This window comes from Perognathus longimembris, chromosome 1, assembly GCF_023159225.1.
Source record: "Perognathus longimembris pacificus isolate PPM17 chromosome 1, ASM2315922v1, whole genome shotgun sequence".
Classification (NCBI taxonomy): domain Eukaryota; kingdom Metazoa; phylum Chordata; class Mammalia; order Rodentia; family Heteromyidae; genus Perognathus; species Perognathus longimembris.
Genome location: NC_063161.1, coordinates 161,255,158 through 161,323,051, shown reverse-complemented (window position 1 = coordinate 161,323,051; position 67,894 = coordinate 161,255,158). Strand labels below are relative to the sequence as shown.

At 65.0% G+C, this 67,894-nt stretch overlaps 2 protein-coding genes across 2 annotated transcripts in view; both read right to left on the bottom strand.

Annotated features, from left to right (window-relative positions):
- The window catches only part of Sec16a (SEC16 homolog A, endoplasmic reticulum export factor), a 35,235-nt gene extending 18,735 nt beyond the window's left edge, over positions 1–16,500 (bottom strand). The window contains 8 exon segments of the mRNA XM_048345896.1: positions 290–432; positions 1,021–1,195; positions 1,318–1,516; positions 1,982–2,105; positions 3,928–4,025; positions 6,467–6,603; positions 8,239–11,923; positions 16,370–16,500. Of these exon segments, the coding sequence (XP_048201853.1) occupies positions 290–432; positions 1,021–1,195; positions 1,318–1,516; positions 1,982–2,105; positions 3,928–4,025; positions 6,467–6,603; positions 8,239–11,856 (4,494 nt within the window). The 5' untranslated portion in view covers positions 11,857–11,923; positions 16,370–16,500.
- An 11,254-nt stretch (positions 16,501–27,754) lies between these two features.
- Positions 27,755–65,510, bottom strand: Notch1 (notch receptor 1). The gene is made up of 34 exons (XM_048345888.1): positions 65,444–65,510; positions 63,845–63,923; positions 50,199–50,461; positions 49,454–49,792; positions 47,061–47,183; positions 46,632–46,865; positions 46,349–46,504; positions 46,027–46,212; positions 45,722–45,835; positions 44,974–45,087; positions 44,555–44,788; positions 44,360–44,470; positions 43,894–44,086; positions 43,315–43,460; positions 43,075–43,188; positions 41,804–41,923; positions 41,037–41,190; positions 40,555–40,783; positions 39,616–39,817; positions 39,060–39,214; positions 38,783–38,967; positions 38,327–38,459; positions 37,815–38,073; positions 37,604–37,716; positions 35,692–36,263; positions 34,679–35,110; positions 34,235–34,383; positions 33,318–33,534; positions 33,052–33,139; positions 32,534–32,699; positions 31,822–32,117; positions 30,643–30,790; positions 30,443–30,540; positions 27,755–29,333 (listed from the first exon to the last, which is right to left on the bottom strand). Exons 1-34 carry the CDS (start codon positions 65,508–65,510, stop codon positions 27,867–27,869), a joined length of 7,656 nt encoding a protein of 2,551 aa, XP_048201845.1. The 3' UTR covers positions 27,755–27,866.
- Positions 65,511–67,894: the final 2,384 nt, after the last annotated feature.

Sequence of the window (67,894 nt, the reverse complement as noted above, 5' to 3'; positions counted from 1 at the left end):
GCTCACGCCTGTCATCCTAGCCACTCTCGGGAGGCTGCGAGTGGAGGATCACAGTTCAAAGCCAGCCTGGGCAGGGAAGTCTGTGAGACTCTTTTCTCCAATTAATCACCAGAAAACTGGAAGTGGTGCTGTGGCTCAAAGTGGCACCAGCCACTGTGGCACCACCCTCGAGCAAAAAGAGCTCAGTGACAGCGCCCACGCTCAGAGTACAGCCCCGTGACTGACCAAAGAGAAATCAAAAAAATCACACAGCATGCGGCACAGAGGGCCAGCAAGCCCCTCGCCTTACCTCCAAGCTATGGATCTCAACCAGTGCAGGCTGTCCTTCCGAAGGCAGGTTGGGAACTACCTTAAGGAGGTGGCCGCCAGGCCCAAACCTGGCACAGATATGAGGCACTGAAAACTTCTCAGGAGAAGTCGGTCTTGATGGCACTGCAATCAAGTAAGTAGAAAGAGAAGCCTTTGGCTTGTTGTTCCCCATGCTTCTGAAGCAGGCATGCTCCTGAGCAGCTCCCCCAGCTCAGCTTGGCCGCATCAATCACTGAGCACCCAGCCACAGAGACACAGTCAAGGAGAAAGACCACTCTGCATTCTGGAAGGCTCTGGAAGTGGGACCTGCTCAGTCAGATGGACACATAGAACAAACCTAGCAAGGGGAAATGACGTTCCCTCTGCGACTGCTCAGGCCCACGGCCAGTACCGCCAAGAAGGGGTCTGTCTTTAGAGTGACACACTGCGACAACACACACGAGGACCTGGCCCCGGTGGCATGCAAGAGCCAGCAGTGGCCTGCACCTACAAGGTCTGCACAGAAGAGCCAGGCCAGCCCCTCAGAAATCCCCATCGAGCACTGATTCCTGGACGGCAGTGCATACCTGCAATCCCCTCACTCAGACGTCAAGAAGGATCTTGGGTTTAAGACACCCCGCACTACATAGTGACACCAAGTTTGAACAAGCCAAGGAAAGTGAGTCCTCCTTTTGACCTACTGGCAGCCTCCCTCCGTGTGCCGAGACACACCTTGCTCCATGGCAGGCCAGGTGCTGTCGACAGGATAGCCATACTCTTGGAAGCCGTGGGTAGTGCCGAGATTGCCGCCATAGGCGCCATAGGCGTAATCACCATGGAGCGAGCCAGGAGGAGGTGGGGCCTCAAAGGTGCCAGCAGTCACATTTTGGCTTCTGTAAATCTGACTCTTGGGAAACAAAGAAAGCAGGAAAGTGAGCTCCCACAAGCATCACGAAGACAGTGGGCGCACTGCTGGAGCCATGGAACCGAGCTACACTCAGAAAGGCCCACCCACTCGACTAGGCACACCTGGTGTGAGTGTGAGCTGAGGCTGCTGCGGCGGCTGGGCAGACTGTGCCCACTGCGCAGGCTCCGAGTGGAGTGCTCGCTGTGGACACTGCGCCGGTCCACCTCCTCCCCATAGGGGTCCCTGGGGGGTTCCGTGTCATCATCAAAGCTCCCCGTGAAGCGCGGGTCGTATCTCCAGTGATCATCACACTTTTCAAGCCTGAAGGAAGCAAAGAACAAGACAGGATGGCAACTCCTGAGGACGACACGCATCTACCAGGTAACTCCCAAGGCCGGGCTGGCCCTCTCCTCGCCGCCCTCCCTCCGCCCCAGGGCAGTCTTCATCTGAAGAACCCCCAAGTTCAACTCGGGGGCCTCAGAGAGCACACTGCAGGTGCACTTCAAGTGTGGTCTCTCCTCTTAACTGTGGGCAGGACAAAGAAGAGACACGGATGGGGGGAAGAGGTGGGCAGGCAGAAGGCGCCCCCAGAGCCACAGGCCAGACACGCACGGGAGGCTGGTTCTCTCCCCACAGCCCAGAGCCGGAAGCCCCAGAGGCATGGCCAGTCCTTCCTCTTGCCGAGTATCAGGCAAGCTCTCTGGTCAACTCAAAGACACGAGAGTAGGTAAGCCAGCTCATGACAAGGCCTGCTCCAGCCCCCTTCAGCCGCGGGCCACCACCCACCTGTTGCCGTAAGCACAGGTTTCCTTCCTGTATGGGTCGTGCTCAGCTTCATACCAGGCCCTCCGGTCCCAGTCTCGGGTGTCCCTGAGTCCAGGACCATAGTACCGATCCCAGCGACTCGAGTCTGCAAATGCAGGAAGAAGGGATCAGTGTGCCACACACGAAAGAACAACCCGGCTCCCCTGGAGCAGCTACCACCCCCGAGCTGAGGCGCACACCATGGCTCCCAAGGGACGGGCAGCACAGGATGGTGGCCCCGGCCCGAGAACGGACGCTGACGCCACAGAGGCCAGCTGCACCCTGCCTCTGGGACACTGCGCAGCGGGGAGCAACTGCTCCGGGTCTTTCTTTTATTTTTGTGGGTCGTGCACTCTCCGAGCTCTTCAGCTCAAGGCTAGCTCTGACACTTGAGCCCCAGCGCCACTTTGTTTTCTGTTGGTTCATTGGAGACAGAGTCTCACGGATTTTCTTGCCCGAGCTGGCTTTCAACTTTGACCCTCAGATCTCAGCCTCCTGAGTAGCCGCGATTATGAGCATGAGCCACTGGCACCTGGCTCCAGGTAAGTATTTCTTCCTTTTTCCTTTTCTTTTTGTGCCAGGCCTAGACTAGAACTCAGGGCCTGGGCACGGACTGTCCCTCAGCATTTTTTTTTGCTCAACCCTAGTGTTCAAGCACTTGAGACACAGATGCACTGCTGGCTTTTTGGTAGTGAACTGGGGATAAGAACCTCACAATTTTCCTTCCCAGGCTGGCGTCAAACCTCTATCCTCTGACCTCAGCCTCCTGCTGAGCATGACCCATATAGAATTACAGATATGTTCCCAGTTGAAACAAATATTATTTAACAGAAAGAGAACAGACTTCTGTATATTTTTTCATGTTGTTTGTTAGGAAAGCTCTCCTCCATGGAGCTATACCCTCAGCCCCAAATGCTTTTTAATTGTTAATTCCTAATCCGTTGATTGTAACTTTTACTAGTATTTCTTCTTCCTAAAGTGATCCAGAAGACATTAAGAAACAATTCAGGGCTGGGAATGTGGCTTCCTGGCAGAGTGTTTGCCTAGCATGCATGAAGCCCTGGGTTCAATTCCTCAGTACCACATACACAGAAAAAGCCAGAAGTGGCGCTGTGGCTCAAGTGGCAGAGTGCTAGCCTTGAGCAAAAGAAGCTTAAGGGACAGTGCTCAGGCCCTGGGTTCAAGGCCCGGGACTGGCAAAAAGAAAGAGAGGGAGGGAGGGAGGGAGAGAGAGAGGGAGGGAGAGAGGGAGGGAGGGAGGGAGGGAGGGAGGGAGGGAGGGAGGGAGGGAGGGAGGAAGGGAATACACACGCCCAAGGGGGAAAAAGCCCTTCTGGGAAACAGAGGCAAGACATGGACGAATCAGGAGCTGGGTGTGGAGCCCAAGGTACAAGAAGGTACAGGCAGAGCAGACAAGGGGGCTCCCGGTTCCCTGTAGGCCACTGGGGGCCCTGTGCTGTACAGAAGCATGTGTGGGGGCTGGCCAAGAAGCACCAGACCGACACAACCAGACGTTCTACATTCACTATCCACTGCCAATAAGCAGGGACTTGCATCTGGTGGCTTCTGAGACAATGTGACCGAACAGCTAGTGTTTCATTTGATTTGCATTTCACCGGCTCATAATTGAGTAGTCAAGTATGGGCAATATGGCCCAAGAACTAGTGTTCACTATGCTTTGCTAGGAAGTCAAGGCAGCCACCGTTATGACGGAGACACAGAATGACACAGGATGAAAGCTGCCAATGTAACTGTTCTTAGATACAAAGAATTTTCAACTACTCTGTCCCTTGAATAAGAACAGGAAGGAACTAAAGGAAAAGTTTGCTGAAAACACACAGTAGCGTGTTGACTTGCACACAACTGCGTGTTCACACAGAGCTTTATAGATACTGCACTTGCTCATCTCTGTAAATTCTTGAACATACCTCCATAGTCATACTGGCCGGAGTAATAATTTGCGTAGTAGTCGCTTTGACTGCTCCACCCACTCCTGGAATTACTATATCCTTCAGGATAGCCTTGCCTGAAAAGACACAGAGCTGTTGAAGACATTACCTACTGAAGTATGGCCAAACATCAGTAGTACCTATTATATATACCACGGCAGTGAGCATTTACCAAAAGTCTGGTTGTGAAAAAACTCTCATGAGAAGACCAAAACGGTAACAGAGATGAGGTTATATATTTCACACCTTGTAGCTAACAGAAATTTACTACTTGACAGTGCTCAGCAAGAGAACCAACCTTTTTTGTCCTTAGTGCTATATCCTAGGAATTTTTAATATGTTTAGCAGAACAAAACAGCATAGATTGAAATTAACCAATTAAAAATACCAACTTCAGCTGGGGGGGGTCTGTGGCTCACAGTTCTAATTCTAGCTACTAAGAAAGCTGAGATCTAAGGATCATGGTTCAAAGCCACCATGGGCAGAAAAGTCTAAGAGACTCTTATCTCAAAGTAATGATCAGAAAATCGGAAGGGGCGCTGTGGCACAAAGTGGAAGAGTGCTAGCCTTGAGGGAAAAAGCTTAGGAACAGCCCCCAGGCCCTGAGTTCAAGCCCATGACTGATTAAAAAAAAAAAAGTCAGCTTCAACAGCCTTTAGGCCCAACCACTAGCTATGTGGTAGCTCTTTGTAACCTTAGGGGACAGAGAAAGACTATGAGCAGAGCTGCATCCTCCTAAGCCTGATGCAGACCCACCTCCTGTAGGCCTAAAAGATCTACCCATGGCCCTAACCTGAGCCAAAGAAAAGCTGAGAGTTAAGCCAGGTGCAAGAGTACCATGCCTATAATGCTACCTCTCAGGAGGCTGAGATTTGAGGACTGCATTTGTAGTCAACCCAGGCAGGAAAATCCGTGAGACTCTTAACTCCAATTAACCACCAAAAACAAAGCTGGAAGTGGAGCTGTGGCTCCCGTGGCAAAGTACTGGCCTTGAGCAAAAGAAGCTCAGGGATTGTGTCCAGGCACTGAAGTCAAGCTCCAGGAATGACAAAAAGAAAAGAAAAAAAAAAAGGTGAGATTTAGAGCTCCTTCTAGTACTCTCAAGATTCCTTTTTTTTTTTTTTGGCCAGTCCTGGGTCTTGAACTCAGGGCCTGAGCACTGTCCCTGGCTTCTTTCTTTTTTGCTCAGGGCTAGCACTCTGCCACTTCTGGCCTTTTCTATCTATGTGGTGCTGAGGAATCGAACCCACCCAGGGTTTCGTGTATACGAGGCAGGCACTCTTGCCACTAGGCCACATTTCCAGCACCAATTGTTTTCATGTTGTTCCTGAGGCTTGAACTCTTTGTCTCTCTGAGTCTATGTGTGTGTATCTTATCTCTGTTTCTCTCTCTCTCTCTCTCTCTCTCTCTCTCTCTCTCTCTCTATATATATATATATATATATATATATATATATGCATGCTAGGAATAGAACTGAGAGCCTCACATAAGTTAGCCAAAACCACTCTTCTATAACCCAGGACCTCAGCTAAAGAATTTTCTAGAGACAGTAGCAGTGGCATTACACGTCATAAAGAACCACACACGTGGTTCAGTGTCTGTCTTTGGGGCAAGGTACACTGAGGTCAGTTAAACAGGCAAAGGGTTCACAGGAAAAGCCTTCCCCTCTTCAAATAAGCTACCAAATCCTTCTGGAAACAAGCACTGAGGCTTTGTACATTAGCAACTGGATGTTCACACTGCTGGGCTCAAGAGTGGTGTGTCCTCAAGGCAAAGCTCACTCCTATGAGCAACACTCCAAACTCGGGCAAAGGATGACCGTAGGAGCCGAGGTGGCAAAGTCTGAAGGACCAGGACCCACCCCCACTGCTTGCTCAAAGCCACCAATGGTCCTGCATGGACAGAGCTCAAAAGCAGCCCGGGGAGCTCTGAGACACGGTGGACTTTGATCTGCTTACAGGCTTACTCAGAGGGTACATGCCATGGTTCTTTCCAAATCTCTACTGCATGACTACAAGCAGACACCTGGACAGCAGCAGTACAGGAAATGCAGGCCACAGGCGGGTACAAGCCTGCTGGCAAAGGAGGCAGAGCCAGGTCCAAACACAGGACCCATACTTGGAGTCAGCCTGATGGATCACCCACAAATTACTCCATCTTGATGACTATCCTTCCAGGCGCCTGGAGCCTTCAGAGGAGGCTGCGCTAGTTAAAAGTGGCACCGTCTAAGAGCCCTGCATACCACCAGCAGACTGCCGGAACAAGAGAGGCACCTGGTGACACGGAGCCACCACTGGCTGCCTCTGTGGCTCGGGATAAGGTCTGGCCTGACCAGCGGGGGGGACCAATGCTAACTGACCAATTCTGTTGGGACATGCTGAAAAATACAAACATACATTAAATAAATTTGTATAGTCTTTACAGATGCACAATTTTTCCAGTCACTAGGTTACTATCTTGGCAACACAAACATCTGTCTGGGCACGCAAGTAAAGCAACAGCATGGACCGGTGCCCACCTGGCTGCGGGCCGGTCTGAGCAGTGACTGGCCCGGGAGCTGGGCCGCTCGGGCTCCGGGTAGCGGTGGTTCTCCATGTAAGTGGAGGCTGAGCTGTCATAGGGCCTGTATCGAGGATCGTACAGGCCATAGATGTCCTGTGGGAAGGAGGTTTGGGTAGTTAGACTCCGTCATAAACAGTCAGTTACCAGACACCCAGCTCAAGCTCTGTGTAAATTCAGATGACCTCTCTCCAAACGCAAGACTGCAGGTGAGCTTCCTTCATGTACACAGAGATGGCAGGGTCTACCTAAGACTGTCAGCCCAGGCCTTGCTAAGACAACCCAGGTGGCCCCACAAGGCCTGGTGTCAGCGCGCAGCGACTTTCTGAGGGCGCTGTGAGGTGTCTGCCTGCTCAAGCCTCCACTGACCAGGTCTATGATCTGAACAGCTCCTATGTCCTGCCTTAGCCACCACCTCAGTCAAGCAAGACGACCAGGGAGACTCACTGGAACCAGTCCTAAAGTCATAGGCAGCCTCACAGAGGCTGTAAAGAGGCGAAAGGCTCATTACAGAACAAATCATGGGCTCAGCTTGTGTCTGAACTTGAGAAAATCTGAATGGTAAAAAAGACATGAGCTAGAACTCATCCTTCTGTGTATATATGCTCCAACTCTGCCATTACCTGGCAGATAATGGAAAAACAGACAAGTTTTTGGCCACCATTGGAAATAACAGCAATGAAAAAAATAAGCTCCTACAGAAGTATTTCCGGGCTTCATTCCTAATAAGGGCCTATTGGCAGCCTGTGGCTCCTCTCACTCTGCTGTCCCCAGGTCAAGCAGATCTGGGCTCCCTCGTGCGAAAATGTTTGGACTCCTTTCCAGAAAAGGATTCCCAAGAGAGACTTCCAAGCTATCTAGCATTACTCTTGTTGTTTCGTATGTTGTCTTGTTTGGGGGGTTAAAACTGTGTAAAACCCAGGCAGGATGGCATACTGAGCATTTAAGAGGCTGAGCCCAGGAGGCAACCCGGGCTCAACAATAAAACATGTAAGAGGCCAGGCACAGGTGGCTCACACCTGCAATCTTAGCTACTCAGGAGGCTGAGATCTGAGGATCAGGGTTCAAAGCCAGCCCAAGCAGGAAAGTCCCGGAGAGTCTTCTCTCCAATTCACTCCCAGTCAACCAGAAGTGGTGCTGTGGCTCAAAGTGATAAAAGCCCCAGCCTTGGGCTTAGGGACAGTGCCCAGGCTGAGTTTAAGCCCCAGTCCAACAAAAACAACAACCAACAAACATGAGCTTCTGGAGGTTAAACTGTGCAACACAGAGCTCTTAATTCTGTACCAAATAGACAGGTGTTACAAGAAAGGGCCCTTTTGTCATATAATCCAGGATGCTGTGTTATTCAAAAATAAAAGTTACAGGGCTGGGGATATGGCCTAGTGGCAAGAGTGCTTGCCTCGTATACATGAGGCCCTGGGTTCGATTCCTCAGCACCACATATACAGAAAATGGCCAGAAGTGGTGCTGTGGCTCAAGTGGCAGAGTGCTAGCCTTGAGCAAAATAGAAGCCAGGGACAGTGCTCAGGCCCTGAGTTCACAGCCTAGGACTGGCAAAAAAAAAATAAAATAAAAGTTACAAACAATTCACTATGCTGCTGCTGGTAGGAACCTGAGGGAGGAGCTGGGTGGCAGCTAGGGAGAACTGTTCTCAGGGGCACGGTGGGTCTGAGGAACACACTGTCAGGGCAATGTCAGGGCAGGAGGACGGCTGAACACTGGTGCTCTTACCTGGTAATATAAGGAGGCTGTCCCGGGATCAGACAGATAGAGTGAGGGGTACTGGGACTGGTAGGCATCGTACAGTGGTCTGTAGTAATAGTGGGACGCCAAGTCCTGAGGCGGTGGGCCAAATGCATGTGGAGGTGGTGGGTGCAGCCAGGGCTGCTCTGCTCGTGGGGCTGGCTGGCTCGAGCTGGTGGACACAACCGATGCGCTGGAGGACCGAGGGGGCTGAGGCAGCAGCGGCTGGCCTGTGTCCGCCAGAGCTGGACTTGACGATGGCTGGGCGGAGCTCTGGGACTGGCCTTGTCCGGATGAACTCTCTAAACTAGAAGGTTCACAACACGGCGCCTGGTGCGCTTGGGGAGAAGTCTGTGGCGGGGGAGGAACGAGCTCTGGCTGCGCCTTTTCCAGGCCACACTGGTCCTGCGCATCTTTAGTCACCTGCTGATAGAAACGATCTGCATTATGTGCTCCAGGCCCAGGTTGTCTGGGATGACTGGCGATGGCTTGCTGAGAAGCTGGGCAGTCTGTATAGGATGAGCTATACATTCTTCCAGGATTTTCCAAAGTTCTATTCAATGTGAAGTCTAGGGCTCCAACAGTTTCTTCACGGTTAGTGCACTGATCGGCCTTCTCGTTACTAGGAACCGATGTGCTGCTTGCAGGTGGGACTAAGGTCACACCGGTGCTTCCAGCAAGGCTATTAAACTCAGGAGGAACTCCTGCTGCACTGTGATTCTTTTGACTTTCTGGAAGAGTCTTTGGAACCGGATGGGACAGCGACTGAGCCAACAAACTGGCAGGCTGGCTAGAAACCATTTCAGAAGACCCACAACCTCGAGGCACATTGTGTGAGGCAGCACTGTGAGACAGAGACAAGCCCGTGACAGTATTAGTTGCGACACCAGACAATGCAGCATGGTCTCCAGAATCACCACCGGGAGCCTGGCTGTTGCTCCCTTGGGCATTATCCCCCACTACGGCATCTCCCCAGGACTGACTGTTCTCATTAGGACTCGCTAAAGACACAGAAAAATTAACAGGCTGAGCCAAATTATAGCTTTGGTCAGGCTGAGCAATCAGGATGGGTTGATTCTGCAAAGACTCGGTGGGTGGTGAGGACAGCAAACTTGCGTAACCAGAACTGGCCTGGGATGGAAGGGCCTCCTCTTCGCCCACCTCTGGAGGGTTCTCAAGGTTTTCTGAAGCACCAAGGCCATCTTGGTTCTGCAGGGGGGGGGCAGCCCCTGGCTTCCGAGGCTGCTGCCCCGACACTCCCTTTGCCAGAGGCTGAACAGCTTCTGACGTCTGAGGTTTTGCAGGCACGTAGAGTGCAGGGGCCGCGGGAGCTAAAAGGACGTTGCCACCAAAATCCGGTAGTTCATTCTGTGCCCACAGAGTCGTTGCTGGGCTCTCACACTTCGCAGCTCCCTGTGTCCTGACGGAGGGCCTCTTCTCGGGTGTTGGGCGTGTAGTGTCCAATGGTAGCCCTGCGGTGTGTGCAGGTGTGTGGCCAGCTTCTGCAGGGGTGTTAAGTGGCAGAGGGCAGGCCTGGGGTGCAGAGAGGGTCTCCATGTTGTCCGGTGGCTGCTCCAGGTTACCTGGGGAAGCAACGGGCATCCTGGCAGCTGCTCTGCGCTTCTTCTGGTGGTCACGGGTTCCTCTCACTTCAACTACCATGTTGGCCCGATCTGCCTCAACTGGTTTTACCCCAACTAAGTGGGATTTTACTGGTTCAAAGGAGCTATTTGCACTTGTCTGAAATATCCCTGTAGGTTTGGGGGGACTTGGAGTAGAGGGCTGAGACAGGCTGCTGCGGTAATGCTGGCTCCCAGTGGTCTCCTCGGTCTCCCCTCCCACCGGAGAAGAGTCAATTTGCTTAAAAAAACTGCCCGAAGCGTCATCTTCGGGTTTTCCAATCTCCTGCTGAATAAACGTGCCCACCAAGTCTTGGGGCCTGGTTGACCCGGGAGGACTCCTGTGGCTGTGGCCACTGTAGCTGGACGACACGCTGTCGGACCGTGCAGGGTGCAGTGACACCTCGGGAGCCTCAAGATGCAGTCCCCCACTTCTGCTGAGACCCACGGCACCAGGCCTGGGGGCAGCCGGCCCAGGAAGGGCCCCGTACCGGAAATGGTCGTTCGAAGACAAGGGGTCCACACTCAGAGGCTCACTCGGCAGAACTTCCTGATTTTGAACAAACTCTAAGTTTTCCACGTTCTCATACTGCGAGCCAGGAGCACTGAGAGTCCCAGTGCTTGCTGCGTCCCCCCACGTATCTCCAGCACTGTTTCTAGCAGTTTGCTTATCATGCTGAATGCCCGTAGACGGAGGAAAGTGAGGCTGTGCGTCAACTCCCTGCTGCGCAGCCTCGCTGCTAGAGCCCTTGAGAAAGGCCTGATGGAGGCCAGCAGCTCCGTGGGCAGGCGGGGGCGGACGGCCCAGTCCCGGGCTAGAGGAGAAACCATCCAAGTCCATTCTGCCAGCAAAGCTTGCTTTTTCAGAGGAGAGGTTCTCCTCATTTTCTGCCTCCTCCCCTTGGAAAAACATTGAGAGAGACCCTGAGGAAGCTTCTAGTGGAGCCCGGCTCGTCCCAGTCCCCAAGGGACAGCGCACCTGGTTTTCTGGGTTCGTTCCCTGAGTGAGTAGATTCACAAGGGCAGGGTCTGGCAAATGCTTGTTCACTTCTGGATTCTGCATGAACTCCTGGCTTGCCCACAAACTCCCAATCCTGGGATTTTGGCCGGATGTATGTTGAGGGAGAAGGTGTTTTCCACTTCGCAGGTGAGCCACCTCACTCCCTTCGCCCCCAGCCAAGGGTGCTGGGGGCGACACCAGTGGGCCGTGAGGCTCGTGGGCTGGAGCCGGGTGAAGGTTGGGCGGAGAGGGGAATTGGGAAGCGCTGGTGGCCTGGGGTCCCTCTGGGCAGGGCAAGCCGCGGTGCTGGGCAGTCTGTGGGCCTCCCTGCACCGGCGCCCACTGACCCGGCATCTGTGGACTGGGCTGGGAGAAGAATGCGGATGCTGCAGGGGCCCCTACACCATCGTGGGGGGGGTGTCTATGCAGAGGTCTGTCCGGCCCAGGCCCACTCTCAGGCAGATGTCTCCCACGAGATGGGTCAGGACCCACTCCTGGAATGTAGTGAAGAGGATAGGGTGGATTTTGAATCTCAGGCCCCGAGACAGAACCGACCTCAGTGCTCCTACTCATCTCAGATCCAGGCAGCAATGAAGGGATGGATGCAGGAGGAAACGAACCAGCATCTGTTCTCGGGTGTGACATAGGTCCCGGGAGAGGCTCCTGGGGTCCTTGGGAGCTATCCCCAGCATTTGTGTGAGGTGCAGGCAAACCAGACCACTGAGAACACACTGGGAAGGCCGGGCTATGCAAAGCAGGCGCGCTGCTCTTGGACGAACTGCCCAAAGGTGTGTGTTGGAGCGTCTGTCTATTAAGAGCAAATGGATCTGTTACTGGCGGCAACGGGCAAGTTATCGGAGCTACCGGCGCATTATTACTGGCTGGCCTCCTGTAAGGACTGTTGCCACCCCAAAACATGCTCCGAGGATTCCCAACCGGAGGAGGACCAGCCGTGCCGGATGGGATTGCCTGGGGTGGAGGCTGCATGTCGGATCTTTCCCACAGGAGATGCTGCTTACAGAAGAGGTAAGGGAGAGCTTGTCCTTAACTTGACCTGAAAAAGAAAAGAAAAATGATCATAAAATCTGTATTTACAGTCCTCAATATAATGAAGAAAACTATAAGTGCACTATACTTACTATATACACATATGCGTGTATATATATACACACACATATATACATACACACACACACTCTAAAAATAACATCAAGTCAAATTCTGAACTCTACATCTCTCCCCTGCTTCTGCCCTAGCAAAGAACTCAGTCCTTGGAGCTGCTTCAGGAAGCTCTAGAAGGGGATGAATGAGGCGAGGGCACTAATGGCGTGGCCACTAGCTGGCTGAGTGAGTGTAGACAGCCCATGCACCCTCTAGGACTTGCTACGCAGCCTGCTTCTGGATCCTTCCCCACACCAGCAGAGACGAGGAGCAATCTGACAGCCATTCTGACACAACCAGGAAATGCCTGACACTGCTCTGTAAACTACCACCAGGTCCACAAGGGGCAACTTCACTACTGAGAAAACAAACAAACAAACGATCTAGGCTCATGGCACACGTGGTAGAGTGCTTGCTCAGCAAGGGTGAGGTCCTGAATTCAAACTCTAGAACTACTGGATGGATAGAAAGTTGCTGCAGTTATATAATCTCAGCACTGCAGGGACAGAGGGTCATGAGTTCAAGGCCAGCTGGGCCACACCTAGTGAGTTCCAGGTCATCACAAACCTCATGGTGAGATCCTGTCTCAAAAACAAAAACATTCTTTTCATATTTTTGTGCATGTTAATTTTAAACCTGGAAAGAAAAAACCCTAAAGTTTAAACTTTGCTCTTCTTTTTTTTTTAAGTGAAAAGACGTCATTTAAAACAGTTGTGCTAAATGCTTCCCCTCCCCCTCCAGTTGTAGAGCTTGAACTCAAGTCCCAAACACTGTCCCTGAGCTTTTTTTGCACTCTACTACTTGAGGCACAGTGCCACTTCTGACATTTTCCTGTGTATGTGGTACTGAGGAATCAAACCCAGAGCTCCATGCATGCTAGACAAGCACTCTACCACTAAGCCACATTCCCAGCCCCTTATCTTTCACTTTTTCAATGATGACTACTTTTCATCTGAAAGCAGTGAAACAAAGTTGCCTCTGACCACTGGAACTGTAACTAGGCTTGAAGTAAAAACCCTAAAAATAAGTTACAACAGCTTTACAACTATGGGCCTGACTACTCTTACAAACTGCCAACAGAGAGAAAGCTAACCTTTTCTAGAAAAGAAAAAACCCTCACTCGAATTTTTTTTTTTTTTTTGCTAGTCCTGAGGCTTGAACTCAGGGCCTGAGCACTGTCCCTGGCTTCTTTTGCTCAAGGCTAGCACTCTGCCACTTGAACCACAGCTCCCTCCACTTCTGGCTTTGTTTTTTGTTTGTTTGTTTTTTGCTAATTAATTGAACATGAGAGTCTCATGAATTTTCCTGCCTGAGCTGACTTTGAACCACGATCCTCAGATCTCAGCCTCTTGAGTTGCTAGAATCGATTACAGGTGTGAGCCACCAGTACCCAGCTTCACTGTTATTTTAAAAGCCAGAATGGTAGAAAAGTAGAAGCAAAGCCTCCCCTCCCCCCATTTCCCTTGTGAACTTGGATTCCTCCATGCGTCCAACCAAGATACAGCAACAGCATGGCTAGAGCTACAGCAACTCGTTACATCTCCAAGTCACACTGAAACTGGCTGCCAAGAAAAACAGGCCTCCTAGGTTGTCTTCCAACACAAGACCCTTACTACTTTAAGCAGTTAAAAACAAAAGCAAAATTTTAAAATAAAATCCATAACCCTACAGCACTACTGGTGGGAATGTAAACTAGTACGACCACTCTGGACAGCAGTCTGGAGGTTCCTCAGAAAACTAAACGTAGACCTTCCCTCTGACCCAGCCATACCACTCCTGGGCACCAACCCTGAGCATCACGAACCAGGATACGACAAGGACACCTGAACATCCGTGTTCATTGCCACACTATTCACAACAGTCAAGATATGGAAACAACCCAGATGCCCACTACGGATGCCTGGATCCAAAAAACGTGGTACCTATATGCAATGGAATTCTACACAGCCATTAGAAAGAATAAAATCAAGTCATTTGAAAGGAAATGGATGGGACTAGAACAAATCATGTTAAGTGACGGAAGCCAAGATCAGAGAGACAAAGGGTGCATGTTCTCTGTGATATGCGTTAGATCTAAAATGCACTGGGATATGACAAATTACACAGGATTCTAGATACAAAGAGTGAGAACAAAAGAGTGGTCTTAAGAGAGACTCACACAGGAGTAATACCCAGGCGCTTCTTCCTATGTATATAAAATAATATACATACTGAAAACAAACTCCAAAGATATGAAAACAAAGGAGTTTTTTCTCAATTTGATTTTTTTTTTTCCCAGTCCTGGGGCTTGGACTCAGGGCCTGAGCACTGTCCCTGGCTTCTTTTTGCTCAAGGATAGCACTCTGCCACTTGAGCCACAGCGCCACTTCTGGCCTTTTCTGTGTTTGTGGTACCGAGGAATTGAACCCAAGGTTTTAAGCATGCTAGGCAAGCACTAGTGTCTCCATTTTTAAGATGAGTCTGGATGATCTTTTTTTTTTTTTTTTTTTTGACTCCTAAGGTTCCTTCTAGGGTGTAATCTTACTAATTTCTACGCATGGTAGATTCTCAGAAGGCCCAATTCCTACTGTTGCTTGATATGAATTTATCGGAATCTGAATTACATGAGTTTATGCTTTCTGTTTTGCAGAAACAAAAATTATTTTCTCAACTCTAATGGACTAAGAACTGTTTTATAAGCAAATATTACCTACAAAGGAGCACTGCCAGCCTGCGTCATCCTCAACTAAGAACCTTTTAGCAATGTGCTAATTCCATTCACAACACTCTGACCTGAACATGGCTCTTTAGGACCTGAACATGGCTCTTTCAATCTTCTCTACTCACCAACAGCAAACAATGAACTGTCTGTCATTTGTCCCAGGATTGTGGGAATTTGTATTCAGTTAGCTCTCTAACTTTCTAAAAGGCACCTGTCTCAGAGAGACCTGCTGGTCTTCTAGAAAATGCACTCTTCATGATGAACCCCGCTCTTCGGCCACACTGACTTTGTACTTAGAGAAGATTTTTCCAAGTGTAAGGTAAGTGGGCTGGGCTATGGGATCAGGGGTATATTTACTCTAGAGGAGAGGAGGGAGTAACTCCTCCCACTGCCCTCCAGCTGTGTGAAACCAAAGAAGGGCACCAGGAAGCAGTGGTGCCCCCAGCCCTTCCTGATGACTGCGGGGACAAACCAACCACAGAGAGGCAGCTGACACGACCGTGACAAACCCTACCTCTTCTAAGTTAGAATCTGAATAAAGAGATGCTGAAGGAAAAAGAGGCGGAGGAGCCTAAACACTGCTAAAAATGAGGATGTTCCACAGGGACATTCTGAAATTCCTCGACGTTAACAGAAGGAGTAATTTTAAAATCTGCATAGTGCTGGGCACAGGTGGCTCCCACCAATAATCCTAGCTACTCAGGAGGCTGATCAAGGCTCCAGGCCAGCTCAGGCAGAAAAGTCGTTAAGACTCTTATCTCCAATTAACCAGCAAAAACGCTCAAAGTGGAGACGTGGCTCAAGCGGTAGAGTGCCAGCCTTGAGGGGGGGAAAAAAACAAACCAACACACCTAAGTGACGGCCGAGTTAAAGCCGCAGAACCAGTATGCGTACACACACGTACGTGTACACACACACACACACACACACACACACACACAAAATACCAGCACAGCATCTCAGAAAATCGCCCTAACAATTTGGAGGTAAATCCCAAGAGGGGTAGCCAAGTCACAGGAACAAGGATGGATGAATGCCTATGTCACCCCTTGCCTTGTCCGTGCAGTGTAACAGAGGATGGAGCGAAAGGGCAGGGCGGCTTCCCCGTGCAGAAACTTCCAGCGGTCCACTCAGGGTGGGCCGGGTGGAAACACACACCTCGGCGCCGGGAAGGGACGGGGAGGGGAGGCTCGGCCGTTCGCGCCCGCCCGGCACCGTGTTCGCCAGCGAGGCGGGGCGCGCGGGTTCCCCCCGAGGGCTCGGCGCGGAGAGGCTGCTCCGCCACGTCCAGCTTCCCCTGGTTCCTCCGGCCAACCCCGGGGCTCGGGCACGGCCCTGGCCTCCCTGGCGACGCTCCCAACCCCGCGCCGGGGAGCGAGAGGAGCCAAGCCGCGCTTCCTGGGCCCCGGCGCCAACGAACGCGCGCCCCCCGCCGCGCCGCTCGGGGAGGGGGTCCCGCCGGGACAGGACGGACCGCGCCCCCCGCCGCCCGCCCGCCCGCCCGCCCGCGGAGGCCCCGGCGGCGTCCTGGAGCCGCGCCGCCCGCTCGGGGCCGGGCCCGGTGCCCGCTGCCCCCCGCCCCCCGCGGCCTCGCCGCACCGGCTGGCCGCCGCCTTCCTCCGCGCGCTCGCCCCTCACCCGCGCGGCGGCGGCGGCGGCGGCGGCGGCGGCCACTCAGGCGCCGCGGGCCAAAGCCCTCCCGGCGGCGGTGACGAGCGCAGACACGGCAGCCGACGCGGCCATCTTGGCACATCCGGCTCCGGCCGTCGCCGCCGCCGACGTGTCCGCGGCGACGTCAGCGCGCGCCCCGCCCCCGCCCCGCCCCCCCGCGCCCGCCCAATCGCTCGCCGCCGCCCGCCCCTCGTCCCGCCCCTCGCCCCGCCCCCCGCCCGCGCCGGTGCTCCGCCGCCCCCACCCGTCCCTCACGCCCTCGGGCCCCGCCCCCCGCCCAATCACTCGCGGCCTCGCCCGCGGGCCACGCCCCTCCCCGGAGGCTGCCCGGCGCCGCCCCCGCCCCGGGGCCCCGCCCCTCGCGGGCCGGGCGCGCCGCGGCGGCCCGGACGTTGCCTGGGTTACGCCGGCTCCGCCCACCGCTCCTCGGGTTTTCGGCCGGGAGGGCCGGGAAGGCTTGGAACCGGGACCCCCCGTGAGACTCAGGGCTGAAGCCGGAGCGCCACCCACCAGAGCGGCCTCCCCGCGGGCCGAGCGCCGGGGCCCGGCCTCCAGCGCCTTCCTCCTTTCCGTTGGGCTCGGCCGCCCGCCCGCACGCACGCCCGGAAGGCCCGGTGGGCGTCGACGTCAGGCCGCGCACGCGCGCCGGGCCGCGCCGGTTACCTGGCTACGGCCTGCGGACGCCTCGGGTGGGTTCCGGGCCCGGCCGGGACGCCCCGGCGGGGCGCGGGCCTCAGCCTCGGCGTCCCCGGGCGTGCTGCACACGCGGCCGCCCCTCCCGGCGCCTGCCCTCGAGGAGCTCTCGCAAGAGGTGGGTGCTGCCGTCTGGCCCTCTCCTCCCGACGGGCGACGGGCGCGGCGGGGCCCACTCACCTGTCTCCCCCGACGAGAGGGCCGGGGGTGGGGTGGGGGACACGGAGGCGGCGCGCCCGCCCTGCAGCCTCCCCGGGCCGCCAGCCCAGCCCGGGGCGCCCCTGAGGCTGTCCCGGAGGGAGGCCGCGGTCTGGGGGAGGGGGGAGGGGGGAGGTGACGCTGGCGGAGGGCGGCCACGAGGGCAGAGCTGCAGGCCGGCTTCAGCCCGTCTGACGTGGCACTGCCGGTCACTCTGCCAAGCCAACGTTTACCTTTCTGGACCCAGGTTCCACGCCGTGGGACACGTGGTTGGGCTCCACCCTGGGCCCTCTGCGGAGGGGTCTGGCTGGGGTCAGCCCCCCCCCCCAGGAGAGGGGCGATTGGGCTCCACCCTGGGCCCTCTGCGGAGGGGTCTGGCTGGGGTCAGCCCCCCCCCCAGGAGAGGGGCGATTGGGCTCCACCCTGGTCCCTCTGCGGAGGGGTCTGGCTGGGGTCAGCCCCTCCCCCAGGAGAGGGGCGATTGGGCTCCACCCTGGGCCCTCTGCAGAGAGGTCTGACTGGGGTCAGCCCCCCCACACCCCCCAGGAGAGGGGAGAGGGGAGGCTGGTGATCTCGGCATCTCGGCCCCCAGCTCACCCCTCCTCCTCTGTTCGCATTCACACAGAGCCCTGGAGGGGAGCCGTGGCTGGCCCTGTGTCCAGCCAGCCCTGACACCTCTAATATGGAGAGCCAGAGGGCTGAGTGCGGAAGGCAAGGCCTCCTCTCTCTTCCGTCCAGGCAGGAGTGTTAGAGGGTCAGCCGAGTTGTGTGGTTCTAGTTCCTGCAGGGAGGGACTGCTCTCCTGCTCTCCCGGCCCTGCTGAGAGGAGCCAGAACAGGCTGCAGCCTGCTCCTCAGGCCCCTGGGCTGTGGGTCTCCCTCTCTGGGGGTCACAGATCCCCCATGAGGGCCCAGCCTGCTCTCAGGGGCAGTGTGCCCTTTGTGTGCTTCCCTAACCTCTCTGAGTATCAAGTGCCTCGCTCAGATGAAACCTGGATGGTTTGAGGACTGAAGTAGGGTGCTGTTGATGCGTGTACTGGGGCACCAGACAGAAACTGAGAGGGGGCAGGCAAATGGGGCATCTGGTGCCTGGCAGCAGAACACACAGAGAGCTGTGCTAGAAGGAGCCACTGGCCTTGGTACTGGTGCTCCTCCTACCTCCTTCCCGGCCTGCAGTGTGTCTGGGAGCGCCCTCCCCGCCACTTCCCGGTGAGTGCTCAGAGGCCCGCCTCCAAGTTCTCCCCGGAACCTCTAGGTAGGCATGGGTAGGAAGCCGAAACTGGGCGGGGCCGCCCCGGAGCACACCGGACACAGGGCTCGTGTGTGTGTGTGTGTGGTCACGTCAGGTTCTCTCCTCTAACTGTGCTGTCCGGGCGGTACCACCTAGGCACTTGCCACGTCGCTGGTCTGGACTGTGCCAGACTCCGAGCACAAAACACACGGGATTGTGAAAAACCCACGTTTTATTTATTACATGTTCAAATGATCGTATTGTGGGTAATTTGGAACGAAATAAAATGCACGGTTAAGTTAGTTCACCTGTTCTTTTTCTCTCTACTGTGGGTAGGAAACACGAAGATCCATGCGCGGCGGGCTGGCGTTCCCTTCCTGCCGCATACGGGTGGCCTCGGGGCCCCGCCTGGGCTAGTGGGTGGCTTGGAGGGCTCCGGCCAGGCCTCTCGGCACATGAAGACGGGGGTTCCTGGCCACAGCCTGTGCCCCTTCCTCTCCTGCAGCACGGTGTGCTTGGTATGTGCTCCCCCCCCACCCACCCAAGGAGGGAGGAGCGCGAGGGGGTGGAAGCTTGCCGGGTCCAGCGACGGGCACCAGATTATAATCACGCCCTGTCCTGGACTCCTCTGCACACTTGTGGAAGGGTCCTCACTGGGTGAGAAGGGGGCTTGGCCAGCAATCGCACATCTCCAGCACCTTGGAGCAGGCTTGACCCCTGGCAGGTCTTATGTTGGGGACAGCTGTGCCTTTAAAAGGCCACAGCTGGCTTTGGCCGTCCCCTCTTCTTCTGCCTTCCACAGGAAGAGAAGCCCCCGCCTCCAGGGGCAAGCACGTGTCTGATGGCCGGGGACCCCAGAACCCAATCCTTGGGGGGCTGGGTCTCCGCCCACAAAGGAAGTCCCCTGACATCACTTGAAGGGACAGCCCTTGTGGCCAACCTGTAGTCCTTCTCTTGTGCCCGCCTTTGGGGGTATGTTTGTTGGCTCCTCGTTTGAATAAATCAGAACGCCCCAGAGGCATTCTCTGAGACCACCTCGTACCCGTGTCTTTCCTTGGGCTGGCGGGCATGGGGTCTAGCAACCACACGCGAACCGAGGCTGCCTCGGGACCCCGCTTCCGCGATTAACCTCTACTGGCCAGGAGGTGTGAGAGAGCGAGTATGGATCCCACATGGAAGAGACAGACAAGCCCAGGACCCCCCCCCCCACGCAGATGGGGGGGTAGAGCGAGCCCTGGCAGTCTTAGAGAACATTTTTTGAGCCCCGCGTCCACCGTACGAGCCTGTAAGAAAGCCACAGGGGCAGAGTAGAAGGTCCAAGGCAGATACTGACTTTATACCAACCCAGCCCGCTGCCAGTCAGGGCTATTGGGAGAACAAATGGCCTGGGGTCTCTTAGTTGCAGTGGGGCACTGGAAAAGTGGGGGGGGGGGTCTTCCAACATGGAATGCAGTGTTTGCTGAGCCTCACCCTGTATCAGGCACTGCTGGGGCTGGGCAGAGGCTGGAGGACCCTGGCAATGGGCAGTGTGCTAGACAGCTGTGGATACGGGGTGTGGAAGGGCCGGGGGCGCCACACCGGAGGGGGTGTCTGCAGAGCGGAGCGGCTGCGAGAGTCTGGGTTCTGCACACTGCTGAAGGACTCAGGCAGGCCACGTGCACGAAAAGGGACTTCGGGGAGAGTGGCAGCCGGAAGCAGTGCAGCCTCGGGAAGGCTGTGAGGTGTGAGAGAATTGTGATCCCAGAGGCAGCTCAGTGCCCCGCGTGAGGGTGGAGCTGCCGGGGTACACAGAGGGCCCCCAGCTGTTTGTGCAGCCCCCGAGATAGCCCACCCGCCAGCACGCACAGCTCACAGCTCAAGCCTGGTTTTGTTGTGCTGGTCGTGGTGGTTTTGCCCAGGACCGAGGTTTGAACTCAGGGTCTCGCCTTGCACAGATTGCTGGACTGCGGCTCTATCACTTGAGCATGCCTCCAGCCCTGCTTTTTGCTGGTTGTTTGGAGATGGAGTCCTACGGGCTTTTCTACTTGGGTTGTTTTTTGAAATGCTATCCTCCCGATCTCAGCCTCCTGAGTAGCTAGGATGACAGGCCTGGGTGGTGTGTGTGTGTGTGTGTGTGTGTGTGTGTGTGTGTGTGTGTGTGTGTGTGTGTGTGGCACAGGCGTGGTTTAAGTTGGTATTCCGGGCCTGGGAGGGGGAAGGGCCTTGGGCCTCCTCAGAGCAGGGAGGAACTCTGGCGTCTGAAGGATGTCACTGGTCAGGCTGACTGTGGCCTGGACTTCTGGCGCAGTGGCCTGCTAAGCCCCCTTCTCCGTGAGCCTGTTTCCCAGTTTGAGTGACTGGGATGGGCGTTCAGACCCCAGGGACCCTCGCTTTGCACCTCCATTTCCTCATCTGTAACATGAGTGATGACACAGTGACACTGGATGACACGGAGGCTTATGAATCCGCGTCACCGCTGGCCCAAGCCCGCGGCCCTGGCAGAGCACCGGCAGCCCTGGGAGCACTGGGAGACAGAGCCACCTCCAAGTGGCCCAGCAGGGGGAGGCAGAGAACCACCTCCACGTGGCTCAGCGCGTGCCTGGGCTCCGGCCCTCACCTCAGGACTCCCCAGGGGGCCCGGGGCCCGCGCTTCCGGGGAAGCAGGCACTGTGCTTCAAGCTCTGGGCTCGGCAGTGCGGCCCTCGCCTCCCCGCGGGCCGATGTGGTGCCTTACGCACAGAAGCCCTCCTACCCCCACCCAGGGAGCATGGGGCCAGCGTGGGGCCAGCCCGCCTCCCGTCAGGGTCCTCTTCCCTCCTCTCCCTTTCCAGGCAAGGAGGTGGGAGAGGTGAACCCCATCAGCCCCTCTGGGGTCTCACCTGCGTGGCCACAGGCTTCCCGGGGCTCGGGTTTGTCTGTGCTGCTGCCAAATGCTGTAACAGAGGGTGTGTTCACACCCAGCCGGAGAACACCTTGATCAGTAAACACAGCACAGCACAAGACCCAGGACCGGCGCGGGGCTCCGGAGGATTATAGACTCGCAGGCCCCCTTGGTGGCACGCGGCACGGTGTGGGGCCCGCAAGGAGCTATGGGGCGAGGTGCGGTGAAGAGTGTTGCCAGCCTGCCCGAGGGCACTTCCCCCCGAACGCGGGCCCAAGCCTCCGCCTGAGGCCCGTGTCTCCACCTTGCCTTGTGGACGGGGACCCCGGCACCGTGGGGCGATGAGCGCGGAAGCCCACGGGGATGGCAGCAGCCTGCCACGCAGACTGCCGGGAGGCCAGCCGCCCCGCAGCCGCCGGGTGCAGAGCGGCCCCCAGAGGACCGCAGAAAGGCCCCGCAAACACGACGCCCAGAAGAGCGTTTCCCCGAGTCCGCCCCGCCGAGCCCAGGCCCCGGCTGGAAGCTGGGAGTCCTTTGGGAGTGCGGGCGAGGGCCCCAGGGACGAGCGGCACCCCCCGCTTGGGGACGGGGTCCCTCAGTAAAGAAGCGCTGTCTTCCCTGGCCCAGGGTTTCCCACCGGCCACCCACCACGCTCCCCCTCCCCCAGGGCATCACCCCTGGCTTCAGCTTTCTGGGGGCTGCGCTGGAACCTGCTGCTCAACTATGGTGGCAAAGCACCGTTGCAGGAAAATGGCCTGTCACATCGGGCCAGGAACCTCTGTCCCGGACACGGGCCACCGTGGCTTCAGGAGGGCAAGGAGCCCCCCGGGGGAGCAGCCGCGAGGACTCGGGTCCCCAGGTGTCGGTTGGCCTTGAGCAGGTGCAGGGCTACAGCGCTTCGCCACTTCTGTGTCTCAGGCTGGGTTTGTGGGCCCTGAAGCTGTGGGGCCCCTCTGCGTCCCAGCAGAGGGGTGCAGAGCAATGAGTGGATCCCCAGTGCGGTTGTTGGTTCCCCTGGGGGTCGTCACAGAGGTACTGGAGTCAGGGAGGTCAATCTTGATTTTGGGGGGGTCTAAACCTGCACTGAATAGGATGGTGGCCAGCGGCCCCATAGCCTGTCTGAGTGTCTGGAATGGGGCCGGTCCACCCTGCTGTGTCAGGCTGTGGAAAACACAGGCTAGATTTCAGATACCGCCAGAAAAGAGGGTGAAGATGTAAAAATCTCTCCTGGTCTATCTATATTGATCGCTGGCTGAAGATAATATTTGATCGATTGGATGAACTGAGATGTTATTAAACGTTGCCTCTTCTCTCCCCGCCCCCTCCCATGGCAGTTGGAATTCGTGGCCTTGAGTTTGCCAGGCAAGGGCTCAACCACTTGAGCCACCGTCCCAACACTGCTTGCTTTGGTTCTTCCTTAGGTCCAGTCTCTTGTTTTGATCTGGGGCGGGCCATGGCCGCGACCCTTCCATTCATTGCCTCCTGTGTAGCAAGGCTCACGGGGCCGTGCTCAGCTTCTACGGGCTTCTCTTTACCTTTATAAAGCAGCCCGGGGTGACTGACTCGTCCTGAGGCTCTGGGAAGTCCTCCTTGGAGGAGGCGGGACTCACGGAGCAAGGGGGGCTGGCAGGGTAGGGAGCAGCCCCGCCCGAGTGTTGGAAAGTGCCGGCTCCCTGCCCCCCCGCCCCCGGCCAGTGCTGCTGGGGGGGGGGGTGTCCCTGGAGGCATTGGGCATCGGAGAGGCGGCCTGGCCCTTGCACTTGTCTCCTTGGGCTGCTGTCACAGAGCCGCATGCGCACACCAGGTGACAACAGAACTTATTCTACAGTCCTGGAGGCCGGAATCCTGCCTTCAAGGTCACTGGGTCCTGGTTCCTAGTACCAGGGTGCTAGGGCTGGTTTCCCCAAGAGCCCTTATTTCTACCCTCAGGTGCTGTTTTTCACTCATAGTCCTTCCTCTCTGTGCCAGTCTGTGTCCTGATCTCTCCTTGTAAGGACAGCACGCACTAGATCATGTCTTAATGACCTCTGTAAAGACTGGTCCTCTACCTCCAGGTCACGTCACAGTGACTCCATCTCGCACCATTTAGTGCTGGACTGCAGCACACAAGCCCTCCTTCCGTGGGATGACTGTTCAAGTCATCAAGCCCCCTCCCCCCTCCCCCCCAGAGTGAATGACCGAGCTCACAGAATGTGGGACTTTGCCAGTCATGTGAGTTGTATTCACCTCTGTTCTGACACAAGGTGTCGCTGTAATCCTGACACTGCTATAAACTCGGAAGAGTGGGGGGAAATGTGTGTTTGTGTGTGTGTGTCTTCTAGGAGTCTAGGGGAATCCGGGGGACAGTGGGTCTACGGGAGATATGGACCAGGCCCGGCTAGGGAAATGCAGCCCCTGTAGTTGTCTACTGCTCTGGGAGTAATCCCCACTAAAACTTGGTTTCTCGGGCTGGGGATATAGCCTAGCGGCAAGAGTGCCACACGAGGCCCTAGGTTTGATTCCCCAGCACCACATATACAGAAAACGGCCAGAAGCAGCGCTGTGGCTCAGGTGGCAGAGTGCTAGCCTTGAGCGGGAAGAAGCCAGGGACAGTGCTCAGGCCCTGAGTCCAAGGCCCAGGACTGGCCAAAAAAAAAAAACTTGGTTTCTCATACAGGCTGGACTTGGCGTCATTCCCCACAGTGTGGAGGCGCATAATTCACATACACACTGTCTCCCATTCTAAGGTCCTGGGGCTTGTGGACTTCAGCATAAGAATTCAGCTCAGGGCTGGGGATATGGCCTAGTGGCAAGAGCACTTGCCTCGTATACATGAAGCCCTGGTTGGATTCCTCAGCACCACATATACAGAAAATGGCCAGACGTGGCGCTGTGGCTCAAGTGGCAGAGTGCTAGCCTTGAGCAAAAAAAAGCCAGGGGACAGTGCTCAGGCCCCCGAGTTCAAGGCCCAGGACTGGCCAAAAAAAAAAATTCAGCGCAACACAGACTCTGGATCCAGCGTGTGTGTGTATTGTGTGTAGTGTGTGTGTGTGTGTGTGTGTGTGTGTGTACTGGTTCTGGGGCTTGAACTCAGGGCCTGGGCTCTATCCCTGAGCCTCTCTGTGCTCAAGGCTAGTGCTCTACCACTTGAGCCACAGCGCCACTTCCGGCTTTTTCTGTGTGTGTGGTGATGAGGAATGGAACCCATGTATGCTAGGCAAGCACCCCTACCACTAAGCCCTGTGCCCAGCCCCTCCGGGGTGTCTTGTCTGAGCTCAGCTTGAGGAAAGGGCTGTATCCCTCGGGGAGGGGGGAGGGGGGCGGTGCCCACGCGGGGCTGGCAGGGCAGTTCCGTGGGGCAGGCTGGCAGAACGGGCATGGCGGGCCAGCGTAAGGGCGAGCTGGAGGGCAAGGCTGGCCAGCACGGGCCCCCCGCATCTGGGCTGTGTGGGTGGAGGGGGCCTCCTGGTCTCAGGCCCCCTTCCGGGGCTGCAGGCGAGGCGGGCAGGGGCCCTGCGCGGCGGCCGTGGTGAGGGAGGCCGGGCTGAACTCTGCACGGAGCCGTCTTCACGCGCCGCATCCGTCTGTCGTCGTCCTGCTGCGAGAGGAACAGGCCCGGCTTCCACGGGGGAAAGGCCTGGGCTCAGAGCCTGCCCACCGCCTCCGGCACCTCCTCGAGGCCTGCGGGTTCCGGGACTTCCACACCCAGGAGTGTGAGTTTGAGTCCCAGCTGGGCTAAATACTGAGACTCGACAGTGGGCCCACCAAGGCCTATCCCGCGTGGCGCAAAGTTCACGAAGTTAGCCAGCTGCGTGCACAGCGCAGGGGCATCCATAGAGCCAGGCCGCGCTGCCACCGCCGCCCAGGGCCGCGGCCTCCCGTCTCCGAGTCCCCCACGGCCGGCCCCGTGCTCCTGGCCCCCCTCGAATGGCCAGCCTGCTTTTGGCCTACCGACATGACTACTGAGGTCATTTCCTCTGCGCGCATCCTTGGGGCCTGGCCTGGGGCCCTCCGGGTCATCCACGCCGTACAGATGTCAGAGCAAGCCTGCTTTTGATGGTTGAATAATATTCCCTGGCATGTGTGTCAGTCAGCGTTTTGTGGACACGGAGCCGACGTGGGTCTCCACAGCGGGAGACCTCGGTTCTCGGGCGTGGAGGGGAGCTGGCGCACGTGTCGCGGGTGATCCGGTGCTGGGCGGGGCCCAGGAGAGCCAGGGGTGTTAGGGTAAGTTCTTGTCCAAAAGCCATCAGGCTGGAGAGGAAAGGAAGAGCGCGGCTGGTGTGGGGGTGCAGGGGGGCACTCGCGGGCGGGGGCCGCGCCCTCAGCTGGACTCTGCTCTCCTCAGACTCCAGCTGGTTGGACAAGGCCCATCCATGCAGAGGAGCAAAGACGCTCTGCTTTGCTCTTCGTGCCCAGCGCCGCCCCCGTGCGCGCCAGGAGGCCAAGGCGCCGGGCGGCCCCCCACGCCCCGCCGTGAGCAGTGCCCGCGGGCCCGTCCCCGGCGCCACGAAGTTCCAAGACTCCAGGCTGAGTCCGCGTCTCCGAAGATGCGATCGGACCCCCCGCCTGGGCCTGGCTGGGGGGCGCGGGGTGGGGGGGGCACCCCGGGCTCACTGTCCGAGTCGGGGCGTCCACCGTCACGTTGGTCTGAGGGCCAGTGTGTCAGGAGGGCCCAGCGGGGGAGGAGAGGACCCCCCATCTGCCCTGGGCTCCGTGGACACGGAGCTGATGGAGACAGGCTCCCGCCAGGGGCCCCCTCCTCAGGCTGCAGACCCCCGGGGGGCCGCCACCTCCCCGCCCTCCTGCTGCCGCGGAACGGGGCGCCCCCCGCCCCCCGCACAGTGAGCCAGGCGACACCGGGGGGTTAGCAAAATCTCCATCATCGGCATCATTCTTTTTATTGCAATTTGTTAACAAAAAACAAGGATGATAAAAATATACATCATTTCCATGACCTACAGTTTTGCATGTAGATAACTTTTTTTTTTGTTCTGTTTCCTTTTTTCTAGAAACTACTCTCTATTTTATAAACACAGTAAGAATCACTCTCTTAGGATGTGTGGTCATGCCCGCCAGGGAGAGGCGCCACACTGCTCCCCACAAAGCGGGGAGGCGCCGCCCTGAGGAGGTGGGCGCCGCCCCTGGGGAGGCCCCCCACCCCGCGGGGGCCCCGGAGGCCCTGGCTGTGCTCTCAGGAGCTACTGGCAGCTGCAGGTCACGAGGCCTGGGTTCCACCGAGCTGAGCCACGTTCTGACAAACCATCAGCTTGACACAGGAAACGCTTGTCCGTTTAGATTTTTTAAACAAAATCCACCTTTAAAATGTAATTTACAGACATTTACTCTGCCACTGGCTTATACTTGATGCTGCAGGAGCCCGAACCAGGAGGGCGGCTGCCCGGCAGGCCCCACGCCTCCTTCCAGCCCCCTCGCGGCTGGACGCGTCCGTCCCCCCCCACACACACGGCGACAGGACCGGGGGACGTGGCCCCCTCCCCCCGGGCTCCCCCCGAGATCAGCTTCACACCCGCGCTCTTCAGCTGCCAGGCCCGGGGCCCAGGCAGCCCACAGTCCGTCCTCTGCTGGCTTCCGACGAATGCCCGTTCACGCTGCGCGGCTGGACCCTCAAGGGCCGGCCCAGGCGGCGTCCTTCCCCGGGGGGGGGGGGGCGGGCGGGCGGGGTTCCTCCACAGGGCGCACGGCGTACCCCTCCTCCTACGGGCTTCAATGCCAGCACCCCGGTGCTGGGGGACCAGGGGCGGCAGCAGGGAAGAACTCCACACCTCTGACCACTAAGCAACACTGAACCCGAGACAAAGATTCATGACCGGTGCCACAGCACCTCCTCTGGCTACGGGCGAAGAATCCTCAAAGCCCGGCGCGGACCGCCGCCTTTACCTTCCGCCTCCCGTCCAGGCACAGACGCACCCCCCAAGCCCGCGCGGGGAGCCCTGCCTCGGCGAGCCCTCTTCCGGAGCACGGGTGACGCCCGAGGCCGGCGGCCGGGAGGGGACCGTCCTGGGCCGGTGCGCGTCGCGCTTTGCTCCTCCGCCAACCGTTTGGTTTGGGGATTTTTGAGAAGAAGGCATCAATAAATAAATGACATTTACAAACCATGAATCTTTGTCCGTGCTGTACGCACACAGAAGGATCTTCTTCACCCTACCTAGGAAAACCGTGACTCTGAGAACTAGTTTATTTTCTTGGGACAGATAAAAGCTTTCACCTGGTGCCATAGAAAACAGTACATATAAATAAAAAGGCAGTGTTTCTGTGTAAAATGAAAAGTACATAAATAAATACTAAAAAAAAATCAAAATCCTTGTTCTCCTGTTTTGTATAAAAGCAGTTCCTTTTTTCTCTTCTTTTTCTTTTTTCTTTTCTTTTCTTTTTTTTTCTTTTTTTTTTTAAAAAAGGCTCCTTTGGTCGCCGGGGCATCCTGGAGGCGGGGAGCGGCCGCCCGCGGGGCGGGGGACGGAAGCGGGGTCCCGCGGGCGCGCGTCACTTGAACGCCTCTGGAATGTGGGCGATCTGAGACGGCATGCTGGTGGGCGGGCTGGAGATGCCCTCGGACCAGTCGGAGATGTTGGAATGCGGGGAGGAGCTGGACCACTGGTCCGGGGACTCGGGGGAGGGCGTGAGGAAGGGGTGCTCGGGCACCTGCAGCTGGTGGCTGGGGGTGTTGTCCGCGGGGGAGGAGGAGTAGCTGTGCTGGGAGGGCGGGGTCAGGAACTGGGCGGTCGCCATGGGCGGGGGCGCCAGCGGGGCGGGCAGCGGGGTGGACAGGGCCTGGGGCTCCTGGGGCAGGACGGTGTGGGCCGGCAGGCTGCTGGGGCCCAGCGGCTGCACGTCCACCTGGCTGGGCTCCCCGCTCAGGAAGCCGCGGCCCAGGGGCCCCCCGGCGGCGGCGGCGGCAGCGGCGGGGCTCACGCCCAGGTGGGGCTGCGGCGGCGGCGGCTGCAGGGTCTGGGGCTGCGGGAGGCCGGGCGGGGGCAGGCTGGGCTGCGGCCCCGCGGGGGGCTGCGTCTGCACCAGGTGGGGCTGGCCGGCCAGCCGCGTGCCGGGCAGGCCCTGGTAGCCCATGATCTGGGAGAGCGCGCCGGCCGAGAGGCCGCCGTGCAGGGGGCCCAGCATGCCGTGCGGGAGGGCGGGGGCCGGGGCGCCCCCCCGCAGGGGGTTGTACTGGGTGGGCACCAGGCCGTTCTGCAGCCGGCTCAGCCACTCGCACTGGCCGCTCAGGCCGCCGCCGGCGCCCACCGCGAAGTTCACCGCCGCCCCGCCGCCGGCGCCCAGGGCCGCGCCGCCGGAAGAGACCACGGGGAGGTGGGAGAGGCGCGGGGGGCCCGGCTCGAAGCCCAGCCGGCCGCCCCCGCCCAGGGCCGCCATCTCCGGCTTGGCGGCCACGTTCAGGTGGCCCACGCCCAGGTGGGCGTCGGGCATGCCCGGCAGGTGGCCGAGGGGCACGGACGGCGACTGCTGGAAGGGGGACGGGAGCAGCGGCGGCGAGGCGACGTCGGACAAGTAGCCGTGGGGGGACTCGAGCGAGTCCACGGGCGACAGCAGGCCCGAGCTGTCCAGCAGGCAGCCCTTGCCGTCCTGGGACTTCTTCCTCCGGGCCTTGAGGTCCTTGGCGTCCTTGCCGCCGCAGGCCAGGCCTTTGGCGCTCGGCTTGCGGGCCTTCTTGCCCTGCGCAGCGGGCTTGAGGTTGCCCAGGTAGCCGTTGGGCGAGCAGAGCGTGGGCGACAGCGTGGGCGCGCCGGCCAGGGCGGAGCCGTGCAGCGGGGGGCTGCGCACCAGGTTGTACTCACCCAGCAGCCGCACGATGTCGTGGTGCATGCGCTCCTGGGCGATGTCGCGGGGCAGCCTGTCCATGTGGTCGGTGATGTCCCGGTTGGCAAAGTGGTCCAGCAGCACCTTGGCCGTCTCGTAACTGCCCTCCCGGGCAGCCAGGAACAGGGGGGTCTCCTCCTGGGGGACAGAGGCGGGGGGCGGGTGAGGGGCGGCTCCGCGCTCTCCCCCAGCATCCCGTGCGACCCAGCCCGCAGCCCGGTGCCAGTGGTTCACACCGTGTTCCTCACTACCCACGACCCCGACCTGCAGCCGGCCCTGGCAAGAAAGTCGGTGCGACTCTTACCTCCCACTCGTCACCCCAAGAGCCGTAAGTGGACCTGGGGCTCAGGTGGTAGAGCGCCAGCCTTGGGAGAAAAAGCTAAGGGGCAGCGCCTCGGCCCTGAGTTCAAGCTCCAGTACCGGCACCAAAAAGCAAACACAAAACGCCTTGGCCACATCATACCTGATGCGCCACGCAGGGATTCTGTGGGGCCCTCGGGAGACCACCGGAAACCTAGCGAGCCCGAGCCCTCCTCCCGGGCCGCGCAGACAGAAACACAGAGGCGTGGCCAGTGGCCGCCGGGGCCCAGCCGCCCATCCCCCGGCCCGAGCTCTGCCTCCCCCGTGGGGAGGACTCCATCAGGCCCCTGCCCCACAGTGGACTGGGGGGGCCTGACCCCCCCAGTGCCCCCGATGGCCGGCCTGCAGCGCGGGATGAGGGAGCTGGGCGACCCACGCCTCCTGGCGTGGGAGCCTGCAGGCTCTCAGCTCTACCACGGGAGGGGATCCCCAAGGAGCCAGGCTCAGCAAAGAGCTGCCTCAGTGCTGAGGAAGAGGAGGCTCCAGGGTCCAAAGGGGGGGGGGCAGAGGATGGGCAGGAAAGGGGTGGGGCCAGGCCAGGAGGCTGGGCCAGGCCAGGCCAGGAACAGGGTCGGGCCAGGGGGCGCAGCGACCAGGAAAGCCCCTCACCCTTTCACCGGGAGGCCTCAGGAGAGGCACAGAGCCACCCCACCCGGGCTTGGGGTGCAACCTGCACGCCCGGGGCTACCCTCTTCCCCAGGAAGACACCCGGCAGAAGGCGAGATCAGGCGCCAGCGGCAGAAGATGCTGCGGTGACTCCGCTGCCTGGGCCAGGGTGACCCCAGTTCCCAGCCCCGCCCGCGCCTGGGAGGGGCCGGGAGGGCCGGGTGCCCAGGGCGCCCTGCTCGTGGCCCCAGGCGAGCACCGCCGCCCCCGCCGCCTCTCACCTTGTTGTTCTGCATGTCCTTGTTGGCCCCGTTCTTCAGGAGCACCACCGCGGCGTCCACGTTGTTCACGGCAGCTGCCCAGTGCAGGGCTGACTTGCCTGCGGGGGGGGGGGGGGGGAAGGCCGACAGGAAGTGAGTCAGGGCAGACTGGACGGCAGCAGCGGCCGTGCCCCCCCCCCCCCCGCGGGCGGCGCCCCTACCCAGGTCGTCCACGGCGTTGACGTCGGCGTGGGAGTTGATGAGGTCCTCCAGCATCCCCTCCACCGCCAGCCGCGCGGCCAGGATGAGCGGCGTCGTGCCGTCGTGCATGCGCGCGTCCAGGTCCGTGGCTCGGTTCCTGATCAGGATCTGGGACGCGGGGAAGGCGGGGCGTCACACGCGTGGGCCCCGATGCCTCCGGCGCGGCCGGGGCCCAGCTACACGTCCCGCTTCTCCCTGCCTACCCCGGGATCTGAGCGGCCTCGGCGGGGTGGACACCGGGACCCTGCCACCCGTGGGCAGGGCGCACCCAGCTCCCCGGGCCCGTGGGACCCTCTAGCAGTCCTGGTGGCCGTGGCCGTCGCCGCAGCGGGTGTCACGTTCCCGCTAGCGTGAGCAGTGTGGCCAGCGTTTGCTCCACCACACCGAGAGCGGGAAGGGGCGGTGCCTTTGCTGGCAGGGGAGCAACGCGGGGACCGACGCCCCACCCCCTGCCGGGCTCCCGCACAGCTTCCGGGAATCTTTGTCTCCGCACAAAGCACAAAGCCGGGCGTCCATTCTCCGAGGCCCACGCCCAGCACGGGCAGGACCTGCCCCGGGCTCACGTGGACTTTCCCGTTCGGCTAATTTCAACTTCTCGTTTCCCCAGAGTGATGACGCGTGGCTCTAGGTAAGGAACGCCCGCTTGGGGCCCCACCTGCGCCTGCTCCGGCGGGCGGGGGACCGGCGGCCACCGTCACTGGCCAGAAGTGTGCAGGAAGAGCCACCGCTCGCGGCATTCCCAAGAGACCCAACCCCGAAGCCCCAAATCCACCCTGGCTGGTCCCCGGCTCCCCAGCGAGGCCAGAGCCCAGCTGTGCAGGTGCAAGCAGAGCCCCCGGAGCCCTCTTTTCAGGGCCATGGCCTACGCCCGCAGCCCTAGCTAGACGGGAGGGGGAGGCTGCACCACCGGCACTGGTTCTGTGACCTCAGAGAGCGCCCACGACCTTGTGACCGAGCCCGTGCCGGGTGGGGGTGGGGAGGCTCCGTCTCAGCCCGTGGGTCTCTCAGAGTCCTGCTGGGCCACCTCTCTCGCTTCCCGGGAGGCCAGCGGGGAGGGGCTGGATGCCCCCCCGGCCCCCGCCGTGGTCCCCTGGAGACGGGGCACCCGCGGCCCTGGGAGCGTGGGCAGAGCGGCCTACCTGGAAGACGCCCTGCGCGTCCGCGGAGACGGCGGCGTGCAGGGGCGTGCGCCCCATGTTGTCCTGGATGTTGGCGTCGGCGCTGGCCTCCAGCAGGCGCTTGGCGGCGTCGGAGCGCGAGTAGCGGGCGGCCAGGTGCAGGGCGGTCTCGCCGGTGCGGTCTGTCTGGTTGTGCAGGCTGGCGCCCTGGTAGATGAAGTCCGAGATGACGGCGGGCGCGTCCTCCTCCTCCTCGCTGTTGCCCGTCTCCAAGCCCCCTCCGCTGCAGGAGGCGATCATGAGCGGGGTGAAGCCGTCTGCGGAAGGGGCAGAGGAGGGGCGCTGCGTCAGCCTGGGAGCCCGATGGCAAGGGGCGGCTGGGTGCAGCACCTGCTCGGTGGCTCTGGACCCGGCCCTGCCCCCGGGGCTGCGGCCACGACCCCGAGCCTCCCGAGGACGGCACCCAACTCGAGCCGCCGACGCGCCCGGGGGGATGAGACTCCTACAGCCTCCCGCCCCCCCGACCTTCCCGAGACACGGCATCGAAAACCCACGCCAGGGAGGGACGGGAGGCGCGCGCTTAGGAAACCAGTGCGCCGAGACGGCTCACGAGGCAGGTGTCAGGGGAAGGGGGGGCTCACGGGGCGGAGGGCCCGCGTGTGGAGCCCGCCTCCAGGCGAGTGGCCCAGGGGGCTCCCCGCTCTCCTCCCTTGCGGCCTGGCGGTGGCCTCACCTGGCCCTCGGACGTTGACGTCCATACAGTCGGCGTCCACCTCGCCCTGGGGGGGCGTGGGGGCCATGGCGGACACGCGCAGGTCAGCGGCGTCCAGGTGCTGCTGCGTCCACTGCCGGGGGTCGGTCTGGTCATCCAGGTCGGGGAGAACCACTGGCCCTTCAAACTGAGCGTGCGGGGGCTGAGCAGGGAGCCCAGAGAGCCCCGCACCGGGAGACCCCCGGCCCCTCAAACGGAGTATGGGGGGAGACGAGCAGGGAGCCCCGCACCGGGAGACCCCCGGCCCCTCAAACGGAGCGTGCGGGGGCCGAGCAGGGAGCCCAGAAAGCCCCGCACCGGGAGACTCCCGGCCCCTCAAACGGAGCGTGCGGGGGCCAAGCAGGGAGCCCAGAGAGCCCCGCACCGGGAGACCCCCAGCCCCTCAAACGGAGCGTGCGGGGGCCGAGCAGGGAGCCCGGCACGGGGAGCCCCCGGCCCAGACTGCCTCCCCGGGAAGCCCCAGAGCCTGTGGGACTCACCCGGAACTTCTTGGTCTCCAGGTCCTCGTCCCCCCACTCGTTCTGGTTGTCGTCCATCAGGGCGCCGTCCGAGGCATGTTTCAGGGGCCTGGGGGGGGAGGGGGGGTCAGAGGCGAGAATGAGCACGCGAGGATTCCCGGGAAACGCCGGCCGCCGCGGCTCAGGCTCAGGGGCGCCTCGGGGTGGGGAGGGCCGGGGGGGGGGTCTCCCGGTGCGGGTCCCGTTCCCCCACCCCCCCCCACGCGGAGCCGGCGACGGTGGCTTACTTGAGGCCCACGGAGTCCTCGCCCAGGGGCTCGCGCCGCTTCTTCTTGCTGGCCTCGGACACCTTGAACCCCTCGGGGAACCAGAGCTGGCCATGCTGCCGCCGCCGCTTGCGGGACAGCAGCACCCCGCAGCCCACGAAGCACAGCAGCACGAAGGCGGCGGCGGCCACGTACATGAGGTGCAGCTGGGAGGGCGGCGGGGGCTCCACGGTCTCGCCTGGCGGCGGGGGCGCACGGTGTCAGGCGCGGCGATGCGCGGCGGCCGGGGCTGGTGGGCTGGCCGTGCTGCCGGCGCCTCCTCGCCCCCTCTCCTCCATCCCGCCCCCCAAAATAAGGTCATTTTCTACGCGATTAATCAGAATTGCAAACTATCGCTAAATTCTCTCCTGCACCAGCCGGCCCCGTCTGGAGACGGCTTTCGCGTCTCCCCTTTTGGGGGGAAGGATTAGGCAACTTCGAATCGCTGCTCTAGCATCGAGCGGCTAAGACAAAGGATTTAAGGGGATTTTCAAGATACAAACTTCAACACTTCACATGACACCGATCAATTCCGCTCGCTCGCTCGCTTTTCAAAAAAAAAAAAAAAAGCTGCCATGATTTTGAAATAATAGCCAACAAAGAAAAATCAGGGGGAAGGGCCGAGCAGAGAGGAGAGTCTCCTGCCATCGGGGCGGGGGGGGGGGGTGTGCGCACGTCCCCCGGGGAGCCCCACCGCCGGCAAGGAGGCCGTGCCAGCTGGAAAATTCTAGAAGCACTTCCTGAACTGTGGAGGGCGAGGCCTACCACCATGGCGGCAGCAGGCACAGTGGGCGGGAGTCCCGGAGGGAGGACGGGGACTCCGGTGGGCCGAAGCCCTCCCTCCACACGGGAAGCCGTCCGCCCCCCCCCCGGGGTGGAGCGGGGCGGGGGTCACTCACTCTGCACGGCCTCGATCTTGTAGGGGAGGTTGAGGCTGCCGAGAGAGGCCAGCGCCCCCAGGAAGGCGGCCACGTCCGTGGCGCTCTGGAAGCACTGGGAGGAGGACTGCACGCACTGCCGGTTGTCGATCTCCAGGTAGACGATGGACCTGGCGCGGAAGGCCGGGGCTGGGACCGGGCGCTCCCCCACGGCACCCGCCCCCAGCCCCCCTCAGCCCACCCGGCCAAGCCCACCCTGCGCCCAGCGTGGCCAGACTCCACCCGCCTGCCCTCACAGCCCCCGCCCCTCTGCCCTCTGGCTTCCCCAGGAGACCAGGGAGGGTGCGCGGGCCGCCTGGCAATGCCGCCCTTTCTGACCGCGCCAGCCGCGGCGTCCCGGGCCCTCGGGGAACGTCCGTCCCTCCTGGGCGATCGGGCGGGCCCGAGGACGCAGAGCCCACTCACCCTCGGATGTCCATGGGGTCGAGCTCCCGGCGCTGGCGCCTGCCGGCGGTGGCGGCGGCGGCTCCGGGGGAGAGCAGCAGGGCCGGGGGGTGGCCGGGCGGGGCCCAGGCCGCCGCGGCCCGCTTGATGGGGTGCTTCCGCAGCTCCTCCTCGTGGCCGTAGTAGGGGAAGATCATGTGCTGGCCCTGCGCGTCCCGCTTGAAGACCACGTTGGTGTGCAGCACGTGGCTGAGCTCCCGCAGGAAGGACAGGGAGTTGTTGCGCAGCCGCTCGGGCGGCACCAGCACCACCAGCACCAGCGTGCCGGCCGCCAGCCGCTCGGGCACGTGCTCCGCGCAGTCCAGCCCGTCCCACTCGCACTCGGCGCTGTTGCAGCCCTGGTCGCAGTGCCCGTCTCTGAAGTGGTCCTTGCAGTACTGGTCGTACAGGGGGCTGCGGGGGGGGGGGGGGGGGTGGTGGTGGTGTGTGCTCTAGCGGCCGCCCCGCCCCCGTGTGCCCCGCCCTCGGTGCGCTGGCCCCTCCCCCGCCCGGGCCCCGCCTCACTTGCACTGGCCCCGGCCCCGCCCCCCGCTCCTCCCGGCCTCACTTGCACTGGCCCTCGGTGCGCTGGCCCCGCCCCCGCCCAGGCCCCGCCTCACTTGCACTGGCCCTCGGTGCGCTGGCCCCGCCCCCGCCCCCGCCCAGGCCCCGCCTCACTTGCACTGGCCCTCCTGCGCCGGCCCCGTCCCCCGCCGGCCCCGCCCCCCGCGCGCTCCTCCCGGCCTCACTTGCACTGGCCCTCGGTGCGCTGGCCCCGCCCCCGCCCCCGCCCTGCCTCACTTGCACTGGCCCTCCTGCGCCGGCCCCGCCCCCCGCCGGCCCCGCCCCCCGCGCGCTCCTCCCGGCCTCACTTGCACTGGCCCCTCGGTGCGCTGGCCCCGCCCCCGCCCCGCCCCGCCTCACTTGCACTGGCCCTCCTGCGCCGGCCCCGCCCCCCGCCGGCCCCGCCCCCCGCGCGCTCCTCCCCGCCTCACTTGCACTGGCCCTCGGTGCGCTGGCAGTCGAAGCCGTCGAAGAGGCAGCCGGCGGTGTTGCACTGCGCGTCGCAGCGGCCGTTGCCGAAGTACTTCCAGCACTGCAGGGACTGCGTGCAGTTCTTCCAGGGGTCGTTGAAGTTGAGGGAGCAGTCGCCGCCGTCCCAGCCGCACGCGTGGTTGTTGCACTGCGGGTTGCACGCCTTGTTGCCCGCGTCCTCCCGGCACTGGGGCAGGGCGCACGCCTCCTCCACCGGCGGCGGGGGGATGTCGCGCCCCGCGCCCCCCGCGAAGCTGTAGTCCAGGATGTGGCACAGCAGCCCGTTGAACTTGGCGGGGCACAGGCAGCGGAAGAAGGGGCTCTCGGCGGCGGGCTCGCAGGTGCCCTGGTTGTAGCAGGGGTTGTCGCCCACGCAGGGGCTGCCGGCCGGGAACTGGCACTCGGGGCCCGTGAAGGGGCCCCGGCACAGGCAGGTGGGCCCGCGGGGCCCCGAGACGCACGTGCCGCCGTGGAGGCAGCGCAGGCTCCCGCAGGTGCGGGCGTCGTTCTCGCAGGTGACGCCCTCGAAGCCCTGCGGGGGGAGGAGGGGGCGGCGGGGGGTCAGCACGGGCACGGCGGGGCAGGCGGGGGGGGGGACGGGGGTCCGTGGCCTGTCCCCCCTCCCCACCAGGCCTCGGGACACAGTCTCCACACGGGGGGGGGGGGGTCAGGGGGTGGCCAGGGGCTTTGGGGACAGGGGGAGGGCGGGCGGGTGGCAGATGGTGGCAGATGCACACTCGTGTCTCCACACCCAGCGCAGACGCCTGGACACCGCGTCAGTGCCGGCTCTCGCCATGACCTCCAGGCCCCCCGCCCCAAGACGGCAGCCACCGGAAAATCCCCCAACACGGGGCAGAAGGGAAAGAGAAAAGGTCCTGGGAGAGGGCAGCAGAGGTGGGGCGAAGGACCCCTCTCGACGCCTGCCGTCGGCCGGTCAGCCTAAAGCCGCTCTAAAATGAGTTAGCATCTTGAAAACGAGCTGGGCACTGGCGGCTCACGCCTGTAGTCCCAGCTGCTCAGGAGGCTGAGATCGCTGCTGGAAGCCAGCTGCGCGGGAACGCCAGGAGACTCTCATCTCCAACGAGCCATCTAAAGACTGGGAGCGGGGCTGTGGCTGAAAAGCGTAGAGCAACAGCAACAGCAACAAAGCTCGGTGACAATACCCAGGCCCGAGGTCAAGACCTACGGCTGGCAAGACAGACTGTGTCAAAAATGGATTGTACGGCTTGCGGGTGGGAACGGGAGGGAAAAACTGGGAGACAGCAAGGGAAGGGAGGGGTGACACTGTCCAAAGAGAAAGGTACTCTTTCTGACTTAGGTAAAGGTAACACCCCTATACACCACCTTTATCATAGCAATTAAAAAAAATACTTTTAAGTGAGAAAGATAGGTACAGATACTAGGGCTGGGAATATGGCCTAGTGGTAGAGTGCTCGCCTCGTATACATGAAGCCCTGGGTTCGATTCCCCAGCAGCATATATACAGAAAAATCCAGAAGTGGCGCTGTGGCTCAAGTGGCAGAGTGCTAGCCTTGAGCGGGAAGAAGCCAGGGACAGTGCTCAGGCCCTGAGTCCAAGGCCAGGACTGGCAAAAGAAAAAAGATTAACAGATAAGATGATGTTACAGTGGGAGTCAGAGGTGGTCTGGTGCTTGTGCGGCGTGGAGAGACACACTCCAAAACGCACCGGGGGAGGGAGGAGGGGGAGGAGGAGGGAACCCGAGGCCCCAGCTTCCCCGTGGGCCGAGCTGCCGTGGGGTGCAGGGTGAGAAGCATGCCCGCCCACGGCAGTGCCCTCAGACCTCCACAGGGCCCAGGGGCCTCCTGGGGATTCCGCCCACCACGCCCGGCACGCCCGCCACGGGACACCTACCGCAGGACACCGGCAGATGAAGCCACGCGCCATGTTGGCGGCCACGGCACAGGTGCCCCCGTTCTTGCACGGCTTGCCCTTGCAGCCATTGATGACGGACTCACATCTGCGCCCTGGGAGAAAGCGGAAACTGAGGCGCCGTCCCCCCCACCGTCCCCTCCCCCCCAGTCCGCACGGCGCCCCGGCCCGGCCTCCCCGGCCTCGCACCCACCGGTGTGTCCGGCCCGGCACTCGCAGTGGAAGTCGTTGATGCGCTGCACACAGTTCTGGGTGCCACGGGCGTCGCAGGGGTTGGACAGGCACTCGTTGACGTCGCCCTCGCACCGCTCGCCCACGAAACCCGGCGGGCACGAGCAGGTGTAGCCGCCCACCTGGTCCACGCAGGTGCCGTTGTTGAAGCACTTGGGGCCCCGCGAAGCGGGGTCGAGCCGGGGGGTTACAGTCGTCCACGTTGATCTCACAGTGCACGCCTGTGGGGGTCGGAGGCCGTCAGCGGCTGGCGCCGGCCACGCCCTCGCCCCGCCCACGCCGTGCCCCGCCCACGCCGTGCCCCGCCCACGCCGTGCCCCGCCCACGCCCTCACCCCGCCCCGGCCCAGGGCCGCGGGGATGCTCAGGAAGTGAAGAAGAGGCCCCCCCCACCCCCCGTCCCAACGAGCCAAAGCGGGGTTCCCAGCGCGCCCCTCCCGGCGCAGTCCCTGCCCCACTGTGGGGGGCGGCGTACCCTGGGTGCCCCGCGGGCAAGAGCACTTGTAGGTGTTGGTGAGGTCGATGCAGGTGCCCCCGTTCTGGCAGGGCTGCGACAGGCACTCGTTGATCTCCTCGGAGCAGTTGGCCCCGTGGTAGCCGGCCACGCACTGAGCAGGGGCAGAGAACGGACGGGGCCCAGCTCGGCGGGGGCGGGGGCGGGGGCAGCGCCCTCCTCCCACCCCGGGGCACGCCGCCGGGGTCGCCTGAGGCCTCCCGGACCCCCGCCAGGCTCCAGCCCCTCCCGCCCGGTGGCCCCGTGGGGAGACCCCAGCCGGCAGACCCAGAACAAAGCTGAGTCACCGTCCTAGGGGAGCGGGGCGAGAGCCGAGCCCGAGCCCCGCGCAGGCGAGGGAGGCCGCACCCCGCCGGCTCGGCGCTGCCTCCCCCTCCCGGGCGCCTCCCGAGATCGCCCGCCCCACCCGGCGCGCACCTTGCAGGAGTAGCCGCCCAGGTAGTCGGTGCAGGTGGCCCCGTTCTGGCAGGGGCTGGGCGAGCACTCGTCCACCTCGTCCTCGCAGTAGCTGCCCGTGTAGCCGGCCTGGCAGCGGCAGTGGTGCGTGTTGTTGGCGTCCACGCACAGCCCCCCGTGCTGGCACAGGCGGGCGACGTCGATGCCTGTGGGCGGGCGGGGTGGGAGGGCGGTGAGCGCCCGGCCTGCGGTGCCCGGCCTGGGCCCCCCCCAGCCCCGCCCCGGGCACGGCGCTCACCCCGCTCCCCGCGCGGCCACCTCGCACGACACGCTGGGCACGTCGCAGTAGAAGCCGGTCCAGCCGCTGTGGCACTGGCAGCGGTACAGGGTGCTGGTCTGCCAGCACTGCCCGCCGTTCTTGCAGGGGGACGAGTCGCACCAGCGCACCAGGTTCTGAGGGCGGGCGGGCGGGCGGCTGGGGTCAGCGCTCGGCCCCGCCCCCCGTGCTCGGCCCCGCCCCCCGCGCTCGGCCCCGCCCCCGCGCTCGGCCCCGCCCCCGCGCTCGGCCCCGCCTCCCCGCGCTCGGCCCCGCCTCCCCCGCCCTCGCCAGACTACACGCCCCATTCTAGGGAGGAATGGGGACCCCAACCCCACCGGCGGCTCCAGCCCCCCAGCCCTCGCCATTTCCGGAAAGAACGTCCTTCTGCAGATCCTTTCCAAGCCACGAAAGCGAGATGTCCACGGCCCGCACACGGCCACGCGCGCCCTGCCCACCTCCGGAGAACCTGGCCCGCCCGCCCACCCTGGAGCCGGGAAGGCCACCCCGCCACGCAGCCCCGGGCGGCGGGGCTCACCTGGCAGTTGAGGCCGGTGTAGCCCTGGGGGCAGGCGCACTTGTAGGTGCCGTAGCTGTCCTGGCAGGTGCCCCCGTGCAGGCAGGGCCGAGAGTCGCACTCGTTCACGTCGTACTGGCAGTAGCTGCCCGTGAAGCCCGGAGGACACAGGCAGGTGAAGGAGTTGATGCCGTCCACGCAGGTGCCGCCGTTGAAGCAGGAGCTGGAGGCGGGCAGGTGGCGGGGCGGAGTCAGTGGGCGCAGGGGGAGGGGCCCCACCCAAGGAGACACCTCCAGTCCCGCACCGCCCCTCCACTCCTGCCACCGCACACCCCCTTCCTTGGCCTGTGGTTTGTTTTTTTTTGCCAGTCCTGGCTTTGAACTCAGGGCCTGAGCACTGTCCCTGGCCTCTTTGCTCAAGGCTAGCACTCTGCCACTGGTAGCCACAGCGCCACTTCTGGCTTTTTCAGTGTATGTGGTGCTGAGGAATCGAACCCGGGGCTTCATGCATGCTAGGCAAGCACTCTACCACTAGGCCACCTTCCCAGCCCTCCTTTGCCTTTGTATAACATGTTGAATGGGGCTCTACCATACACATATGTATACACTGGTTAAAGGAAGAGCCAGAATAATACAGGAAATCGCTGCGTCACAAACCCCAGATGAGATTGACATTTAACACTCGGCTTCCTGGCAGCCATGGCAAAAGGGGAAACAAGATGGGTTACAGAGCTCCCATCTATTGTTTGATAAGAGGCTCACGGAGGCTTCCACAAGAGCTCGGTGAGGTTTCCCGTCGTAAGTCAGGGAAGGCAATGACACGGCTCCGGTGGGAGGAGCGCCACCCTACCCAACAACACACAGCGTCCCACAGCTCGGGGCTGGGGGCCCGTCGTCGTCGTCCCCCGCCCGCAGCAGCCCGGGAGCGGGAGGGTCCCCCCCGCGGCCGCCGCCCCGCACCTCTCCGTGCAGTCGGGCGTGTTGTTCTCGCAGTGGATGCCGTTGAAGCCCGCGGGGCAGGTGCAGGTGTAGCTGTCCACGCAGTCCGTGCAGTTGGCGCCGTTGCGGCAGGGGTCGCTGGCGCACTCGTTGATGTCCTCCTCGCAGAAGGCGCCCTGGAACCCCGGCAGGCAGTCGCAGGAGGCCGCGTTGACGCCGTCCGTGCAGGAGCCCCCGTTGTGACACGGGTCTGCGGGGGGCGGGGCGAGAGCCTGAGCCGGGGCGGGGCCCTGGGGAGCGGCAGGCCCCGCCTCCCTCGGCCCTCTGTGGCCCGGGACAGGTGGGCACCGCTCCCTGCCCAGCACTTAGGGGCTGGCTGCAGAGCCCCGTGAGGCCGCCCTCCCCCCGGCCCTCCCCCCGGCCCGGCCCCGCCACGGGCGGGCGGACCCAGCGCAGACGCCCGGCACCAGCCCGGCCCGGCCCAGGCCCGCGGGGGCGCTTACTGGGGCCGGCAGTCGTCGATGTCGCTCTCGCAGTTGCGGCCCGTGTAGCCGGCCTGGCACAGGCAGCGGTAGCCCCCCTGGGCGTTGAGGCAGGACGCGCCGTTCCGGCAGGGGCTCTTCACACACTCGTTGATGTCCACTTCGCAGGTCTGCCCTGCGGGGAGGAGGAACCGGCCGTCACCATGGCCTCCGCCCCCAGGCCTGGGCCCTGGAGAATCGGCCTCTCCCCCCCCCCCCCCCCCAGCTCTGCCTCGAACCCAGAAGACTACAGGAAGGAAGTCGGGAAGGAGCCGGGCACGCGGGCGGCTCACGCCTACAATCCCAGCTACTCAGGAGGCCGAGAGCCAAGGATGGCAGGGCAAAGCCAGCCCAGGCAACAAAGCCTGTGGGACTTCGACCTCCAGTTAATCACCGAAAAGCGGGAAGCGGAACTGTGGCGCAAGTGGCAGAATGCCAGCCTTGAGCGAAAAATCCAACAGCACTCACACCCCGAGTTCAAGCCCCAGTACTGGAAGGTGCACGCACACACACACACACAGAAAGCAGGAGGTCAGGAAGAGTCCTCCAAGGCCAGCTCCTGGCTCTAGAGCCTCCAGACAGGCGGCTCCTGGGTGCTCACACATCCAACGCCCAACACTGGAGCCCGAGCCCACTCCCTCCTGTCCAGGAGCTGGCCCAGCCCCGAGACCGCTCAGCCTCCCCGCTCCAGCCCAGCTGGGATCGGGCCAGCCTCACCCTGCCATGCTGGACCACCGGGCCAGCCTTACCCTGCCACCCCGGGGGACAGATGCAGGAGAAGCTCTCGTAGTCCTCCGACTCCTTGCACGCCCCACTGTTTTTGCAGGGGCTGGGGGTGCACGGCGCCAACACCACCTCACACGTGGCCCCTGGGGGAGAGAGACGCTCAGTGGAACCCAGGGCCGCGCTGGGCCCCACGGGCTAGAGCCCGTCATCGGCAAGCTCCGCCGGTCCTGTAGGGAGGCAAAGGGAGGCAGGGGCCCCCCGTGTGCCCTTCCAGCCAAGGCTCCCAGGGACCAGGACAGGCCTGGCGCAGGAGGCTCCCGGTCAGGCTGTGACGGAGGGGCCGGGCCTGCCGTGCTCCCGGGAGCACCCACCCGCTTGCGGGGACCCAGGGGCGCACAGCCTGGGGTCCTCGGCCCGGGCCGGCTTTCCTGTTTACGGCCAGGCCAGTCTCTGAGGGGGAGGAAGGGCTACGGTCCTCGTCCCCTACGGTGTCCCCAGTGTGCTACTGTGACTTTCCAGGGCCTCCCTGTCTATCGGTTGCCCCGGTGACCTGGGCGGGCAGGAACTTCGCCAGAGTTTCCGACAATTGTGCGAAGGGAAGCAGGAAGCGGGCGGACAGGAAGCGGGTCAGCGCGGGCTGGCTCCTCCCGCTGGGCCCGATAGCACTGCGTCCGACGGGACGGGACCCGGGGCAAGCCCAGCCGCCGACGGCTCCCTCCCTGGCCGGCGTGGGAGACCAAATCCAGGTCCCTGCCTCTGGCGAAAGCAAACACCGTCCCGGCCCTGGGCCGTCGCCGGGTGGGCAGCCCCGAGGGGGCCTGCTAGGCCCTAGGGGCTCGGGTTTAACGCTCTGCCTATCTCCCCCACAGGGCGCCCCATCTCTCGGGCACCCCCTCCAGCAGGGCTGGACACTGGGGAAATGCCTCTCGCCTCTGCAAATCCGAACAGAAGGCGCCTTGTCCCCTCACACAAAGAGGCTGCCGTCAAAGGAATCCTTAGCAGTGGAGGAAGTCAGCCCAGCCCCCAAAGACCCACACAATGCCGAGGAGATGCAGAGCCACGGGGGGGGGGGGGAGGGGGGTGGCCCTGTGTCCCCTTCCCCCTCCCCCCACCGCCCCCCCACAGGGGCCCCACACCCCCGCTGGCCAGGCAGCAGATAAACCACCGACTGGGACAGATAACAACTTCCTCCAGGCTCCCGCTCATGGGGCGACTCCCCCCGCCCCTCCGCCACGTGCAGGGCCCCCCTCCCCCCGCACGGCTACCCCCGCCGTCCCCGCCCACCGGGCCGCACCTGTGTAGGGCAGCGGGCAGTTGCACCTGTAGCCGGCCACGTCGTCGATGCAGGTGCCCTGGTTGAGGCAGGGGTTGGAGGCGCACTCGTTCACGTTGGTCTGGCAGTTAGGGCCTGGAGGGAGGGGCGGCCGTGAGCCCTCCGCGCGGGGCACCCGCCCGGCACCCAGAGGAGGAGGAGGAGGCCGCGGGCCACGAGGGCCCCGCGGAGGCCACGCCCCGCGGAGACGGCCCCGCTCACCGCTGAAGCCGGCCCGGCAGGTGCACACGTAGCCGCCGGTCATGTCCTTGCAGGTGCCCCCGTTGACACAAGGGTTGGACGCGCACTCGTTGTTGTTGACGTCGCAGTTGGTCCCGCTCCAGCCGGGGTCACAGTCGCACTTGTACCTGGAAGCGACCACGCTGCTGGTGGCACGGCCCGGGCGTGCGCCGCGCAGCCGCGCGCGGCTCCTCCGCGGGGCTGGGCGGCGTGGCAGCGTGCGCTCGGGCACGCCTGAGCCCTTCCAGGTGGGGGCGGGGGTGCCCGCCTGGCCCGAGATGGGGGCACCGAGGACGGTGCCCGGGGCGAGACGGCACAACAGGCACCCATGATACCAGGGCCCATGGGAGGCTGTGGGCCCCGCCCCCGCGGCCGCCCCGCCCCCACGCCCGCGGCGTGCCCCGCCCCCGCGGCCGCCCCGCCCCGCCCCCGCGGCGAGCCCCGCCCCCGCGGCCGCCCCGCCCCGCCCCCGCGGCGTGCCCCGCCCCCGCGGCCGCCCCGCCCCACGCCCGCGGCGTGCCCCGCCCCCGCGGCGTGCCCCGCCCCGCCCCCGCCCCTCACCCGTTGAGGCTGTCCCGGCAGGCCCCGTGGATGCAGGGGTCGCTGTTGCACTCGTTGACCTCGGACAGGCAGGTGGGGTCGTGGTAGCCCTCGGGGCAGCGGCAGGTGAAGCCGGCGATGCCGTCCTCGCAGGTGCCCCCGTTGTGGCAGGGGCCGCCCGCACACTCGTCAATGTTGATGTTGCACATGCTCCCTGCGGGCGGGAGGGGACGCTGACTTCGGGGCCCGGGGCCTGTCCCCCCGCCTGGGCCTCAGTTTCCTGTCGGCTTCCCCCAGGCCCCGCCCCAGGGGCCTTGCGCAAAGGCAGGTGTCGGGGAGCGGAGGGGGTGCAGATGCCCGGCCTTCGAGTGCCCGCCCGGCCCTCACAGCCCGCGGGGGGGGGGGGCAGGGGCCACGGTGAGCCCGCACGCTCCCCCCCCCCCGCCCGGGCTGGCGCAGAGGCCCTGGGGCCGACGGCCCGCCGCACCTGTGTAGCCGGGCTCGCAGACGCACTCGTAGCCGTCGATCTTGTCCAGGCACGTGCCGGCTTCACAGGGGCTGCTCGCGCAGTCGTCCAGGTTGATCTCGCAGTTGGGTCCTGGGGAGACGCGATGGGGCGGCGGGGGGCGGTCAGCTCCCCGGCCCGGCCCCCGCCCCCGCCCCCGCCGGCCCGGCCCCGCACCTGTGGTCCCCTTGAGGCAGAAGCAGAGGTAGGCGTTGTCGCGGTCCTGGCAGGTGCCGCCGTGGCGGCAGGGCTGGCTGTGGCACTCGTTGATGTTGGTCTCACAGTGGTGGCCGGTGTAGCCGGGCTGGCAGAGGCAGGTGAAGGTGGACACGCCGTCCTTGCAGGAGCCGTAGTGACAGGGGTCGGGGTCGCACTCGTCAATGTCCACCTCGCAGTGCGTCCCGGTGTAGCCTGGCTCACGGGATGGGGGGGGGGGGCTTAGGACCGCCGCTCCCCGCCCGGCCGCTCGGCTCTGCCGCCCCGGGCCGTGACTGAGACGGGGCCTGGTCGGGGCGGACCTGGGCATGCCCCAGGGCGGGGGCGATCTCACCTCTCCCCCCTCCCCCGCCCCCCCCCCCGCCGCCTCCCCCCCGCACCTTCCGCGCACACGCAGGTGTACGTGTTGGGCCCGTCCAGGCACTTGGCACCATGCCTGCACGGCGTGCTGGCACACTCGTCCACGTCGTACTGACACAGGTGGCCGCTGAAGCCTGCGGCGGGAAGGGGACGGTCACGGGGACGGTCACGGGGCCGCCCCGCCGCCCCGCGGGCGCGCCTTGGCCCGTGGACTGCCCCGAGGGGGCTCGGCAGACCCCGGGGACTCTCCCGCCCACTCCGGCCCACCCCTCGGATCAAAGCGCTCGCTCGCTCGCTCGCTCCCCTGGCATGGCCGCTGGCTGCCTCTCCTCACCCAACAGAGGGCCCTTTCTCCCCAAACCGGGCTGGTTGCCATGGATACAGCCACACTGGGTTGTGAATGGGGTTCCCCTGCTCTCCAGTGTCTGGGAGGCTGAGGCCCGGCCACCCCCCCCCCCCCCCACCGTAGGGCTGACCCTTCTCCAGGCGCTCCCTCTCGGCTCCTCTCCCCTCCCTGGCCGTGAGGTGGAGGTGGGGAGAAGTGGGGAGGGGAGGGGTCCCCACACCCAGCGGGGTGCACCTGCCATGTGTGGCCCGGCCTGGCCTCCTGGGGCGGGGGCGGGGGGAGGCCTAGGAACACTTGCTGCTGGGTCCTGACTCTGGCAGGCTCCCTCCCCTGTGTGGCCCCCGCCCCCCCAGAGCAGGATGGCTCCTCTGGCCCCGGCAGGGCTGCGGACGGCGCGGGGCCCCGGGCAGCGGCCTCCTCACCGGTGGGGCATTCGCACAGGAACTCGTTGATCTTGTCCAGACAGCGGCCGTCGTGCAGGCAGGGGCCACTGGCACACTCGTCCGTGTTCACCTCGCAGTGCACGCCCTCGTAACCTGCGCGCGGGCGCGGTCAGCCGGAACGGCCCCCCCGCGGGGCCCCCCCCCCCCCGGCCCTCAGCCGGGGGCCTGGGACGGAAACGCTCCACCCAGGCGGCCACCCCTCCCCCGGGCTCCGCCCCTTCCCTGCGCCCCGCGGGCCCAGCCTCGGTTTCCCCGGGGTCCCCCCCCCCCCCCCGAGGACGCACCGGGCATGCAGATACACTGGAACTCCCCGATCTGGTCCAGGCAGGTGGCGTCGTTCTGACAGGGGTTGGAGATGCACTCGTTGACGTCGATCTCGCAGCGGGGGCCCGTGTAGCCCTGCAGACACTGGCACTCGAAGGACCCCAGCGTGTTCAGGCACTTGCCCGCGTGCTCACAGGGGTTGGCACCTGGTGGGGGGGGGGACACGGGTGAGGGACACCCCGGCCTCCGTCAGACTGCTGCTCCCTGGGGGGCCAGACGCCCCTCCCATCCGTGCCCGCGGCCGGCCGCCCCCCGCGCCCCGCGCCCCGCGCCGGGACCTACCCAGCGCGCACTCGTCCACGTCCTGGCTGCAGGCCGGCCCCGTGTACCCCGGGGGGCAGGTGCAGATGGCCTTGCCGTTGACGGGGTTGGTGTCACAGTTGGAGCCCTTGTTGCAGGGGTTGCTGATGCACGCGTCGTTGAGGTGGCACAGCAGACCTGGGCGGGGCGGGAGAGGTCAGCGGGCACCGCCCCCCCGAGCGTCCCCCCCCCCGGGCACCCGGGGCATTCTGGGAGACGGGGGCGGCCCCGCCGCGGTCCCGGGGGGCCCCGCGCCTCGGCTCACCGGTGCGCCCGTGGGGGCACTCGCAGTAGAAGGAGGCCACGCGGTCGTGGCAGGTGGCCCCGTGGAAGCAGGCGGCGCTGGCGCAGTCGTCGATGTTCTCGCTGCAGTCCTCGCCCGTCCAGCCGTTGACGCACACGCAGTTGTAGCCGCCGTGGGTGTTGTGGCAGGTCCCCCCGTTCTGGCAGGCGTTGGGCATGAGCTGGCACTCGTCCACGTCCTCCGTGCAGTACTGGCCTGAGCGGGCAGGGGACCGTCACCCCGAGCCGCCCCGCGGGGGCCCTCCGGGAAGCCCCCTGCGTTCACGCCCCCGCCCCCGGCCAGCGCCGATGCCTGGCTCCGGGGTGTCGAGGAGGGCGGGGGGAGGGGGCGCTTGCGCTGGCCGGGGGGAGGGGGCGCCCGGGGCCTCCACCGGCCCTGCCCCCCACCCACCTGTCCACTCCGGGGGGCAGCGGCAATTGTAGGTGTTCACGCCGTCCACGCAGGCGCCCCCGTTCTTGCAGTTGTTTCCGGGACAGTCGTCGACGTTTTCCTCACAGTTCTGGCCGGCGAAGCCTGCGGGGGGGGGGGGGGGGGGCACGGGGGGCGGGTCAGCCTCCACCCCAGCTTCGGGCCCGCCGGGGCGACCTGCCCTGTGCCCTGGGCATCCGGTCTCTCCGGTTCCGGGCCGGGCGGCGACACCGCTCCGGGCGGAGGCGCCGCCCGCCGGTGGCCTGGCCTGCGCCCCTGGGTCCGCTCAGCTCCCACGACCGGTCCTCGCCCTGTGTCCTCGGGGGACACGCTCTTCCGCAGACAGACCTCGCGCACGGGGCCGAGTGGACGGAGGGCAGGGTTCTAGAAGGTTCTGCCACAAAACCCCTCCTAGCCGGGCACACTGGTGGTTCGTGCTCGTAATCCTGTCTACTCAGGAGGCCGAGACCTGAGGATCTAGGTTCAAAGCCAGCCTGAGACTCTACCCGTCAATAACCAGTGAGAGACTAAAGCGGAGGTGTGGTTCAAGTGGAGGAGTGCCAACCCGGAGTGAAAAGACAGCACGCGCAGAAGGAGGCGCTGGGTTTAACACAGACACCAAAGAACACCCCGGAACCTCTCCCGCCGGTGCCCAGGACAGTGGCGCCCTGCCCCGGGGCGGCTGGCCACGGCCACCGCGGTGCCGGGACCTGGGGCGGGGGGACCCGGGGAGGCTCGCTCAGGCGAGGCGGCACGACCCTTTCCCCTTGGGGGACAGGGGCAGAACGGGGTGCCAGCCCTCCGCAGGGACCGCTGCTGGAGGCATGGCCCTGCAGCCCGCCCCCGCCAGGCCAGTTAGCCGTTAATCCCACTCAACTCCCGGTTCAATGATCAACTCAGAAAGGCGAGCGTGGCAACAGCCAAACCTGCAGCCAGTTACTGATTAACGCCCCTCTGGGGGTGCCTTTGAACCCGCCGGCACCCACCCCTGTGGCTCCTCCCCTGGGACTCCTCCCCCCACCCGCCCCACTGGAGCAAAAGCTAGAGGCTGGGAGAGCTCAATCACGCCCGGTGGCACCGGCTTGGAGCGAGCACCCCAAATGGGAGCCTAGGGCCAGAGCTCCCGGGCCCCACCACACTACTTGGGGGCTGCCCGCGGGAGTGCTGAAGACTGCGGGGGGTGGGGGGCGGAGCGGAGGGGGGAGCCCCACAGGCACGCGGTCCGGAGCCTCCGCTGCGCAATGCCTCCCAGGAAGGGCCGGGCCGGGTGGGGCTGGGTGGGGTGGGGCACGGCCAGAGTGACAACTCCCAATCCCGGTGGGGCCTCCCGGGGCTCAGGGTGCCCCGCCACGCCTCAGGCAAGTCCCTGGAGGTGAGGAGGGTCTCTGACCGTCTGAGGGGGGGCTTAGCTGCTGAGGGCCTGGCACAGGCCCCCCGGGAGAGTCCAGACCCCTAGGCAGTGGGCCCTCACTGGTCCCGACCTTGCAGTGTCCGGGGCCCCTCTCCAGGAGGCGGGTATCCCCTCGTTAGGAGGAGTGGAGGGGGGGCCCAGCCCAGACGCATGACCCTGAGACCCCCCGACTCCTGGCCGTGACCCCAGACCGTGACCCTGAGACCCCCCGACTCCTGGGCCGTGACCCCAGGGCGGTCACCGGTGACTTTTCAGGAAGCGTGCAGGCCCGCGTCTGCACGCACAGCCTGAAGCGGGGGGAGCTTCCCCTTTGGTAGGGCCCAGCCAGGGTGGCCAGGGGACAGGGCAGCTGTGGAGTCACCCGAGCCTCTTCCGCGTCCTGAACCCCCCCGCTTCCTCGGAACCGGTCCGTGCGCAGCTGACGGACAGGCTCTCAAACCGCGGCCTTGGCTTCCGCCTGGGCAGGGTTCGCTCCAAGGAGAACCGTCACTCGGGGCGCGGGGGGCTGGGCCTACAGTTCTGCCCTCCATGAGACAGCAGAGCCGCTGCTGGGGAGCCCCCCCCCGGCATCCCGGGCCCCCCATCCCGGGAGCGAAGGGGAAGTCCCCCGGGGCTGCGCACCCCAGACGCTCCGTCCACGCGGCGTGACTCCCGCGTGGCACTTGGGGCTCAGAAGGCGGAGGGGGCGGCGTGTGAGCCGCTGTAGACTCACGCCCGACCCAGGAGGCTCAGGGCCGGGGCAGGGGTGCCGCGGGCTTCGGGGGGGGGGGCAGCTCTGGGGGGGGGGAGCGCCCCTCAGAGAGTCGTGCGCCCGGCTGTCCGGGTCACAGCACGCAGGACCCCCGGGCAAGCGGGGGCCACCACCGAGTCGCCCCGCCCCCCACGGAGCCCTCCACACCGGGTGCCCCCTCCCGAGCCCCTCGGGACCGGCGGGGCGGGGCGGGGCGCGGGGCGGGAGGCCCACCTGGCAAGCAGGCGCACTCGTGGGTGGCGTCCCCGGTGGGGCGGCAGGTGCCGCCGTTGAGGCAGGGCGAGGGGCTGCAGGGCACGTAGGGCAGCTCGCAGTGGGGCCCGGTGTGGGCGGCCCGGCAGGCGCAGCGGTAGCCGCCCACCTCGTTGTGGCACGTGCCCCCGTGGCGGCACAGCCCCGGCGTCTGGCTGCACTCGTTCACGTCCTGCCTGCAGGTGGCGCCGTGGAAGCCCGGCGGGCAGCGGCAGATGTAGGAGGCCTCGAAGGGCAGGCACTGGCCGCCGTTGGCGCAGGGGTTGGAGGCACACGGGTCAGCCTGCTGGCAGGACTTCCCTGAGGGGGTGAGGAGGGAGGGTCAGGCCGGACCGCGCTCCCCCCGGGCCAGAGCCGGGCGGCCGGCAGCGCCCCGAAAGCAGCGGCCCGGAACGGACCGGCGGCGGCACAGCCTCCCCGGTTCTCGGGGACCTGCCGCAAGATGGCCGCCCTTCTACAGACGGGGCATCCCAGGACAGCCAGAATCCAGGCGGGGGGCGGGGGGGCCCTTGTGCTCTCGGCCCACACCGGGAGCCCCGGGCACCGGCCGGGCGGGCGGGCGGGCGGGCAGACAGGCCCGGGGCTGGGCAGGGCAGGGGGCCCCGGGAGTGCCCGCGCGGTGCTCCCGACGACCCCTCCGAGCTGGCGGCCGGCGCGGCTCCTGGGGGCGAGGCCTCCCCCCCACCCCCCCCCACCCCGTGCTCACCTGACCAGCCAGGGGGGCAGCGGCACTTGTACTCCGTGAGCTGCAGCAGGTCGCAGGTGCCCCCGTTGCGGCACGGGTTGGTCAGGCAGGCGTTGTCCAGGGGCGTCAGGCAGAGGGGCCCGGAGAAGCCCAGGGGGCAGCTGCAGGCGTAGTTCACCGAGCCCCCGCGGTCCACCAGGTGGCAGGTCCCGGCGTTCTTGCACGGGGCACTGAGGCACGGGTTGGGGTCCTGGCACCGCCGGCCCACAAAGGCCCCCGTGCAGCTGTCGGCAGACACGGGGGGGTTAGCGCCCGCCCTCCTGGTCCCCCACCCCGGCTGGGGGTCCAGAGCCCAGGCAGGGGGCTGCCAGGCGGGTCCGGGTTCCTTGGAAATGACAAAAGATTCCGGAAGGAAACAGTGGTAGGGGTGCACCACGCCACTGGCCTGGTCCTTTAGAGTGGTTCACGTCACTAAGTGAACTTCACCTCCCTAAAAAGACGTAACCACCACCGTGAATTGAGAGACGGGCTACAGACCGAAACATTCAAACACAAGCAGGTGTGCGGGTCCACTCGGGGCCGCGGGGCGGGAGGAGGCCCTGGGGGAGGGGAGGGAGCTTTGTGAAGTCCTCCGGGAGGCCCTCGGCCTTCCCTTCCAGCGTCTCCATAATGAATATGCATCACTCCGGCAATAAAGGAGTTCATGGTTCCTGCGACTCAAACATCAATAGCACAGCAAAGGCGGGAAGCTGGGCAGACGCGGATGGATGGACCGCTGCCCGCTTTCTCTCCCCTTGGGGTCCCTTCCGCCAGGGAACCTCCGAGGGGCTCTGCCGGGAGGCGGGCTGGCGTTCCCAGCCCCCTCGGAGGTCTAGAGGACACACACCCAGGGCAGCCCAGGCCGAACGCAGACGCCCCCAGTTCACACCGGTGAGCCGGGCGAAGCCCCCAGGGACCAGGGCGGCGGGAAGGGGCCTGCTACCCGCAGCCCTGGTCTCCTGCTCCCGGCACTGACGGGCTCCCTGCCCGCCACACCCCAACGGTGTCCCCCGCCCCCCGCCTCCCCCCTGCCCAGCCTGCTCAGCCACCTGCAGGCCTGGCTTGGCTTCTAGGCCATAAATCGAAACCCTCCCTCCAGCCCTCCCACTCCTGGGAGGGCTCTGGGAGCAGCCAGGCCCGGCTCTTCCCAGTGGCCGGGCCTCTGAGGCAGAACGGCCCACCGTGGCCAGCACCGCAGGCCCCCAACGCAGGGCCACGGAGGGGTGCCGTACGGCCCCAGCCCCCTGCCTGGGCCAAGCACCCACTCCAGGCCCACCTGAAATAGTGGGGGCGGGGAGGGCCAGCACCCCCACAAAATGGCCCTCTCTGGCGGTGGGCGGGCTGCTGAACTCACACCTCCCTGCGAGGTGGGGGAGGGGCCCCACGGGGGGGGGGGGGAGGGGAGGGCTGGGCTAGCAGCAAGGCTGCCCTCCTGTCCCAGGGCCTGGAGGCCTCTGTGAGCCCCGGCCTTTCATCCGTGACCACAGCTTGGGTAGGGAGGGCACAAAATGGCCACTCCGGCCGACCATCTGTTGCTAGAAGCCAAAAGTCCCAAACCAACTGGCTTAAAGAAAACACGACTCCCGCTGCCTCCGCCCCCTCCGCCCTCCCCCGCTGGGAGTTAACTCAGGCCGCAGCGTGGGAAGCCGTGGAGGGTGGGCAGCTGCTCCTCCCCTCTCCCCACCCCCACGCGGGGAGCCGCAGGTCCACCTGCCTCCTGGGGCACCCCAAGCTCTGGGCACGGGCTCCCCCGCGCGCGGGTCCAGTTACCGGCTGGCCAGAAGCAGCCCTGGAGCCTGGGACCCGGCAGGCCAGGCTGGCCAGACAGAAGCAGCGCTCCTTCCCATCAATGCCCCTTTGTCAGCCAGGAGCTGGCCTTGTCCCGCTTGGAGAAAAGGCTTTTTTTCTTTCCCAGCCGCTGACGCTGGCGAAGTCACGGCGGGGGGGCGGGGAGGAGGGAGCGTGATGATCAAAGCCGGGTCAGAGCCGGCCATCCGCGCCTCCCTGCACAGGCTGAGGCCCTTGGCCGGGCAGATCGACGCTCCAGGAGGCGAGAAGCCCGGTGGGTGCGCCCAGGCAGACTCCCCCTAGCTCTGGAAGAACCCACGCGCCCCCACCCCCACCCCGGACGGGCTGGGGCTCCGTCACTCCGTCTGGAGTGGGCACCCGGGACTCCCGATCTGAGCGCTGCTCCGCCAGCGTCTTGAGCCGACGCCCCGGAGGCCGTGCCCCGTACCATCCGCCCCGAACGCGGACCCCAATGAGCGGCCCGGGGGGGATCGACCCCCGTTGACACGGCCGCATCGGGCCGGACCGGCGAGGGTAGAATCAGCCCCATAAATCAGGCGTCGGCGGCGCGGGCAAAGGGCGGGCGGGAGCAGGTGCGCTGGTGGAAGGCCCAGCTGCTCTGGCGGGTGTGGCCGGGCGCCAGCCCCGGCGGGCAGGGCGGGAGCCTGGCAGCCGGCGGCCCCCGCGGGGGACGCAGGGGCTGAGAGACCCCATTGTGCTCCGCGCTGCCACCCCGGTTCCGGGACCCCACAGTGACGGCATGCTGCAGACCGGGCCGGCAGGAGGCTCTGAGGAGGACAGCGGGGGGCCAGTCCCAAAGGCCCTGCTTTCACTCCCCCCCCCCACTGGAGCTCCAGGTGGCGTCCAGCCTGTCCTGCCCACCTTGGGGGTGCAGCCGGAAGACATCCCCACCCCTCCCCCCACACCCAGACATCCAGGAGGAGGGAGGGCCTTCAGGCCACAGCTCAGGGCCCCCCAGACCCCCCACCGTCCCGCCCTCCACACCTATCCTGGCAGGTGCGACCAACAAGAAAGGGGACCTGGGGACGTGGCCCCCAAAGCCTCCCCCAGCCACCCGCGGCCAGGGAGGTGGGGGGGGGGCCTGGACTTCCCACAACTAGGACATCTTCCAAGACGGCAGCCGGATCCTCACTCCGGGCGGGGGGGGGGGGGACGCAGCCAAGACCGGCCTGCCCGCCTGGTGCCCACCTGGCCTGGCCTGGCCTCCTGGCCACACAGCGGCACGCGGCCTTCGCCAGCTGCGCCCCGGATGGGACCCCTGCCCTCCCCGGGGAGAGGGGGACGACGGTGTCCAGAGGCCCAGCCCCCCACAAACAGCCCCTGCTGTCCCAGAGCAGCCACCTCCTGCTGCCCCCTCCCCCGCCCCGCAGCACCGCTCCATAGAAATGCGAACTCCCAGCATGTGGGGGGGGGGGGCAGATGCGGCGGTGACCTTTCACCCGGGACTAATTCTAAATTGTGCTGTTTTCCTTTCCTAACTAAGCGGCCATCTGCCGCCCCCAGGGGACAGATGACAGCTCCCGGTGCTCCCAAACGGGGGGTGACTTCGTGGCTCTCGTCCTCCATGGGCGTATGGCGTGGGGGGGACAGCCCAGCCACGGGCGGGCGTGGGGCATCTGCTGGAGCTGAGCTGGGGGCGGGGGCGGGAAGGAGCTCCTCTGGGGCGGGAGGGGCTTGTGGGGCTCGGGCTGTCCAGACTGCCCAGCCGCCGTCCGGCGTGGGTGCATACTCCACGCGGCCTCGGTTTCCCATGCGTGTGAGGAGGAGAGGGTGAATGGCTTGGGAGTGGTTCAAAGGGGTTCAAAGGTCAGTGGCCAGGCAGGGTAGGTGGTCACTCTGGCAAGGGCTGGGTTTGAGTCACAGAGGCGACACTGACAGGCCCTTCCCCCGAGAAGGAGTACCCCACAGCCTGTCTAAGGACGCCACGCAGACCCTCCGAAACCTGCCCCGGAAAAGCTGCCCCACTCCACCCCCTGGAGCCAGGGCCCAGTAGCCTGGACCCTAGACATGTGGTCCAGAGGGTGGATGCCCCCCCCCCCCGCCCGGCCAGTACAGGAAGGACGGCCTGCATGCCTCAAGCCCACGCCACGAGGACACCTCCAGGAACGGTGGCAGAGGAAGCCACCTGCCCTCAGGAGACCCCACCTCCACCCCTCACGGGTCTGCCTGCCTTCTCCAGGGCCCAGCTCCCGCCGCCCGGTCACCACCCACCTCTCCCAGAAGCCCAGCGGTCACTCGGGGTTAACGGGTCATCTTGCAGACACCTTTCTGCTCCCAGAGAGCAGGCTACATCCTGCCAGAAGCCCGTGGAGTCCCTCCAGCCTGCACGCCCTCCCTCAGCCCCGGGGGGAGAGCCTGGGGGCTGAGCTGCCTGCCTGTCGGGAGGCTCCAGCTCCACGGGGGCTGGCTACGTCCCCCGCTGTGGCCTGCCCCTGCCCACATCCTCATCCCCAGCGAGAGCCAGGTACAGCCCCTGCTCCCAGCCTAAGCCTGTCCTGCACCCAAACCCCCCAGCCCCGGGCCCCACGCCAGGGTGCCCCCGCCCAGGCCGATGCAGGCAGATCGGTACGGAGCAGGGTGGTAGTGGGGCGGACCCGGGGCTGGGTGGGCCCCTGGCCGCGGCATCTCCATGAGGTCAACGATCTCAGCCCCACCCCTGGCCGAGGCCGGGAGTTCTGGGCCCTCCCCCGTCCCCTGGGCAGAGACAGGACCCAGTGCCCCTTCAGGAGGCAGGTCCTTCCAGCAGGCTGGGCAGGGGCCCTACCTGGGGTCACTTCCTGTAGAAAGAACAGACCTACGGGTGGCGGGCGGGGGCGGGGGAGGGCTGACAAAGCCCTGGAAACTGGAAACCCTCACTGTCCACAACCCTAAGCCTACTGGGCAGGCGGGAGGGCGGCGAGGACGGCAGAGTCCAGCAGGGCCCAGACGGGGGGCCGGGCGGGCCCGGTGCGCACAGCCCCAGCATCTGCCCCGATCAGAGGGCCGGGCACGGGCAGGGGGCGGACCTGAGGGCAGCGAGGGCAGGGGCGGCGGGTCCAGAGCCCGGTCCCAGCGTGGCGCGGGCTTTCCGGCCCCAGGAGCCGCTCCCAGCATGCTCAGCTCTTTTGTCTCCAAATCTTTCCCCCCAGTTGCATCCTCGGGTGTTTAAAATACACCGGGAGAGGAAGCGCAGGAAAGGCAGCGCTTCCTCGCCTGCTCGGGGAAGCCCTTTGTGTGGGAGACGAATGGGACGGAACCCGACCTCCCGGGAAGCCCCCTGCCCCCGTGGAGGAAAACAATGCCCCCCGGGGCCCGCTGGCCACCGCGGCCACCGTGGGAACCAGCGTGTCCCTCCGACACAAAGGCTCCGGTAGGAGTCCAGCAACTTCCCGGACGTGGCAGAGCTGGAACAGGCAGAGGGGGCTTGAAGGGGCAGGGGTGGGGCCCCCCTGCGCCCCCCTCCCAGCACCGCCGGAGGCACCGGGCACCACCACGCGCTGGTCCCCGGGGAAAGGCCTGCTTGAGTCCGCGGGCTCCAGCTCGAGTCTTCTCCCACTTGGTCTCCCCAACACGGCGGTCCTGGCCCCGGCGCCGGCCATCCTCAGTGGCCTGCGGCCCGCCGCTCCAGGCTCTCGGCCAGCGTCCGCTCCCTCGGGGACGCCGGGGGCCTCCGCTTTCACGCGTGGCAGAGCCCGCCCCCCGCGCCCCACGGCCGGCCGCTCGGACACGGGGAAGGCAACCGATGGGCACCAGGGCCGCGTCCCGGCGGGAGGGCGTCATCCGGAACCCCGTTAATGAACCAGCCGTGGCAGGCTGAGCGCCGCGCCAGAGCCCAAACGGGTCCTTCCGGCAACTCCCACTTCTGCTTCCCCAAGGAGATGCCACGGGGGGCGGGGGGCGGAGCAGGAGGCCACGGGGGGGGGGGGTGGGCTGCCCTGTCCACCCTCAGGGTCCGGCCGCCCCTCTCCCGGGTGGGCCACGAGAGGCCGCCGCTCACAGGTGCCCAGGCCCACCTCCAGCCAGCGGCTGTCCTGGGAGGAGGCAGAGGCCTGGAGCTCCCTGGGAAAAAGGGAGGGGAGCTCCGGGCCCCCCCCCACCCCCCTCCCCGCCCGTCGCCCTGAGGTCCCGGCCGGGAAGGGCCAGCGGACAATGCCTTTTTACAGGGACGGAGGAGCTCGCTGAAACGCGAAACCCCGGCAGGCGGGGCGGGTTCTGAGTGAGGGGCTCGGGGAGAGGGCACCCCAGCTTCCAGCAGAAGGGTCACCCCGCCGTGGCCAGCATCCTGCCAGCGCCCGCAGACACGTCCCCCCCCCCCACCCCGCGGGGCAGAGCTCCGCTCTCCCGTGAGCTCCCAGGAACCCCGAAGGCCCTGGCCGCTCCGGACCCCACCACCCCCTCAGCAGCCAGTCGGTGGAGGGGGTCCTGGGACTGGGGACTCCTCCCCCCACCCCCCCCCACCCGGCTATCCGCATCTCCCCAGGGACCTGGGCGCACGGGTCACCGAGCCGCCCCCCAACACCGCACCGCAAGCTGAGGCCCAGCCACCTGTACCCTGCCCAGAGGCGCCCGGGGGTGAGGGGCCCTCCGGGGCCCGGCCGCCCCGTCATCCTGGGGGGGCACTGGAAGCTGGCTGGTGTAGCGGGCCCAGGGGACTCGTTTTCCGCGGGAAGTACGGGGGAGCCGCGGGCTGGTGCGGCAGGTCGTGGCCCTGTCGCCCTCAGAGGCACCAGGCCAGCGCAAGAGCACACCCGCCCCCCACGCCAGTGCGTGCCCGGCCCTGCCCACGCCACAGCGCGGCGTCCCGCGTGCGGGACAGGAAGCAGGCGCACGCACGCTCGTGCAGACCTGTCCGCCCACCCCCGCCGGTCATCCCGCGCACATCGACGGTGACCTCAGAACGGTGCCCCGAGAGACGAAGCGCCCACCGGGAAGCAGCACGTCTGGCTCAGGGTTCGAGTCCGGGAGGTGGAGCGGGGGAGGGGGAGGGGGGCTCCAGCCTGGACGCACGTGGACCCCTGCAGAAGGGAAGTGGGTCCCGTCTCTAGCCCACAGTGGCTGCCCCGCCCAGGTGCTGGCCGCAGAGGGAGGAAGCTGCTGAGTCCCTGACACAGCCTCACCGGCCCCCGCCACTGGGACCTCAGACAGGGCTGAGGTCGCCCTGGCCTGACCCTTGCGAGGGCACCCCGTCCCCAGGAGCCCAGGGGGCAGACGCGCCCCTCGGAGCAGCGTCGGGGCCGGCCTGGTCCTCCCCCCGCCCGGCTCAGTATCTACCTCGCTGTCTTACCGAAAGCGGTGGGTGAGGGAAAAACACTCACCCTGGAAGCCCTGGCTCGTCCCCCAGGCCTCACTTCCAGTAACTGTTGTTTCCGCTCCCCAACAACCGAAACTGAGAGGAAATGGTGGGAGGCAGGTCCCCGACCGGCGACAGGCCCCAGCTGTGAACCCCGGACCGGGTTTCCAGCTCTAGACACCCACGTGCCTTCCTACGCAGCTCAGCAGGGCCGCTTGGAGAGGGCAGGCCGGGGGGGGGGGGCGCTTCCCCGAGGGGTCTGGTGCCCTGGGGACCGTCGTGCCCCGCGGGGCCTGGCCTCCGGGGCGAGGCAGGGGACGTTCCGAGCTCCACGCGCCACCTGCGGCAGGCACCTCCAAGCCGGGCCCCGGGGAACCCTTCCTCGGGGCCAGGCGCCCAGGGTGCAGCCTTCTGCCCCCGGGCGTGGCCAGGCACAGGTGTTTCTCGACGTCCCGGTGGCCAGGGGCCCCCCACACTCCCGCCGGGCGACGCCCGGGCCTGGCTGCTCACCCTGGCAGCACAGGCCACGTGTCCTGTCCCCGGCCTAGGTCTAGGGCTCCGCCCTCGGGCCTGGGCTGGCTGGGAAGGCTGGGGGAGGGAGGCTGGGGGAGGAGAGGCTGGGGGAGGGAGGCTGGGGGAGGGAGGCCGGCCTCCGGTGCTACAGGCAGGGGTTGAGTTTGTGTAGTCAATCAGCAGTGTCACCAGATAACAAAGGGGCTCAAAAGGACCACCACTTCAGACACACAAGGGACACTCGGGGCAGGTGACGGGCAAGCCAGCCCAAGGCAGCCATGGAGTCCCCTTGCCTCCCTCCGGGTGGCTCGTCCTTCCCCGGAGGGAAGCCCAGCGGGCTGACAGCGTCTAGGGGAGGCCTTGGTGGCCAGGGCCCGCTCTCTGTGGTGTGGGGAGAGGGAGAGGGTCCAGGGAGCGTCCTGAGATGCTGAGGTCATGGCCGGGGGTGCGTGTGTGCGTGTGTGCGTGTGCGCGTGCGTGTGTGCGTGTGCGGCGGCCGAGGGGCCGGGCAGCTCCCGGACCGCTTTGGTCTTGGAAGCAGTCAGAGGCTCTGCGTGGGAGAATCAGCGCCTTTTTTTTTTTTTTTTAATAATTCTATTGTCATCGAGGTGCCGTCCGGTCAGGTGATGCGTACGCGTCTCTGCGGGCAGTGTCACCCCTCTCTCTGTCTCCCCATCCCCCCGCCCATGCCCACAAGCGAATGAAGCGGGCCCGACGCGGCCTTGCCTGCCCCCCAGCTCTGCCCTCGGCCAGGGGACGCTGAAGCCAGCGGCGCTCCTGGGGTCGGAGGTGGCGGCGACGCGTGCCCATCACCCCTGCTGGGGGGGGGGGGGGACTGTAGCCTGAGGCTGACTGTGCAAAAAGTGGAGGCGCTATAATCAGGATCCTAGCGTGAAATCCCAGGGCCGACCCCAACTCCCCCGGGGGGGGGGCTCCACGATGGCACCAGGGGGGTCCTGAGACTCGGGCAGTGGATCCCAGGTGAGATTCTGGGAAGAACCGTGCTTCCCTCGGCTGAACTGTTCTTGCTGCCGTTCAGGGCTTTGGTTTGGTTTCTGTGCCGGTCCTAGGGTTTGAACCGGGCATGGGAGTTGTCTCCTGGCATTTTTGCTCGAGGCGAGTGCTCTACCTACCACTTGAACCACAACTCCACTAGTGGATTTTTACTTATTTTTTTGGTAGTTAACTAGCGATAAATCTCATGGACTTTCTTGCCCAGACTGGCTTCAAACTGCAATCCTCAGATTTCAGCCTCCTGAGCTACAGGTAGGAAGGATTACAGGCGTGAGCCGCCCACTCGTGGTCCTCGCTAGACACTCTGCTGAAAGTGAACGATACAAGTTGTGGGCAGGGATGGGAGGGGAAAACTGGGAGAGAGCTAGGGAAGGAGTGGCATGGTCCAAAAAGAAATGTCCTCATTACCTGACTTATGTAACTGTCACCCCTCTGTCATCACCGCTATAATAGCAATTAAAAGAAAAACAAACCGTGAGAACACAGGCTAGGCACTATGGCTCGAACCCGTAGTATCCAACCGCGTGAGGGGTAGAGGTCGGAAGGATGGCAGTCTGGGGCACAAAGTTAGTGAGACTCCATCTCCAACCAGGAAGCCGGGTGAGGCAGTGCCTGGAACCCACACTCCGCAGGAGGCCGTAGGTACGAGAAGCAGTGATCAAAGCCAGCCCGGACAAAACCCAAGACCCTGACTGAAAAAAAGCACCTCAAGAAAAGAAAAAAGGGGGCTGGGGATATGGCCTAGTGGCAAGAGTGCCTGCCTCGGATACACGAGGCCCTAGGTTCGATTCCCCAGCACCACATATACAGAAAACGGCCAGAAGCGGCGCTGTGGCTCAAGAGGCAGAGTGCTAGCCTTGAGCGGGAAGAAGCCAGGGACAGTGCTCAGGCCCTGAGTCCAAGCCCCAGGACTGGCCAAAAAAAGAAAAGAAAAAAGGGCCGAATTCAACCCCAGGACAACAATAGAGAGTTCTGGAGCTGCGTCATCCCGGCGGTTACGCAATCCTCTCTTACTAAATGCCACTACGTTCTCAACGGTTCAAGTACCTTGCCATCCAAATCCGTTCTCGGCACCCTTGGGCTCTCAAAGAGCGGGGCGGAGTGGGGCGAGGGGACCCGGCGGCTCCGCGCGCTGCCCGACACCACGGGGCCCAGGGCCCGCGGAGGCTGCGGCCCGCAAACCTGTCCAGCCACCCGGCTGCACCCAATTCCCGGGCGCTGCCGCCTGTGGCCACCCTCTTACCACCCCCCCCCCCACAGGCGACCTCCACCCGCGGAGAGGAGGAAGCGGGGGGCCGGGGAGGGCGCCCGGCTCGGCGGGGCTCGGTGCCGTGGGGGCCGCGGGGGCCAGGGCGCGCCCGGCCTGGGAAACGAGGGTGCTCAGACACATCCCGGTCCAGTCACGACGCCCCGGGGCCAGCCGCTCGTTAACCAGGGCGATGCTTCTCCCCCGGCCCCTGGGAAGGAGCTGTTAAGTTCTGGATGTGTCTGTACACGAAGGCCAACGCTGACGCAAGCTGGCCTGGGGCCCCGGCTCCCTCCGCCCGCCCCGCACGTCTGCGCCTGGGTTCTTCCCACCTGTGAACCGGGGATGGAACGAGCGGGGGCAGCCAGCCAGCCTGGGCCGGGTTTACGAGGCCGGCGAACGCAGCTCCGTGTGTGGGGAGTTAGGACGGCGCCCCTTCCGTCCGCCCCGGGTGCTGCGGGGGCCACGGCCGCCCATGACTCAAAGGCTCCCTCCCTCCGCGCACCCCGGGCTGAGGGGGGCCCCTCCATCGCCTGCCACAATCCCTCAGGTGGCACCGTGGCGCCGGTCCCAGCCTGCAGAGGGCTTTGGTCTGCAACCCAGGCCAAGACACCCTGCGGAGACCTCTGCGGAGCCGCACGGAGCTCGGCACCCGGGCCACCAGCACCCCCCAGCTCAGCACCCAGAAACAGGGCTTCCCCTGGCGGCCCCGCCCTCTTCCTGCAGAGCTCAGCCTCCTGCCGCTCTCTTTTCATATTATTCACTCAATGGAAACTGTTGGCTGCCCTCCAGAGGCAGGGCTGCCCACAGATTCGGCTTCCTACACACACACACACACACACACACACGCACACGCACACGCACACGCGGGCTCCTGCCAGAAGCCTTCCCCCACCGCCCAGGCCTTCCGGTGCCTGGCTGACTCTCACAGGTCTGGTGGCAGGTGAGTCTCTGGTGTTGTCCCCTAGCCTGAGTCGTTGAAGGCCAGGCGCTTCACAGACGGGAGGGCTGGGGGCCGTGTCTGCCTCCCCCCGCCCCCCGGCCCCCTCCCCCCCCCCGTGGAACATCGGGACTGACTAGAGACAACAAGTGACTCAATGGAACAGCAGCAGGACCAGGGGACAGAAGATGCACAGGGCTCAGTTCCTTCCCTTCCCGGCCTCAGTCACTTCCCGTGGAGGCCCCGCCCCAGCCCTGCTTCCTCACCGAGGAGGGGCGCCGCCGGGAGGGACACGGGGGGGGGGGGGGCGCTGCTCTGGGCCTCGCCCCTCTTACTTCCCAGGCCTGGCCACACAGCTCCACCACCACCACCACCACCACCACCACGGATCAGACCCGGGCCGGCTGCAGCCGCCTCCCTCCACCCCAACCGGCCCGACCTGGGCTCCGGCGACGCGCGGGGTGGAACCCGGCCCACAGCAAGCACTCCGGAGTCCGGAAAAGAGGCACGACGGCCTCCCCACTGCAGATCTCCAGGACAGGATCCCCAGAAGCCCCAGCACCCCCCCCACACCCAGGTGGGGCTCCAGACAGGACCACCAGGCAGCACCCTTGGGATTCTCTGAACTAATGAATTATTCAACTACACCTCCACCCTCCGGGTCCCTGACGCAGCCCACCGACCCACTGGCACGCGCCACCAAGGTGCCAGTCGTGCAGCAGCCCTGCCGTACGGACGGGGAAACTGAGGCGAGGGCAATCCGATGACCCAACACAGGGTACTCCAACTCCCCCCAGCAGCTGCCCGGGGCTGTGCCCCGCCCACAGGGTTCAGAGCCTCGCCTTTTCACCCACCACGGGGGTGGGGGGGAGAGGCCTCCGTGGCACTGCTACCTCCTAGGAAGATTCCCAATGGCAGAAGAATCCAGGGGCCTGAGGGGCTCTAGCATGCGCCCCAGGAAAGAGAAACAGGTCCACTGTGTGTACTCTCTGGGGGTCTCAAACACCCAGATCCAAACAGGGATCCAGACCTGCACACCAGTGCCCTGCCCCCTCCCCCCGCACGCTGGGTCCCAGCCTGTGTCCATGTACCACGAGGCCTGGCCGTAACCTTGGCCTCCGGCTCTGCCGGCCCGAGGTCCTGCGTCCACCCCACTTTCTAATTGGATTTGCAGGGTGTGCACAATGGACCTCTGTGGGCAGAGCTTCGCCGAGCCCCAGGCCAAACCGAGGCAGCTTCCCGCTGAGCAGCGTGAGCTCCAGGGGACGAGGCAGGCCGGGCACCAGCCGCTTCCGGGAGCGGCAAGTCTGAGACGCCGGAGAGGGAGGCCCGGGACCGGGAGTCCATCGGCTCGAGGACGCTCGGCCTGGGTGCCGGGGGCCGTCCCTCCCTGCAGGTACGGCTGCAGGTACAGGGAGCGGCCGGGCCGGGCCTTCTGCTGGCCGGGCCGCGCCCATCCCATCCCCTAGCGGGACTGAGACCCCCCTCCCCTCCTTCCCCAGCCTAGCGGCCTTCCTGCCCGCTCCCGAATCTTGGGCAGAGGTCAGAAGAGCCTCGGCCCTGCCCTGTGCCGGTGAGAAGCAGGCGGAGAGCCGCGGCGGCGGGGAAGGGGGCTGGCTGCATTCTGGGAAGCCACGCATAATTAATCGCACCGCATTAATCGCCTCCCAACAATAGCCTGCTGCACTTCCCAGCTGTCGGCCTCTGAATGGAAGGAAACAAGATTTAGGGTATCAAGCGTCCGCGAGGCCTCCGCAGGGGGAGAGAGGGGCCCCAAAAACGCAAAAAAAAAAGAGGGGGGGAAAAAAAGCAGTGTGCATTCATTAGCGTCTGACAAAGACACAATCGGCTTTGTCCAATAAACTGCTCACAGACCTGCTTAATTGGCCTCGGTGGGGGGGGGGGGGTACCCACAAGCTGGGCACAGGAGGCGGCGGCGTGAGGGTTGTCAAGGGGACGGCCCCTCAGCAGTTGGAATGAGGGCGCGCCCGGCGGGCCGGAGACGGGGCCGTCTGCAGCCTCCCAAGCCGCGCGGGGAGCCGGGGGTGGGGGGGGGGGCCGGGCGGCCTGGGTCCCCGGCGCCTCCTCAGCCTCCCCAGGGACAAACTCAAGTTGAAGGCCACGGGCCACCGCGGGGCAGCTTGGCGAGGTCGGCTGGTGCTCTCACTCGGGGCTCTCAAGGGATTGCCCGACCCGCGACGGGCAGCCTCCCCGCCTCCGGTCACACCCATCTTACAGCTGAGGACCCGAGGCCGCTGCCCGGGCAGAAACCAGACGCCTGGCACGCACCCCACGACCTACCCCCCGGGCGGGCAGGTGCGGACCAGGACCGCGCCAACGTCTCCCCACCTCGCCCAGAGGGCCAGGGGTGCGCGGGGGGTGGGTTTTGTTTCGAAAGTTCCCCGCCATGTCACCTGCCCGCCCAGAGCAGGGCTCCCAGGTGACAGGTGACGGGGACGGGGGGAGGGGGGTCTCTGTAAGGGTTCCAGAGCCCCTACCACCCACCACCAAGGGCTTCTGGGAGCTTAAGAAGAAATGGGGGGGGGTGGCCTGCAAATTACCCCCAGGGCCTCAAGAGCCCGAGGGGCCCACGGAGGAGCGTGCCACGGAGGAGCGTGCCACGGAGGAGCGTGCCCTGGCCGCTCCGCTCCATGCACCGCACACGCATCACCGCTAGTGACAAGTAGTTGCCAGACTTTGTCCAATGAAAGTGAGCACGTGACCGGCCGGCCGGCCTTTGGGCTGGCTCCAGAAGACAATGACCCAGTGTTCTGGCCGCGGGGGGCAGGGGCTCTGCTCCCACAAAAGCAACAGGTCCCCAGAGGGGCAGTACTCACACGCAGGCCTCGGTTCCGTTGGCGGCTTCACACCTCCCTCCATTCAGGCAGGTTGCACCGGGCTGGGAGCATCTCAGACCTAGGCGGGCGGGCGGGAGGGGGGGGGTCAGCCTAGGGCCCGGCTCTGCGGCCACCCACTCTTGTCACACTCTGGATGCAATGTGTCACCAGCCCCAAGTCCTTGGAGACTGACGGGGGGCACCGTGCCCCGTCTTGGGGAGCGAGGGAGCTGGGGAAAAGGGGAGGCTTCTGAGCCCCAAGGGAAGCCAAGGTTGTGTCCCCGGAGAGCCGCCGTCCACCCTGTTGGCTGCTGAGGCGGCAGGGGCTCCCGGCAAGTAAGGGGTGGACAGTAAGGGAGGTTGGGGAAGGGCTGGGGCTGCTCCCCACCACGGACGGGGCTCATCAGGGAACGGGGCAGGGCTGGGTTCCCAACCAGCCACCGCCCTCGCCTCGAAATTCAAACACCAGCGCAAGGGGCCGGCGGGCGGGCGGGCGGCGGGCCGGCGTCCACCTCGCTCAGCGGCCCCCGCTCGTGGGAAAATGCGACAGCTGCGGAGCCCGCCGCCCCGCCCGCCAACAAAGCGCCGGCTAGGGAATCAGAGCGGCCCATTGTCGGGCCAGGGCCGCCTCCTGGGGCGGCGGGCTGCGCCCGGCCTGCCCCGCCTCCAACGACACCCAATACCTGCGGGGGCATCTCCAGGGGCAGCCCCCCGCCCGCCGCGCCCGGCATTGGCAAGGAATTCGACCCCATTCTCAGCAAAGGGCCACGGACCGGGCCCTTCCGCCCCACCTCACGGGGCTGCAGAATCCGAACCCCTGGTGGGGCGGGCGGGGACGGGGTGACACCACCGGGAACCCTACTTTCTGGGAGAGGACCATGCTCCGACTTCTGGGGGGGGGGAGGGAGTGGAATTAATCACCCCCGGCTCGGAGCAACAGCGTCTCCCAGGCATCGCCGGGAGGAATCCGCGCTCCCCCCCCCCTGCCCACGCTCCACGCCGCGCGCCCAGTGCCCAAGATTCAACTCCGTGAAGTGAAAATCAGTTCCACCAGCCGCGGCGGGCCGTCCGCGGGCCACCCTCCTCCTCCCTCCCTCCCTCCCTCCCTCCCTCGCATTGTCCGTGAGCCGGGCTGGGCCGGGGGGGGGACAGCGATTCGACGGGTGGGGCCACCGGGAGCCGGGCACGCAGCCGCCCCGCCCGCCCGCCCGCCGGCCCGGCGCCCGGGACCCCACACTGCGCGCCCCCCGTGCACCCCGGCGGCGCGGGCCGGAGGCGAGGAAGGAGGAGGATAAGTGGCCCCAAGGAGCAACAGGAAACCAAAACCAAGTTGATTCACACCGAAAAGTCGTGGGCCGGCGGGCGGCTCGGGCGGCGAGCCCCGCGCGGCGGCCTCCCGGGTCCCCGCGGCCCGAGCCGGCTCCGGCGCGGGGGCGCGAGCCCACCCGGGCGCGGGGCCGGGGCGCCGGGCTCCCCCGGCCCGGGCCGCCCGCCTCCACTCCCGCCTCCCCGACACCCGGGGCGCGCGCGCGCGGGCGCGCGGGGGGCGCTGCCCGAGTTTCCCCAGGGCGCGGGAAGTTGCGGGCTCGCGGGCGCTTACCTCTGGCGGCGAGCGCGGGCAGCAGCAGCAGCGCCAGGCAGAGCAGCGGCGCCGGGAGCGGCGGCATGCCTGCCCGCCCGCCCGCCCGCCCGCCCGCGCGCGCGCCCGCCCCGGCCCGGGCGGCCTCCGGCGGGGACCTCGGCACCCGCGCGCTGGGCTGCCCCGCGGGCGGCGGGACGCGGCGGCCCTCGGCTTCCGAACCGCGGGGTCTCCCGGGCGCCCCGGCTCGTTCCTTCGCAGCGCCCGCGCCCCGTGCCCGGCGCCCCTGCGCTCCCTCCCGCGGCCGAAGCGGTAGTGAGACCCGGGGCCCGCCGCGCGCTCCGCCCCCGCGGGGCCCGCCCCGCCCTCCCGCCCGCCCGCCCGCCCCGCCCCCGATCCCTCCGCACCCCCCGGCCCCGGGCCGGCCGCGGCCCTCGCGCGCCCGGCCGGCCCCGGGCCTCCGCGGGCCGGGGCGAGGGCGACGCCCCGGGCCCCGCCGCCGGCACCCCCAGCTCCGCCCCGCCGAGCCGAGGGGCGGCCGGGGTGGGCGCGCGGGACTACTTCTTGTTCGAAAGTTTTCGGAAGCTAAAAGTTGGAGCCGGGGCCGCGGAGGGATCCGCCTCCGGGTTGTCGCCTCCTCCGGTGACATTTGGCGACGATTTGCATCTCAATGGCCTGGGAGGCGCGCGGGGGCGGGAGGGGGGTAAGGCCGGGCGGCGGGGGGCCCCGGGTGCCGGGCCGCGGGGAGGAGCCACCGAGCGGGAGCCGCCTCTGGCCGGGTGTCCGCGGCCCCGGGACCCCCTTAGACCCCGGCCCAGCACGCCAGCCTCGACTTCCGGAGCACTTGACCCGAAGGGAGGTGGCGCAACGCCCGCGGCCTCGGCCGCCCGAGCTCCGGATGCCCCGCGGGAGCCGCCCCGGGCCTGCCGCGCGCTGGCGTGGTTACCCGCCCCCCCCTCCCGGGAGAGACCCTTCCAGACGCTCCTGGGCTCCTCCTCTCCCCCGGCCCCCGGCTCCTCCGGCCCACGGTGGCCCGGGAGGGCGCGCGGATCGTCAGCGCCTTGCCCAACGCGGGCTCCGCCTCTCCCACGTGCGCCCGGCGAGGCGTTCGCTTCTCCACTTCGACGCCAGCCGTGGGCGTCCCCGTGCCAGGCTTGATGCCGCGCTCGGTGCCCCCAAACGCCTGCTCTGAGCCTCTGAGGAGCCCAAATCCACTGGAGTCTGGGGCGGACAACGCCCCCCTCCCCGTCCCCATCCCCAGGCCTCGGTGGCGACCCGCTCGGCCCCACACCACACCCGCCGTGGGCAGCTAGGGGAACTCCCTAGGGAGAGCCTCAAAGGGTGACAAGGACCCGACGGAGAAGGCCCTGAGGCTGAAGAACCGTCAGGCGGCACGAGTCCCAGAGGCGGGAGGGAGGCATCCTCAAGGCCCCCAGAGGTGGGCAGACTCACCTCCTTCCTCCGCAACCCGCCCCCCAGTGACCTCCCTCCACGCTGCCAGTGCCAGCAGCCACGCAGCCGTCCTCGCCGCGGCGCAGCCCGGGGTAGCAGCTCAGGGTCAGTGCCCGGGAGAGGAGGCGCCCCAGGCAGGGGAGATGTTTATTTAACAGCCAACCGCCCCGGGAGCAGTTTCCGTAGAAGGATGGGTTGGCTGGCGGGTGCAGTTCACACGCTCAGTACTCGGTGCCACGTCCCTCCCCCGTCTCCAGGGAGGGAGGGCCCCGGGGACCTTGGAGGGCTGGCCAGTGTAAGTGTGCCCCGGCCCGGCCTTGTGTTGTGCCCCAGGGCGCCAATGATCCAGCCTGCATTGGGAGCAAGGTCTCAGCCTTCTAGAAGGGGCGGGGTAGAGCTGGGGCCGGCGGCGCCCTGGCCCTGCCCCCGCCCCCACTTTATGTCCCTTGGTGCCTACCCCGTCACTGTGCCAGCCAGCGGAGGGGCCTACTCAGATGGCAGCCCAGGCAGGGTGCAGCCCACGCCTTGGCCGGGTGGGGCGGGGGGCACGCAGAAGGAGGGGAGCCCAGGCCTCGGCTTCCCACCCCTGCAAACCCAGAGCTGGAGCCCCACAAGGGCCATTGAGACGGGGCGGGGGGGGGGAGGGTTGAGGCCTTCGGGGGGGGTGGGCCCAGCCTTCCGGGATGGCCCCTGTTGCAGAAGCCTTCCCGGTAGGACTTTCTGCAGTGGGGACACTGGAGGTGTCAAGAGGGCATGCGCAAGGCATCCCCATGGGGTTCCAGAGACCTGATGGGGCGGGGGGAGGGGGAGCTAGGACCCCCTGCCCCCAAGACTTCTAACGAGAGGTGCTGTGCAGGCCAGGCCTCATCAGCGGGAAGTCGCACCCCGGGGGGGGGGGCTCGGAACGCGGGGCGCGGGCTGGCAGCCCAGCTCCGTGCCCAGGGAAGGGCAAATCCAGCGCGTGCCCCTTCTCCAGGAAGAAAGGTGCCCGCAGGCACCCATGTGCTGTCGCCCCAGGCC

Excerpts from the sequence above, each read along its gene's own strand:
- Notch1 (XM_048345888.1), bottom strand. The coding sequence starts at position 65,510 with ATGCCGCCGCTCCCGGCGCCGCTGCTCTGCCTGGCGCTGCTGCTGCTG. Across the intron at positions 41,924-43,074 it reads CTGCCCGCTGCCCTACACAG|GGGCCACGTGTGAGGTGGTG; the intron begins GTGCGGCCCGGT and ends TCTCTCCCCCAG. Across the intron at positions 35,111-35,691 it reads CGCACCGAGGGCCAGTGCAA|CCCCCTGTACGACCAGTACT; the intron begins GTGAGGCGGGGA and ends CCCCCCCCGCAG.